The sequence below is a fragment of the Phaeoacremonium minimum genome, assembly GCF_000392275.1.
Source record: "Phaeoacremonium minimum UCRPA7 unplaced genomic scaffold PA7_03_scaffold_610, whole genome shotgun sequence".
Classification (NCBI taxonomy): Eukaryota; Fungi; Ascomycota; class Sordariomycetes; order Togniniales; family Togniniaceae; genus Phaeoacremonium; species Phaeoacremonium minimum.
This window is the reverse complement of record NW_006921512.1, coordinates 296,587-365,897: the sequence shown is the minus strand read 5'-3', so window position 1 is coordinate 365,897 and position 69,311 is coordinate 296,587. Positions and strand designations below refer to the sequence as shown.

The following is a 69,311-nucleotide window of genomic DNA, read 5'->3' as shown; positions in this document are numbered from 1 at the left end:
GTTGGTATGAGAGTATCGTAGCGGTACGGTCCACCGGCACTCAAAGCTGCTTGACGCGTTGATGGGATTGGTGAAAGGCGATCCTCCTACGACGGGGCTGGCCTTTACCTGTTATGTCGGTAGACGGGATCCAAAAAGTAGCCAGGTACTTAAATCAAGGCCAGGCAAGCAAACGCAGGCAAGGCAGGGAATATAGGTACTTCCAACTTACTGACTAGTGGGTTGATCATGTGACGCAACTTTGGCGCTACACCTGAGCAGAATGCCTTGGTGCCAGTACCTGAATGGGCCAGGGAGGAGATTCGTTCACTCATTCATAAGTCACCGAAGACAGGCGGCAGAAGAGAAAGGAGACGAGAGACTGCGGAATCATCGCTTGTATTTCTCATTCGCTTATGACTTTCCATAACGTGTATGAGTGTTCTCGCTCTAACCTATCCTGCCGGCCAACTTTACACTACATAGATACCGGTTTGTAGCACTGACAGTCTAACACCCTTTTCCAATCCGTCTCTTGATTCTCTCTTCTGTTGTTGCTCAGCCATACTCAGCCATACTCAGCAACACAGCACCCTAGACGAACGATTGCCACGATCGTGAAGACCCGGTCATACAATCTCATGATCCTTGGATTGGGTATGACAACAAGATGATTCCTCAGAGAGTTACAATCAGCGGATTGATGCTGCAGCAAATGTATCAAGATATTTATAAAGAGAATAATCTCTTCACGTCCTTGGGGCCGCTCAGCAGCTCTTTTGGACCCAGCACCTCTTCTCTGTAGTCATCGTAAAGCTTCGTAGCAGGTGTCTAGCATTAGGTTGTCAATGCATGGTCTCTGCTAGGGGTAATCATCGCACAGCTTACCACATCCATGTCGTGTGTATTCTTAAACTTGCATTGCTCCCCAGCAGGGCAATATCCCCCGTCATATATATTCCTACAATGGTGGCCATTGACACAATCAAACCGTCGACATGACTGCATGGCGTTGCAGGGATTGCCACGGCTCATGTGTCGTTGGTAGAGCTTTTCTTCCCCTTCGAGAGGCTCGCCATGCTCGTGTCTGCATCTACTGCCGTTGACGCAGCTGTATAGTTGTCAGCGGTTTTTTTTCCTTTCGAGTCATAGCTGAGAATGAGATAGCAGCAGCTGATTCTCTTGGAACTACTCAAAGGTGTTGCCCTTCTTATGTTAGAGTAAAGCGGGAGACAACTTACAATCCATTTAGATGGTAGAAGTTGCAGAAGTTTCTCCCCTGCCGTCTTGTCTTCTCCTTATACGAAGCTTCTGCCATGGGATCGGCAGGTCGCAGTCTTTCGTCCACTCGATCGCGATCTGCATTGAGCAAAATATACTTCTCATCAGGGTCCCTCTCCATGGCCGGCGCAGCGTAAGCATCTCGAGGCGACCCCGTTTCAGCTACAGTGGCGCGCCGTTCTCTACTATTAGCAGTGATAGTAGAGAATGGCAGTGATGCCGGTGCAGGATTGGCGTAAGCGCCATTTGCAACCGGTCGTGGCTGGCTATCGGGAAGAGGTTCAGAACGGAAAACAGCCGGGAAGCTGATGCGAGACAGGCCGAGCGCTGTGAAGCCGCGCTGTGCTGCTTGCGTCTCAATCAGAGTCAGCTTCTTCGCGACGGCATCGTCCCGCTTGTATTCCTCCAAGAAGTTGAGATAGCCGTTGTCATTGCAGGGACCAAAGAACAGGTGTTTACACTGGTGTAGCCGAATCATCGCCCGCATCATCTCCGTGATCTTGTGGTCTGCTCTCTCCTTGCCATAACCTACATCTACGAAGGAGAAGAGAGGCTGCGAGAGACCGAAACCAATGCCAAAGGATGTTACGCTATTCTGAGGATCTCTGATGATACCGCAGTTCCTGAGTTTCTTGTTGAGGCCGTCAGCCCCGAGGAATACTTGGACAATGATCCGCCAATCTTCAACGTTGGCAGCAGGATATTGCCTTTGGAGATAGCTCTTGATGTCGGCTCGGAGTTGATAGGCAGCTTGGGAGCCACCGTCTTGGCCCTGGGCGATGAAGTCATCCTTAAAATAGGCACCATCACCGTCAATGGCAGCATATACGAAAGAATTGGACTCCTGCCGCTTGTTAGCTGTAAGGGAATCCAGTAAGAGAAGAAGGGGTGCCGCCCACGGTGACAAGCTTCAGCTGGCGAAGCTCGGAGTCATGTTCTTTGGCAGTCTTCTGCCACATCAACCGAGTTTCGCGTTCACTCTCGTACTCGGCTTCTTTATGCTCGTAGAGCTGTTTCAAGTTATTATATTTAATGATAAGCTCCTGGACCATGTCATTGCGATCTTGGTCGAATTTGCGAAACGCATCAAGTCGCGCGAGGTACATGTCCGACAACTCGTCGTCGTCGCCGAGCTTGCGCTTCTTGCTGTTGTTAGCAGTGAGATCATCGTCGTGGCGGTTCATCTTGATTAGTTAAATATCATTATTATAAGATATTAAATGTGTTTTGAATTATAGGCGCCGAGAATATTATAACGCTTGCTGGCTTCGTCGAAGGTCGTGTGAGGGTTTATTGACGCTGAAAACTAAAGACAACTTCACCGCGCAGATGAGAAAAGTAAGATCATCCCGAATCCTGATCATTCTGCGCAGTGGTGGGTTCGAGCGGCGGGCCTGGTTATAAATAGCTGAAATTGCACTTAGTAAACAATCATCTAGGTGACCCAAACCACCTGAGGCACCTGTGCTTTAGTGGGCAACCATTTCTCTAGCGGGTTAGATTGGCTTAGAACCCAGCCCGCCCGCAGCGAAGGTCGATAAGCTCCCGGGGCCCGATTAAGAAATTTCGCGATTTGGAGTCTCGATAGATATCTGGCGTGCATCACGCAACATCATTGGACCTCATCTTGAATTCTCCCCTTTTGTCGCCCAACATGGTCTCAACATGCAGCAAGATCTTGTAGATCTCGCCTTCCTCAGCATCAACGAAGAGAGTCATCATCAGCCTCCTCTCTCAGCAACTACCGCCACAATGAAAGAACACGCCGCTGGAGCAGCCGACGACGCCGCGGCGGCGCAATGTCCCGTCGACCACAAATCTCGTGAGGCCTGGATGGCGCAGGCCCGAGCTGCCCAAGGAGATCTTCCGCCAAACCCACACGCACAACCGCACCCACATGCCAGTTACCCGACCGCGCAATCATCACAGCCGTCAGGCAAAGACGCCGCCTCGACTCCGTCCTGGGGCTGGCGCATCCCCTTCTTCGGCAGCTCCCCTGCCGCCACCACCACCGCACCCCCGAACCTGCCCTCGACAACCTCATCGCCGCTCGGCACTCAGCGGGAGGTGTCTTCGATCCCGCGATCATCCACGCCCGGCGAGTCATCCTGTCCGGTGAACCACGAAGTCGAGACGGGCTCGGACGAGAAGTCCGGGAACTGGATCTACCCCTCTGAGAAGATGTTCTTCGACGCCATGAAGCGCAAAGGCCACGGCGCGGAGGCGGCGGACATGAGGACGGTGGTTCCGATACACAATGCCGTGAACGAGAAGGCGTGGGCCGAGATCAAGGAGTGGGAGAAGCCTTACGAGAAGGATGGAAGGTATGTGCTTCGCTGATTCCAAGTCAATGTCAATGTCTTGGGAGCGCAATTCCCCCTTAAATATGCTAATGCGTCTTGTTGAATAGCTGCCCCGGTGGCCCGAGGCTGCACTCCTTCACGGGCCTCTCGAGCAATATGTCACCCAAGGCTCGACTGAATACACTCCTCGGCTACACAGCGCCTTTCGATCGTCACGACTGGGTTGTGGATCGCTGCGGCACAAAGGTCGAATATGTCATCGACTTCTACGCAGGTAGTTCCAAGGCTGGCGGAGGACGGGCCCAGGGAAAGGTCAGCTTCTATCTTGACGTCCGGCCGAAGCTGAACAGCTGGGAAGGCGTCAAGATGCGGGCTGCGAGGGCTCTTGGCATCAACTAGCCATGCATACGCACTGGAGACAAAGCAGAATGCTTCATCGTGTATATCGTTGTAATATTATACTAGGATCTCTACTACTCCGTGATCTGGTCGGGCAGGTCTTGGGTTTGGCATAGCGCAAGGAATTCATTTCAATGGACACACAATTAGACGGCGCTGAATGGCGCAGCTGATGGTTGAATCGTTCATTTCTTTCAATGGTATCTCACAAGAAAAAGAGGTATCTATCTCAAGATCCTTGACGTCTCAGTCCTCAATATTTCGTGACAGAGACTGGGCGCCGCTCGTATAGGCAGACCTAGCAGGACCTAACACCACCAACGCCGATGTAATCAAACACGCCCTAATCATGCTTCGTCTCTTGGGGATGGCTCTGGTGGAATGGGCCGAAATGGTCTTTCTCGTTTATGGCGGGTACTGGGAGCACACAATCAGCTAGGAGGTTCTCTCACACTCAATATCAACAAGAAACAACATGATCATCAAGCTCATAATTCGTATCCTCATGATGTCTTCATGGTACCTGATTTGAGACGAGGCACAGCAAGGGAAAGAAGGACAGAAGGAAATAGGAAGGAAAGCTCGAAGAGGGAGGGGAATCAAGGAGTCTACATGCCCTTCTTTCCGTCACCGCTGCGCACTCTGATAGGGCTGCGGGTCTCGAGTGCTCCATTTTCCACCTCCCATCCCTTGGCCTTCAGAGCCTCCATGATTGTCGACTTGGTTTCTCGATTGGTATAGCCAGCAGGGAACTCGTTCTCGAAGTGACTACCAAGGCCATCCTTCAGGGCAGTGTCGAAGTGATAGGCGTGAGCGACTGCGTCAAACCAAGCCATTAGCGGGTCATTCACGGAGTGCTTGCCCTCCTTGAGCGCAATCTTGATGTAGAATGTAGGGCCCCAGTGCCAGATCCCCATGAAGTAGTCCTCTGTATCGAAGATGTATCTGTGGTAGCCCCAAGGCTTGAAGGACATCACGTTGCCGTATCCTCCGAACTCGCAGAACCCCGAGTACTCGCCGCTCTTGGACGACATGTTGCCGCGGCCTTTGCGCAAAACGCTTTCGCGCCTAGCCACCTCTGCGGGAGTCAAGATGGTATTGGACTCGAGCCACTCGCGAAAGACGATGGTGGCACGCTGACGGTTGAGGGTGCGCATCTTAACACACCGTACACCGCAGTAGTTGGTGAAGAGATGGATGGAGACCAGAATCACCATCCACGTCCAGACGGCCTTCTTGCCCTCGACTATGCGGACCAGGAGGGTACCGGCCAGCATCCCCATAAGACTGACGATCGTTTCCTGGGAAGCCTCCTTGGCATTGAGCTCGGCAAGATTGCCCGTCTTTGCGAAGTGCGCAGACAGGGTAGCTTTGCTGGCGCTAGCGGCGACTCCGCACAGGGAGCGCAGAATGGAGGCAGTGACCATGACGGTGATCTTCGGGAAGAGGGGCAGGGCAGGCAGCAGGAGGTCTAGTAGCTGACCGCCATCGTTGAAAATATCAGCAAGAAAGCGGTAGTATTTGCACTCTGGTTCAATGGCCTGACCCATCCTATGAGCGAACAAGATTGTCGCAAAACGGGAGAATGTATCCTGGATGATCTTGAGAAGCAAGGCCGCAGTGGGCGACTGGGAGGCATTTCCAACGCCGAGACCCTCAAGAACAGCGCGATTAGCGAGGAGGGAGGTGATGGAGGAGGAGAATGCTTGTAGGGAGTCGTAGGTCTGGTAGGCGAGGTAGTCGTCGGTGACGGTATGCGGGTAGCCGGCGGGGAGGAAGGCGTAGAAGATGGCTTTGGCCAGCGGTGTCTTGGTTTTCTCCTGTGATGCTTGTCAGATTTTCCCTTGAATCCATGTATTTATCAAGTCCAGCACAGCAGTCATGGATGGCGGGAGAGGCGCGGGACTCACAATCTTGAGGCTTTCCTCTTTCTCGGAGTTGGTGTATGTGCAGAGCACATTGCCCGACTCGTCGATGTCGGCTAGCTTACTCATGATGAGATGCGTAGCATTAGGAGGGCGATATTATACACCAGTCAAGTCGATTGACGAACACGGAACAGGATTGGTAGATCGTCTAGTATGTCAGAGGATAACGGCAGAATACGGACGGCAAACGAGTGACGAGATGCGGCGCGTGGAGGCGATGGAGAGCTTGATCATCTCATGTTTGGAGAGGTGCTGGTTTTTATTTGTGCGCAGCAGATATCAAATCGCTCCTTCGTTCCGGTTCTGACTCGATCCTGGCCAAGACAGGGGAGGTCACAGAGGCAGGCGAGCTGTCCGTCTGCTGTTACTTCAGATTGATAATGGAGGCGCGCCTGAAGAGAGATTGATGCTTCACATTTGTAGTGGATTAAGGGAGGACCGGAATTCGTGGGTTGGGAAGAGAGCTTAGAGAATGTAGGAAGGTAGCTCGTAGGTAAGCACGCAGGGCACGTAGTCAACACAAAGATTGTCGATAATGTCCTGTCCTGGTCTCGTTGGTAAGATGGAGGAGGATCGACGTTTTGGGAGGAGGCTGAGTTGCGTATCCTTTGCCAAGTGTGGTGAGGTGTGGTGAGGTCGAGCTTATTAGACCAGGCAGGTGTTCAAGGTGCGAGTGACGTCGCGCCGCGCGGTGGGTAAACGGAGGCGCTGTTCCTGGGGAAAGAACACCTATGGCAAGCCCCCGCCAGACGCTAAGATAAGCGGCCCTGGTGGCCCGTGGCATCCCAAACCGCAAAAACATCGGTGCTGTAGGTAAACATTAAACATTGACGGCATGCGTGCTTCCAGGTTGCCGGATATCACTACTGATACTGATGTGACGGCAATGACAAGAACAAGACATTCAACAATGTCACCGATACTTGACACTATGTGGTGCCATCGAGTGGCATGAGCTTTGATTGCGTCTATAAATGCAATTTGTCTTGTTAACCGCCCCGACTACCTAGGTAGGAGGCCGCGCACTTGATCAGCGATGGGCTAACATCACGCTCCTAATGTCTATTCCATATACAGCACTTCGAGTGATCGCCTCGGGGTATTCTTGCCGAGCATTTTGAAACAAAGATCTTCCATAGGCACGTCATCAATGGGATCACCTGTCTGCTTCACCGCTGGGCGGGTTGTCCGCTTTCCGTGACGAGATACTCGTCCGTCTTCAACGGCCCCTCGCCCACGCCCGTCATGATGACTCTACTGATTCCACCCTGCAATTGGCCCGCGGCGGCGTCGTCCACCACCACGTCTGACTTCAGGCTGGCCGCATTGGCCCTCCAGCCACCCACAGAGCTGCCGACCAATGCGTAGAACGTCCCGACCACGGCGGCCTCGTCTTGCTCCAGGTAGTACACCACGCAGTTCGGGCCCGCGTCGAACGTGTACGCCGCCACGGTCTTGCCGGCGGCCTCGTTGATCTTCTCGACGGCGCGCACTGCAGCCCTCGACACGTCGTTCATGTAGAAGATGGGCGGGTACGTGTCGGCGCAGCAGGCGTGGAACGAGTTCGAGTCGCGCATCGTCACCTCCGCAAACGCCGCAAAGTCCCTGTCCCGTATCGCCTTCTCCATCGTGTCCATGTTCGCCGGCACAATCTCCGCCACCCGCTGCTTGAAGAGCCCCGACGTGGCCACCGTCTGCTGCATGCCCGAGGTCGAGCCCACCGCCTTCTTCGCGGCCGATGCGACCAGGATCAGCGCCCGCATCTCCGGCCATTGGCTGGCCGTAGCAACCTGCTCTGCCAGCGAGTCTGACCCGTCCTCCTTGCTGCCCATGCGCCACGCCACATAACCGCCAAACAGGCTTCGGCACGCCGAGCCGCTGCCTTGGCGGGCGATTAGACTGAGCTCCGCGGGGGTGTCTGGCAGCTCGTACAGGTCGGCAATGGCACGGACGAGGGCGGCAAAGCCTGCGGCTGAGCTTGCCAGGCCGGCGGCGGTAGGGAAGTTGTTCTCGGAGACGAGGCGCAGGGGCATGGTGGAAAGCTTGGGGAGCGAAGAGTCCTTCTCCTCGAGAGCGGCACGGCGGGCACGCAGCGCACGCAGGCAGGCCTGTGTCCTGGCGCCCGAGATGTCGGAGGATTCGCCATTAAGGAGCAACGAGTCGCCTTCGGAGCTGGAGTAGGATGCGCTGCAGGAGGCGGTGGTGAGTGTGCGCAGGTCGGCCTGGGAGAGGGTCACGGAGAGCGAGGAGTTGGTAGGGAGGTTGAGCTTGGCATCACGCTTGCCCCAGTACCTAGTCGAAGCAATGTAGTCAGCATTTGGCGATAGAAGATCAGAAATAGGAGGCGGGGGACTTTGGGAGCATACTTGACCACGGCAATGTTGACGGGGGCAGTGGTGCTCGCCCGGTAGACCTTGGTCTCGGAGGCCATTGTTGCCCTACGGGATGCGGGAGAGGGAGGCTCCTGGGGGCAATTGGCTACCTGCGAACAACCGGACCCTTGAGACCAGCAAGCAGGCCTCTATGTTTTGAAGCTGGGGTGAATATCACCGGTGGTGCCTGAGATGCTTCAAAGTCTCGTGGTCTACAAAGCAAAGCTGGTGGCGGTCAAGAATATCAAAATGCTAGCCGCTGAAGAGCCCAATGGACACGCCAATGGCTGCAGGTGGATGGTGGGGTCAAATCTTGGTGGGCTGCCCGCCGTCCCCTATCGTTACTCAAGGTCCTGCTGCATGCCACATTAGGCCTAGCGCAGGGGTCTTCTGTTCCTGGCCTAATAGTAGACTCTCCTTGGACCTACCTGTGCCTCTCCAATCATCAACGTTCACTGAGTTTGGTGCGGCCAGATTATCTGGGAATCGCGGCTATCCTTGCTCTTCCCAGCAGGAGGGCTAGACTAATACAAGATCCGCATGTGAGGCGCCTTGACTTGTGACGCTCTCCACTGCTTGACTTCGATCTTACCATCACTCCGAGCAACCTTGAATATGTCATTTCTTGATCGGCAATATTCAGCATCTCCTCCTGGTCTTGGGGTGAGATTCTATCATATCCCTAAGAATCGGGGTTTTTTTCCCATAAGAAAGAGACCTGCCAATCTTTTACATGGATCGGTACAATCCAACCAGGATCAGAGTCATGTGAGCCACTTGCTTTATGGGGGTTCTCTATCTAGGCCGATGGGCTGCGATACAACTCCACCAGCGTCACCAGACAGGAAGTTGCATCGAGCCTCAGGGTGTATTAAGTAGCAAGTAACAATTATCCGTCCTTTCCATGAGGAATGGCAAGTGGCCATTTAAATGACTAGCCTTGTATACATTGATAAACGTGCTTGTCTGAAAGCTGGTAGAGGCAACTTAGCACCTCGGTTTGGTTGCAGTGATGGGTTTGTATTTCCTTCGAACTTCAAGGATTTGAAGCCGTATAATAAATTGAAGAAATAAGAAGTTGTCGTTCAGTAGGAACACCTCGTAGCATTATATTTTATAGAGGAAGGACGACGTAATTTCACTTGTCCTCATATGAGCGCCATTTTAACCGGGTTCACGAACCGTGCCTTGTTCAATATGACCTCCACCTGTGGCTCCCTACCTACGGACACATCTCCACCGATAATCTTCCATCCATGTGAGGGAAACTGACGTAGAACAAATATCGAATGGCCTCCTCGAAGAAGGGCAATAAAGTCGCCCTTCTGTATTTCTTTGGGAGCAAGGCCCACGATTCCATCCGTGGTGATAAATAAAGATTGGCCCTCACATGTTATTCTAAATCCCTCTACACTCTCGTCGTCGCTGACAAGCCTAGATAGCTTTCCTCTACTAGTGAAGAGTTGGTCGGCATCAATGTCATCGAGCTTGAGCAAATCTAGATATGGTCAATTTGGCATTTAGATGAAGGAGGTTCAAATTTGCTCACTTTTCATAATTGTGGGTGGTATTTGAGATCGAAGGCACAATGGGGCTTCAGGAACAGTGTCAAGGAACTCGACATTTGGTGACATAGCCTTGCATAGATGCCAGTACTCGCAGAGAGAGCTCCACTGATCGCATATCTTCTTTTCACTTTTGAAGTAAAATGCGCTGCCAACCTCTTGGATTTGAGACACTAACCGACCTACCACATAAAGCCGGAGAGGGTAGATGTCAGGAGAGCTTTGATGTACGATTTCAAAGCATTGCGATTGATGCCATTCTAAATATAGTTATAGTGATGCTTCATGTGATGGATATGGAAACTTACTAGATAAATGGACATTGTTATAATGGTCGTTGTTGATGGTGATGTAGTATTCCGCAATGTTGCCACCTCCATGTTCGTTTTCGCGAACCTTTTCACAGTAATTACTTTCGTCTTTGGAGGCCACCTCGTCGTTGTATATATTGGGAGTGGTCCACATTTCCTGGTGTACGTAACCAAATATCTCAAGGCTCGGTAAGGGTGACCGTTGAGAGAAATTGGGACACCATGACGGCATCTCCAGGTTGTGCGGGATTCGTGTAAATAGTAACAAGACAAGACCAATTTCATCCAATAAAGAGCGGCAAAGGTTGATATATAAGTTTTGGTCTGGTTGGTCATAGTCAATCAAATCTATTAAGTCAGCCGTAGGATGTAGTAAACCGAATAAAGCGAAAATGTAATCCTTTGGATTGGATGCTTGATAATTTCTTGTTTCGGATAATAGGTACCAAAGTGCTCGATGAGGACTTTCAATCGACGTATCCCGGTTCGTGTATATGACATATGGAGCACTAGGGAGAACCAGGCGATTGTTATAACCAAATAGGCAGCTTTCGAAGACGCGCCAGGTGGCGACGTCCGGCCCACATACAATCAAGCAATCTTTACTTAATGCACGTTCTTGTAATGTCCAAATCCTCTGGAACCATGGCCGTGACAGTGTTTCTTTGAGATCTTTCTTTAGACCATCCGAAATCGAAGGACGATCGGGAAACTTGAGAGAGAAATGTGAAAGCTTCTTTTTAGGCGAAGATTCTGCTTCAGCTAGCTCTTGGAAGAGTCGCCGACTTTCAGGTGTTGCTTCTCCGAGATACACCAGAACCCTGTTAGCTGATCTATAGATATCCGCCATTACCTTTACTTGAGCTGTCTGTTCGGATAGATCGTTCTGGTTGATACATATCGCATCGACCCAAATCCTTCGCTCGTTGGTGCGGTGACGGATGTTTACAAGAGCATTGAAACAGTTCCTAGTTATCTGCAACCGGTTGTTCTGACCGCTACCGATGCGAATTGTAGTACGGTTCTTGGGGTTGCCCCACGTATAGGAAAGAGCCTCAAACTTCAACGCTGTGTCAGACAGCCTGAATGTCGACAAGTTGCAACGGAGGGCGCTTGTGCGCCGCTTGCTTGGTTGAATGGACAGTAATCGAATGGAGTCTGGATGGCGTAATGGCCTGTAGCGATAATCGGGGTAAGACATGGAGAGGGCGAAGAAGTAGAAGACTGCTTTCTAGTTAAGAGCAGGGTCGGAAGAGGAAGAGGCATGGAGTTGAGTTTGTCGCACAAGAGGCTTTAGAAATTTGAGGTCACACAGAGGTTAGGCAGCCAAGGCAGTTTTGTTGGGCATACCTCATCTCTCAGCCTTGTCCTGGTCGCCTTTACGCTTTTCAAGAACGTGACTGTTCTCATCTGCAGCCCAAACAGAATGTTTTCATTCCTCCAGTACTAGTACTACTAGTAACGTGAAGAGCTAGAGCATTGTGCATGAGGAGTAGTAGATACCCAACATACTCGAGAAGAGACACCTGCTGCACGGCTTTTTAGAGCTGTTACGGGCACAAAGGACATGACAGATTCGCCATCCGCTTCACCTCCCCTTTTGGCAATGAAGACATGTACATGTACCTAACTATCTGCTAAATCTGGTTTGCTTATTCAGCTGTCACCGCCCGGTCTCTTTCCAGGAACTGGAGGGTGACGTGAATAGTTGAAATTACTTCAACCATGCTAGAAGCCAAGGTAAATAAATGTTCTCTACACTGCCGAATTGTTAAGGGGAGTTGGTAACGAAGGCCCGGCGCACGCCTTACTGTGTAGAGCCCCACCACGCCCGACTCTACCTAGGTAGAGTAGAAATAACGTTAACTCCATTTTCCCGCTGACGGATGCTGAACCTACACCTTATAGTAGAGTAATCAGATCTCATCGCTCTGTAGTGGCATACTCTGTAGTGAAGAACGCGTTAGACTTGGACACTCCTCCACAATGAAAGTACAGCGGCGGTGGTGGTCTGTTAGCGCAGCCGAGCCGAGGGCGCGAGCGAAGTCGGCCGTGATCGGCCAGGTCCGAGTGCCATGCCATGGGTGCGGGTAGAGATTTTCAGATTTCGACCGAGCCCATTGGAAGGCCCTACATAGTAAAGTCTGAGCCAGCCCGACTCGGGCCTGGACTGTCTGTCTGGGCAGATGGTCGAACCGTCTCGGACGAGATTTCCCCACGCTAGCAAATTACTGCATAGTGCTGTATACATAGTGTAATAAATGACGCGAGCTGGGCCGGAGTCGAGTCTGGAGAAGATAGGTACTTTGGGCCTTGTATGGAGGAGTTCTCTGTGTCAGTAATGCCCTCAATTTGTTGTGTATCCAAAGAATTACATGAATAGTTAGACTGAGATTTGCGTTATATTCTATGCCAGTTTGATAGTTCACCTCGTACACACCTACCTATAGGCTATAGAAATCCTACCCTACCCACATGCTGGAAATTGTCTCAAAGAAAGAGTCTCTAGGACGATGAAGGGGACGCTACTCTATGGATGAATGGATCGCTACTGCGTACGCATGTCCACGGCAGCTGATTGCATGTGCTCATCCTCGCCGCGGAGGGATACGGCACTGGTACTGTATCGTACCGTTGTACCGTTGCTATATTCGGGATGTGCCCCCCTTACCCAGGCACATGTGAACATGTGAACACTCCTACCCAGTCCCGGCCTGCTTCCGGCATCCCGAGTCCGCAGGGCGTACTGCATAGTAAGGCACGGCAGAACAGGACAGGGGCCAGGCCAGGGGGTTCGTTCTCATCTTATCAGATTCAGATAGAGATGGGGTACAGTACTGTAAGTGACCGGGTGTATGTAGACACAGAACACGCGTCCATTGGCCCATGGATGGGGATGGGGATGGGGATGGTGCCAGTATAGTAAACGACGGCATATGCTTGCATTGATATCCATATATGTGTATGTATCCATGTAGATGTAGATGTAGGTCGGCGCTGGCCGTACGGCACAGAACAGAACAAGACAGAACAGCACAACAATGAGGCAGCAAGACTCCAGTAAGGCGCCATGGAGGTTGGAGAAATGGTATGGGACATGGAACCGTTAGACTCCTCCTCCAGGGACGAAATGGCCTGATGTTGGCGGCGTGCTGCGGGCACCCAGGCCACAGATCCGCCCAACCGGCATCCTCCTAATGCTCCTAATGCTCCTGATGCTCCTCCTAATGCCTTCCCCTCCCCCACAGCAGGGGAGTCTAGCTTCCAGCTTGTGCAGCAGCTTATTGCCGAAGATGGTATGTAGCTACTAATTCCCACCATAGGCTTAGGCACACACACACACACGCACACACACCTAAGGTAGCGAGGGTAGGTATCCAGGGAGCCTCCGGATCTCGGACGTTCGGCGACTGTCTCTAGAGGGGAGAGAGAGTGTGTGTACTATCTAAGTGTGGGTGGGTGGTGGGTGGGAGCTCGGCGTTTTGCATGTGGCAGCCACTGGGTTGAGCGGATTTAGGCACTGTAAAGTCCTTCGTAGCAGGCCCCCAAAGCGCTAAGAACCCTGGCTTACTCGCTGAGCTTGAACAGTGAGGCCATCCGTTTCACTAACGTTAGTTGGCTCAGAAGGGGTGCTACCTAGGGAGGCGTGTAAGTGCGTGCTAAAAAGGCTGAGGAGGAGGAGGAGGAGCTCGGGTCAGAGAAAAGAGAGAGGAGAGAAAAAAAAAAAAAACCCCTCGACCCGCGTGCATTTATCAGCGCACACACCAACCAACCAACACACATAACATCTCATCTCATCTAGCCTTTTCTTCCTCCACCCTCACCCTCACCACCACAAAATACAAGACAACTCACTAAATAAACACCCACCACCGCCGTATATCTCCTCGCCGCCTGCCTCGTCCGCTCAGCGACGACCGACTTCAGCTTCCCTAAAGCAATTGACTCGGCAATTCGCTCAGCACAACAACCTACAAAGCCTCATCTGTTCCCCCCCTCCCTCCACACGCTGCCGGCGCGCATCTCGGGCACTTCCGGACCTCCGCGACCTCCAGAACAGAACAGAGCAGAGCAGAGCAGAGCACAAGACAGAGAAGACAGCAAAAGCTGCCATTCGCATACGCATACGACGACACACCTTATACAAGTCTATAGTCTATACATCCATCATACATTATCGCCATGTTCGCAACAAAGACTCTACGGCAAGCCGCCGCCCACGCCGAGCGAACTCCCCTGATCCGCTTCATCGGCAAGCGCACCATCCCATGTACGTCCGCTGCCCGCCCTCCTCGGGTGCCATGACACTTCCCATACTCGTTGTATTTTCTCTCCCAATGCCCTCACGACTATTCTTTATTCTTTATTCACCTATAGACACATTAGTGAACAAAACAGCTAACAACCCACCCCAGCATCCGTCGACCACTCTCCCCATCCTCACCCGGCCTCGCCCACCCACTCCCTCCCCGAGAACTTCGCCAAGCACCACGAGCAGGCCTCCTCCCACAGCTCCTTCAGCTCCTACCGCGACCACGCCCAGCAGTTCGGCCCCCTCCGCAAGACCATCAAGTCCCCCGCCGACGCCGGCATCGGCGGCACCCCCGGCTCCGACCTGGGCCCCGTCAAGCCCCCGCAGGGCATCTACTTTGACCGCAACGAGCTGCCCGCCCGCTTCAGGCGCACCACCATCACCGAGGCCGAGATCGAGGCCCTCGAGAGCGGCGGCGCTACTCTGTTCGCTTGAAGAAGCTGGCTGGCCGGCTGAAGAGTCGGTCAGGGGTTGGTATGCTTGCGTGCATGCATGCACGCATGTGTTCACATCTACATCCATTGCAACTCAAACCTAGCTCATGATATGCCACCCACAGGCCATCACGGGCCGGTACGCCGGTCATTGGCTTGAGGAGAGCAGGCAGGGGAAGAAAATGGAAGTGAAGAGGGCGGACGAAAAGAAACTGTGTCGATCACCAGGAGAAGCTCACGTCGTGTGTTATGATACGATACCAGAGTCATGAAGTGTACGACTGGTCGGGTTGGTTGGTTGGCGGGTTTCATGATGCGCACAAAAAGCGGCTTCTTCTTATTCTGGGTCAATCTTCTCCTCTTACTACTCCTGCATTGTTGGGTGGGCTGCATCATCGACAGGACCGGGGAGCCCCCCCTCCCCTCCTGTGAAAATTCTCCTTTGTACAAATTGCCGTGGCTTATATATCCCAGGTGTGCGGAATGGCCGAGCTACAACAGAGTGTTGTAGCCGGAGGGAGAGTAACCACCCAGCCGAAAGGCGGGAATGAAGGGTTCCAATCTGCAGATAGTCCACAAGCGATAGAGAGATATAAAATCAACTTCCCCCAAAACGATCGCCGTGTCCAAGACGACATCAAGTCCATTGGCCGTAATATGAGCTCACATCTGTTTCATGATACATGGTGAGAGCAAGGCTCATACTCGTGTTATATTCCAGCCTTTTCATTACCTAGTATACTAAACAAGACCCTCAACATGTCACATCATCATAAGAGAGCTTATTATCTCATCCACTCCTAGGTGTCAGTCCAGCGTTTGGGCTATCAAGCCGTCAAGTTGTCGGGGGTCTTGGCAATCAAATCCAAGAGTCGAACAGTAATCTTGTCTCGGACCTTGCTGCCAACATTATAAGTCACATCCAATGAAACGAAGCCGGCTCTAACATCATGACTGAGGCCGAGTGGAATACTCGGTCGTATTATTGATCCTTCTTAGGGTGTCTAGTTTATCTATGAGTTGGCTCATCTGCTGCTCTGGCGTTCTTCTTCATCGCATCTCGAATCGCCGCGTCGACAGCCTCCACCAGATCAATATGAAAGAACGGCCTGTCCACACCATGCACAGGAGTGAAGCGATGACCCGGAGCCACTACCCCAACATTAGCTCTCCCTCCCCCGTTCTTCTTCGTCTCGCCGCCAGCCGAGTTGGAGTCGTCCGTGTCCACGTCCTCGACATGCACCTGCGCTTTGCTGGTGCTGCGCTCCTCGTCGCTCGCCCTCAGCAGTGCCTCGAACGCAGCCGCACGCCTCGCATCATCCTCCGTCGCCCCAGCAAGCGAGCTGGCAACGGTGTACGCAGGGGACCAGTTGCCGATGGCGTCGGGGTTGTCTGCAGCGGGGAAGCCAAACCCGGCGACGGCGAGTGCGCGCCGCGTCCACCGGTTCAGGACGCCGGCAAAGTGCCACTCTGCCGTCGACGGGGCCGCGTACCGGTCCAGAGTGTTGCGCAGGTCAATCAGCCCCTGGACGCTGGTGATGTCCATGTTGTTGACCGACGAGCAGTCCAGCACGACGGCGTGTAGGAGCGGCCGCTGTTTGCTGGACTCTAATTTCGACACGGGCTTAAATGCTGGGCCTGGATCGTTCCAGAGCCGGTCCTAGGTGTTATATTAGCCATCATACCAAGTAAACTGGCTACAGTTCGGTAGGACATGTCGTACCTTCGCCTTGAGCCCATCATCTGCTCTGGTCGGTCTTGTATTCTCGAGAATGAAAGACAAGATCTGATCAATGTGATGGGCTTGGTTGACGTAGTTGAAGCCCTCACTGAATCGGTAAATGAAGACCCCTGGGTAGGGAGACTCAACACCGACATTGGGATTGGAGCAGTCCTTCCTGTCCAATGGCAAGAACACATCACGAGCCATATCAACCTCCTTTGGGCCAGAACTCCGACTGTCTTCCACCATCTTGTCGGTGGTCCCCGGAGCGAGGCGATGGACTCGGAGTCTGCCGAGGAAACGTCCCTTGCTCCTGGCATTGCGAAGAAGCAGCAGGGCAAATGAAAGACCAATAGTTACGTATATTGACGTCTCCAGGGACAGAAACAGTGCCAGTACCACGCCGACGATCCAAATGATGAGCTCAAATGGCGACAGCTGCCAGTACCTGTAAAGATTTTTCGGGGGCGTCATGAGGTTGCTCGTGGCATGAATGATGAGTCCAGCAAGGGCGGCTCTGGGTATATAGTAGAAGACCGCGGTGAGAGCATATAAAGCCAGCACAAGTACCATGGCACTTACAAGCCCAGCCAGTGGAGTACGGACGCCCGCCTTAGACAGCACAGCTGAAGCGCCGAAGGATCCGGTGCAAACATATCCTCCAACAAAGGGGCCAAATAGATTCGCCATTCCCTGGGCAAGAACCTCCTGTGAAGGATTGATGGTGTAGTTGAAGATGCGGCCAAATGACTTGGCGATGGCAATGTGCTCAATGATCAGGATGATAGCAATTGCTGGAAGTTCAGGGAGGATCAAACCCACTAACTTGCTATCTAGGACTGGTACACCAGCATGCTTGAACCCTATCTCCTCGTGAGAAGTTGTCGCTAGGTGGTCATTAAGGGGACTTACCTGACTGAATGTGACCAACAATATGAAACTTCGACTCCCCTTCAGGGGATTTCCGATGGACAAGATAACTGATGAATGTGTACAGGAGAATGGTGAACGTCAACCTCAGGGATGATATCATGCCCCACATCCTCTTCTTTGTGGGTTGTCTGATCTCCATCCTCGCACAGACATCACGGATGAAGAAGAGCAATGCGATAGAGGTCAGGCCAATGGCTGCATCAAGCTGGGTTCTGGGCAAGCCTTCGAGCGTGTTGAGAATGACCTTGTAAGGCGCCTCCCTTGTGTTCACTCCACTGATACCAAGTGCTACAGGTAGCTGGGTGGACATGATTGTGATGCTTGCGGCTGTCACGAAAGCCGAGATCGGTACGTAGGGGATGAACTCAATGAGCCAGCCCAAACGAAAGAGACCGATGAAGAGTAGTATGGCTCCAACGATCACTGAGAGCGCCTTTGCTATGTCCTCATTTGCGTACACGCCAGGTTGACGCTCCTGGACCGAGGTCACTACCGATCCGACGAGGAGAGATCCAACAGCCGTTGTCTACTTGAGATGTTAGTCCCGAATATACTTCTCCTGAGAGCATATAGACAGGTACTTGCCCCTATAACAATATCCTTTGATGTCCCGAACAGCCAGTACAGCACCGCACCAGTAAATGATGTGTACAATCCATATTCGGGAGACAACTGGGCGAGCGATGCGTATGCCATGGCTTGCGGAACAACAACCAGACCTACAGTGAGACCTTCAAACGAATTAGTAACGCTGTATTTGGCTCCCTGCTTAATCAACTTACCAGCAATGGCATCCCCGAGCAGCCAATGAAGGTTGTACCTGCCGATCCATGTAGCGGAGGGGAAGAGACTATGAAGATAGTCTGCGGCCCCATGCCGTGTAGGAACGAATTGTCGAAGCCATTCTCCTACCGTGGGCTCATCTTCGAAAAAGACATCTGATGTGGCTTGCCGAGCTCGAACATCGAGGTCCGACGGTTGACGCTTGTACCGCTCGTTCGGGTCAATGTGAAGGATTCGTTTCGTCAAAAACTCGACTGGGGCATTGTTCTTCATTTTCTAGATATGTTTAACAATGACAGGGAGGTGAGCTGCTGTCCTTCTAAATGTCCTGGTGCATTGGGGGCTCGAAGCAGCAAAAGCCTAACAATGCTGAAAACAAGATGATGATGTTGCTAATGTGAAAACATTGATCAGTAGGTCAAAGAGAAGGACATAAAGAGAGCCAAACGGCGGCTACACTCCTGCTTCGGGTCGGTTCGAAGGGGCAACGGAGGGAATCGCCGACGGGAAGGCACCACCTGCGCTGCCAAGCCGTCTCATTCTTCCAAGTTTTTCTTATCTACAGGACCGCAACTCCCTGACATGATTACCGGCACACTTCCAAATGGCCGTGTTGTATACCGCTATATACGGGTCGGGTCCGGTAGTCGGTCGTTCATTGATAGTCCGACCGGGGGCGGTAATCGGGCGGCATCGGCTTCTAATCCGGGATCCAGTCCGGCATTGTGGAACATAAGACCGGTTGTAGCACGAAGAGCGGACTCGAATCTTTGTTCAGTCTTGCGTTATCGTAAATTGAATGAAAGGATGCCGTGGTTCATGGATGACTGTAGTCTTTCGACACTGTACCTCATATTTGAAGGTCTGTAAAAATTAGGGGTAAACCGATCAACTCAATAATGGAGAATTCGCACTTCACAAGACGAACAGGATGCCGTGCGCTAATGGCAAGTCTCGTGGGGTTATGAGAGACTAACCCATGCGATACATTTCCTACCAGCCAGATGGCAAAGCATTGTTCATGGATCGAAGTATGGTCGCAGTAGGTTTCTTCTACTCTCGATATATTGACGAGATACTACATGTAAGTCAGCAGTGAAGAATTCACGGCTCATAGCATCGTTTGAATGTTTGCAAATTCAGCAACTGATTCCAGGGGTTATATTGATGCTTCCGTGGGTACTGGCACAAAAGTGACTGGAGAGTCATCTGAGCTGAGGCGAACGAGTCTGACACGACTAGATCACGAAATCCATCCTTCGGACCCATATCCAGAAGGATAAGAACTAATCATGATGAGGCTGTGCGGTACATTTGCTGTTCATAGCGCAACAAATGGTCCTTTGCTCAGTGTGCTCGGCAATTCTCGCTACGGCATGATAAAAGCCAATCACAGGTATCGGTGACAACTGTTCGAGGTATTCTATACCTATGTAGACACGATTGACTTTCCAGTCGAAGCGCAATCGGGTATAAGCTCTGATCGGGTACCGTCTGATGCATGCAAGTGCCCGTCAGAGGCCAAGCGGAACTAGTAAGATCATTTCACTGGGATGGACGCAAAGCTGCGGCCTCGTAGTGTATCTCGAGAAACAATGAGACCAAGATGGTCGTGGTTCCTTCTCGGTCGTAGTCATGATTGTCGCCGGACAGTGCCACGTAATGACTAAGTAGCCACGTTGTGCTCTTAATACCGAACACTCCTCAGCTCGATACTGGTGCATCAGAGCCAATATCGTCCCCATATTTGGTATTCGTCTTCGGTTCCTCGAAACTTGAAATCTATCTCCACAACATCCTGAAAGCCCTCTTTGGCTTTCGGCTCTTTGAAGCGAGATGCGAACCCATTGAATGCGAGCTTTGGGAGGGAAGTCCTCGACTCGGGGTTCATCTGTCGGACTCAGTATTTGGTTTTATAGATACAATAAAATCGCCCGACTTACCGGTCTGTTCATGGCACGGACGGCATCGTTGTGCTCTGCTATAGGGATCGGAGTCTTGAACCACAGGCACCTGATTGGGACCTTGTTTTTTCTCGCCAACTCAATCCATTGTGCCCGGGTGTCTGGGTCTGCGTTCGTATTATCTGTGCAGAAGTCAGACGGCATTACTGTCATTCGCAGATATGATATAACAGACCTATCGCTACAGAATCACCCTCTGACAAGTGATCGGCTGCCGCCCTGAAACACTTGTCCTTGCTATAAAACTTTTGAGTGATGTTGACGACCCGATAGATCAGCAGGACATACCTCTTCAAGATATCTTGGTTCACGCGCTCGTACCCCAAAGGTTTCAGATACTTCCAGTAGAATGTACTTTTGCCTGCGCCAGGGGAGCCACAGAAGAGGACAATGTCCTTGTCATTCTTCTTCTCAAACAAGGGAGTATTCGTCTCCGTGAGACTTGAGGCGGTGAATGGGTAATGAGTCAGGTCGAAATCCCGCGTAAAATCTCGTGGCTTTTCACCCATAAAGAACTCCTCTGGCGTCTGGTAAGTGATCCCAACGTTGGTTGCGAAATTCCTATCCGAACAGCTGAAATCTTTAGGCACTGCAGTTGCGCCTTTGAGCTGAGCCTTTCGTCCTCCAGCATCCCCAACGAAGATGCTCTTGCTCGTGTCGACATCCTCTTGCGTAAGTCCGTAATCTTCGCAGACCTCCTTCCACATTCCTGTACGGGGCTTACGAAACCCATCCTTGCCCGTTGCAGCGTAGAGTGTAAGGGGAATGTCGAGCTGAGAGAGGACCGCGCTGACCTTTTGCTTGAAGGAGGACAGTCGATCTTGAATCGACTTCTTCGGACCTTTCGCATTTCGATCAGGATGAAGCGTAATGCCGCCTTGGTTGGAAAGAATAACAATTCGGTACCTGAAAATAAGTGAAGGGTTAAAAGCCTATTAACACAATGCATGCACGTAAGAGTTTCACCTACCCATCAGTGTGGTAGAGTGAGCGTAGCTTCGCTGGAACAGACATATCCCACCACTTCCAATCTGTCGGGCTGTCGGCATGCTTCTTGCCAGAGGCGCTGGTGATCAGAGTAGAGTCCTGGACAGAAGGTCAGCACTGGCCACGACCATGCTGAACAGCCCAGGATGATCAGCTCGTACCAGGTCAAATGCCGCTATTCGCCGTCGTTTTGTCGCCGATGTGTCTTCTGTGCCCTGTGTCTCCTTTGCTGCGTCGGGCTCGTATCGTGCGACCAGCAAGGTGGCCGGGGTGTCGTTGTCGGGTGCTCGTTCAGACCAGACGACGCGGTCCTTGGGCTTCTGAGAGGTCGGAGTAAAGAAACTGGCAACAGCATTTTCTAGAGACGGATTATGAGTTAGCATTGGGCCCAAGCTGATGAATTAATGCAGGCAGTGTTGTAGTTGGGAGAAAGCCATCAACACCAGTTTGGATTTCATGGTGAAGAGCCTGCTTGGATTCGACGGACTAGGCGGGAACAAAACATACTGGTGACGGTGCTCTGTATCTTACGCTTCAGAGGCGGAGGCGACACTGAGGGGTCATTCTCGTCGGCCGCCCGCTTTCTGGGGACTGGTGTCGGGGCCATGAGATCGTTGTGTCTATTCACTTGGAGGACGAGGACGGATTGCCTAATGGTATTCGACTGCAAGAGAACCGGCCGGCAATGCGCTGGTCAAGATGAGACAATCATTGCAGATCTGCACCTAGTGAAAGCCCAACGTTGCGCAGGCCATGGCACCATGAGGCATCCACCGTGATAGATTCGCTGAGGCACCGCTCGATTGCTGAGGTGAGGTAATTCAAAGTAGAAGGGCTGGTAGGTCGGGTACAGTATCCTCTCAAGCTTCTCGACGAAATGTCTACAAATGTTTCGAACCGCGCTGGTACCCCACCAAAGCCATTGGAGCGAGACGCGGATGACACACGGAAAGGCGTGCCAAGTCATGTGACTACCCAGAGGGCACCCTCTCCGCCAAGTGTACCACAGTAACTCGTACTGTCTATTCTCACCCAAAATGCTATTGGGAAATCTCGGGGAGAGATCTCGTACTCCCTTTACTCCATTGAACCCAGGGAAAGATTGGGGGTAACACGGGATCTGGACAGGCACAGTCCGAATCGATCCCGAGATACGCCCATAATCTGATCACACAAATAGGACGCTGCTAAGAAGATCCTGACTGAAAAGCTTACTGCAGACCAGAACCCAGAGAAAAAAATGCATGCATGATATACAAGGATTTTAGGTTCTCTCTTGGAACGAGCTATCACATGATGTGCCTGGTTGCACCTAGAACATTTTACTCCTGGGTGAGCTGCAACTAGTGCCTCTGGGTTAACAAGGATACGAACTTCTATACTCTAAGTAGTCTTTTTCAAGCTGGCTGTTATAGCTCCTTGAAGGATTCTGGTGATGAATCTAGTTAGTTCTAATTGCGTACAGGCCAGTGCATACCTACAATAACACTTCAGTCGTATGTTTTGTCGATTCTGTGGTTATCAGGCAACATGATCAGATTTTATGTCGTAATACAATGCCGAGGGCTGGCCGTGACCGGACAGAGACCCCACAATCCTTCCTTCTCGCGGCTCCGGGGAACCGGGGCATGTGTCGGGGGATTCACTCGTCCACGAGGAATGCCCCGGAGGTTTCCTCAGTCATAATCTGGAGATTCCGTTGCGGTCGCCTGGGGACGGCCCGACTCATACGAGAGTACCGGTACAGCAATCTCTCCACGTTCTGGCCGCAAATAAGTCACTGGACCAGATGGTCAAAGTCGCGCGCAAGGTGGATGTTTTGAAAAGTGACACGACAGAAAACTGTGCTCGCAATCAGCTTCAGTTGGCATCAGAGGCTCAACCATTGCGGTGTTTGAGATAGGTCAATATTCCAAGTTACAGGTGGCATCCTTCAAAATGGTGGGCACAGAGCTTGCAGTGACCGCAAGACGATGGGCCAATCCGTTGCCTTACCAGGCGAGTGGTGCGAGACGATCGTGAACAAAATGAGCAGATCAATGGTAACCTTCTCCTGTCACTTTAACTATTTTGGTTGGTTCACGGGAGAGTAGCAGTAAGATCTAGATACAGACACATGTACAGGTACTGAACTGTACCATACTGTACGATGCGAAAAGTGAAAAGGCTCGCATGACTTGAGCCAGTCGTCAAAAAACCATCATAAAGGCACCTTTTGAACCTCAAAGGCTCACATTGAGTATCGTTAGAGTATCATCAACGGCAGCAGGTGAAGTGCAGTCTCGAAGACTTCAATCCTGCAAACCATGCCGGTAGTGCATAAGAGCACAAGCCTGCCGTCTTGGCTTCTTGGCTCTGCCAACGGCTCACTCGCAGCTGTCAGTTGCAGTCTTGTCCTGCATCATGTGTGTTGATGTCCTGGGCTATAGCAGACTAGTCCTTGTCGGGCCACCTTGTGCCGAGGCCATGTTGTCTTGTTTTTTTCGCAATGAGATGCGATCAATGGTTACGTCTCGGGCAAATTGGGCACCGGTGCAACGTTGGTTCGCTCCCTCAGCGGACGGGGCAATCTCCAGACAACGCGCCGGTGCTTCAACCAGTTGCGGTTCGGCGTCCTTCGATTAGGCTTCTCGAGTCATTTAGCGTCAATCAAACCCATTCGATTCTGCTACACCGTACTGAGTAGGGAATCCGGGGCGGGGCGCGGGGCCAACTGGGGGAAGGTTGCCGTCTTCAAAAGTCGTGCCTTGTATTCGGTCCGTTAGCGAACAGCCCTGGGTTTGGCGTTTCTGGTCTGGTTGTCAGCCCCATGCCGTTCAAAGCCTGTCGAAGACTACTGGTGGCGCCATGATGTCACACATCACTGCTCATCAACGCACGTATAGTCCATCGTAGTCTGCTCTAATGCATGGGAGGCATTACAGTGTACAACTTGGCTGCCGTCATCCAAGCGCAACTTACTGCATAGCAGCCTCTAGATTAGCCAGAAGAAGCCAGTCGGGCGATTTTCTCTAAATGATTCGAAGGGCACTACCGGACGCCACTGACAGATGAGCTGGGGGACGCTGGTCTTGACTGCTTGTTGGTGGGTTTGATCGGGTGCGCCGAGACAGAGCCTCTGGGGAGCATTTGGACGGTTGATTGATGATTCAACTTCAGCACAGAACAACCAACGGACAACAATGGCCAGTCTGCCCAGATAGAGTAGAATCCTACGTACAGTACATGGAAACACAATGCAATTTGACTGGCTTGACAGCGAGTCAGATCAGCAGGTGCAACACTCGACGTGCCACGAGGTGCTCTAGAAGGGAAAGTGGAATCTGGGCAGTCCGCCTTTGTTTGCAGATCCTGGAGGGCTGCGTGATTCTCTGGTTGGCTCCCTCATCTACAGTATACAACCTGGGTGGGATGCTCACATCAATTTGTTATGCGGAGTAAGCCGCGCAGTGACTTGCCGCACGTAGAACTGTGGCACAAACTGGCTTGAAAGGGCATGTCCCCAGAGTTCATTGCGACCCAAGATTGGGACGTAATCTTCTTTAAATCCGAAATACTCACGCGCCAGCATTGATGGATGATCATGAAAGCTTGCGGCAGGTGAAGAAAGGACTGGGGGGAGCTTGGGGTATAATGTGTGATCCCAGCCAAAAAATACATAGACATTGTAGGTAGGTAGATGTCCGCTGCACGTTGGCGACGGCTCCGGAACGGAGGAATGCACACGGAAAATGGCATGGAGACCCTGAGAGACCCTCGTGTAAGTCATGCTACGGGAGAGCCAGAGTGCTCCACAGGAGACGATCTCGCCGCACCAGTCAATCATGGCTCTGTCCTCCGAATCGTTGGTGGCCATCAAGAAAATAGCATCAGAAAGCGTGTCACTGTCAAAGGTGGGATGGTGTCAATGCCAATTCCACTGCCAAGCTATGCAGAACGGCCTTCAGACTTGGGAGCCAAGCTTCAGAACGGCGTGCAAAAGTCCATCGAACCGTGGCACCCCACAGCGAGGATCGGCATCGTCATGTCCAGTCCGGGGGCGATTGGCTCGGCGGCTTTGTGGAGCGAAGAGTTGAATCCTGCTCCCTGGTGCTCTCCATGGGGCAAGTTGCCTTCCTTGAAGTGTTCTCCAGCTTCTAGTGTCTGGAATCTGCACGCCTGACTTATTAATGCACTTTTGCAAAGCAGATGACCGTCACGTTTCGTATCCCATCAGCAAGCGGCCTGATGCGTAATTGTGTGTATAGATGCACATGTACATGCCCCTGTCCTTAGAGCGAGCTTCATGGTGAAGGTCGCTTACCATCCTTTTACCACTGCTGTCCCTAATTAATTTCGTGGATACAGGTCAGCTTCAACAATATGCCAGTAGTAGATCTATCTATTTGAGACTTTGATGTAGCGTCGTCACTGGTGTGGTGAAAACGGACAGATCGTAAGGGCAATAACAAGAGACCAAGAGTCTACGCGTACATAAGAGAAGCCCGGTTGTGGAGTGCCGACGCCGCCCGCACCTTGCAGGTTGCCATTGACGCCATTCCCGCAGCCACCATTCGTCAAGCCCTGGTCTAAACGATCTTATTCCCTGCTCGCATAACATCGGACAGGGAAAGACAGAGAGCATGTGCCCGCCCCACTAGAGACTCTTGTTCTCTTCAAACCAAACAAGCTCCCCATGTCACGTCAATTGCGAAGTACCTGTAAGAAAGAGTCGCCCGCTCAATCGGACTTGGTCTGAATTGGGTTGAGGAAACAAGTTGCGAAGCCAGCAGTAGCTTAGTCTTGAGTAGGGATATGTCCAGGTAGCGAGAGCTAGATGTGAAAAGATACATGGAAGGTGGAGTTACACTTCACAAACCGCCCGTTGGCTACTCTACGGCTAACGGTACTTTCTCGGACCTAACTAACAAGACGTGACTGTCAATCAGGTCAGCTCGAGGTCAGGCAGTAAGAACCACGCAGTACGTATCCTCCGCGCCTTCCCCTTTCCACCCCACCATGACCACCGTGACGGAGATGGAGCCATGGATCCATGGATCCATGGCCATCACGCAGGTGGCTCTTCAGCGGAAGTCGGGGCCGAGGGTCGATCCCCAGGTCACCAGGAAACCAGGGCCAAAGGGTTTGTAAACCTTGACCGTCTCCCGTTCTCGTGGTAAGTATTAATATCATGGATGTCCCCCTCCATGTCCCTCGGGAGCCTTCCTGTGTCTCTCCGTTGCCCTTTCACCCTACTGGTGTCTCGTCACCTTGAATACATACCATTGATACCCTCTTCCTAGAGGTTGCGCCCAATATGCACTTCCCTAAAGTCGGCAACATCTACTTCATTGCCGCCGTCGCTGTCATTGGTAAGTAGTCCTTTCTCTCCGTTGCGTACGATATGTCGCGCATTCCCACCTTGGTCTTCATGATGACCCAGTGCGCATGTGCATACAACATGGCTAACTTGCGCTCGTCCAGGCGGCGGTCTCTTTGGCTTTGATATCTCGTCCATGAGTGCCATTATCTCAACCCAGCCGTACCTGTGCCAGTTCAACCAGCGTGGTATAGATAAAAATGGCAAATGCCTAGGTCCCAGAGACGATGTCCAGGGTGGCATCACTGCTGCCATGCCTGGTGGCTCGTGGCTCGGAGCTCTGGTCAGCGGTTTCCTCTCCGACATTCTCGGCCGCAAGACCTCCATCCAGATCGGCTCCATTATTTGGATCGTTGGCTCCATCATCACCTGTGCCTCAGTCAACATCCCCATGCTTGTCGTTGGCCGTATTATCAACGGCTTCAGCGTCGGTATCTGCTCTGCTCAGGTCCCCGTCTACATCTCTGAGGTGTCTCCCCCTTCAAAGCGTGGCCGAGTTGTTAGTCTGCAACAATGGGCCATTACCTGGGGCATTCTCATCATGTTCTTTATCTGCTACGGCTCTTCGTTTCTCAACGGCGATACCGCCTTCCGTCTGCCGTGGGGCCTCCAGATGATCCCCGCCGCTCTCTTGTTCCTAGGTCTTCTCTTCCTCCCTGAGTCTCCTCGATGGCTGGCGAAAAAGGACCGCTGGGAGGCCGCTCACAGCGTGCTTACCCTCGTCCATGGTCGCGGCGACCCCAACTCGCCATTTGTTGCCCGCGAGCTCGCAGAGATCCGTGAAGTCGTCGAGTTTGAACGTGCCAACAGCGATGTCACCTATCTGGAGCTTCTACGTCCCAACATGATCAACCGTACTTCCATCGGTCTTTTCACCCAAATCTGGTCCCAGCTAACTGGCATGAACGTCATGGTATGTTCCCATACTAATTTCGCACAGTCAACAGCAGTACTGATTTGCTTCTAGATGTACTACATTACCTATGTCTTCACGATGGCAGGTCTCGGCGACGATGTCCTGCTTCCCTCGGGTATTCAATTCGTCATCAACGTCGTCATGACAGTTCCCGCCCTGCTCTGGCTCGACAGATGGGGCCGTCGCCCAACTCTCCTGGTTGGCGCGTTCCTTATGTGCCTCTGGCTCTGCGTCAATGCCGGCCTTTTTGCCGTCTACTCTGTGCCGCCATACGAGGGCCAGTTCCAGTCCGAGTCCGAGTCCATGAGCATCACCGGCCCACCGGCGAAGGCCATCATTGCCTCCACTTACCTGTTCGTCGCATCCTACGCCCCAACTTGGGGGCCCGTCTCGTGGACCTATCCTCCAGAGCTGTACCCCCTGCGCCTCCGTGGCAAGGCTGTCGCTCTGTCCACATCTGGTAACTGGGCCTTCAACTTTGCCCTGGCCTACTTCGTCCCTCCCGCCTTCGCCAACATTACCTGGAAAACCTACCTCATTTTCGCCGTCTTCTGCTTCGCCATGTTCTGGCACGTATTCTTCATGTTCCCAGAGACCGCCAACAAGCCCCTCGAAATTGTAGATGAGATCTTCGATGACACGAAGCCAGGAGCCATCAAGTACATCGGAACCCCGGCCTGGAAGACACACAACGACCGCAGCATTATTCGCGCCGAGCGCAATGAGATCAGCTCCGAGGAGAAGCTGGGGGGTTTCGAGCACCACGACAACAAGCCGGAGACCCAGGTCTAAACCAAAGGATTGCTATGAAGTGGTGGAAGATATATGGTTCGCCAGCTGGTGTTGGTGAATAATCCTGCTCCACATATTGGACATCCACTTCCAATATTGGCTTTTCCCAAAAGCCGTTAATATGAAGTAGAATTATGGATAGCCTTAGTTAAATTATACCCATGTCAATTTGATTGAAGTAAACTCATCTAATTTGAGCGTTGATAATTATGTTTCGCCACCTTCTTCGTGTGTTTCGTAGGAAATGCCAAAATTCGCATGGATGCTACTCTTATAAAACCGAAGTCATTCGGAGAAAGCAAAGTAACATGATGTGCAAATAATGTCTCCGTAGCGTCTACGGACACGACATAGGTCGTTATGCTGATGCGACTTACCAAGTCATTTTGCTCTGTTCAGATGAAAACGATACAACACAATTGTTTATTCATACTGCCTAATTGCCTGCCTCCTTTTTCGTGTCAACTCTGGCCAGCTTCATCTATGAAATAGATAACTGCACGAGCACATGAGCATTTGGGTCTATGCCAGGACTCGGTAGACGTCTAACATTTGACGAATCCAACTGAAGAGGACTTGGTACACTAAACTTTTTCATCCGTCAAACAAAGCAACGAGTCATTTAGGAGGTCGTAAATCGAATCTTAAAAGAATAGCGGCGCGTCTGACTCCTCCCTCGAAGGAGTGACACATGCCAAATCATGAGATGTGTTCAAAGAGGTTGGAGGTCCGAGTGGCGAGGCTGATATAAAAGCCGGTTCTAGTCTCTTGACTATGCCGCTTGATGCCTCGTGCCTTGACATGACAGGGGTAAGGTCTTGAATAAAGATTGGAGTTATCACTATGCCTCCCAGAGTGTCTCCAGATGCCGAAACCTTAGAAGAAGAAGCACCGCGCGCCTCGCCTTCACTACCACCAGCTCATGATGCGTGGATTCCTAATACCGGAGGTCCAAGGCCAGAGAGAATTATCATTAAAGGACGCCGAATCGTGATCAACCTTACATGGGTGCCGGGCGCGAGATATCTCAGGTACGAATGCATCAACAGCGCCCAGCTGCGAGAGGACAACCCAGTAGGAAACGGAGTCGGTCCAAACTATGTTGTGCCACCAGAGATCAGACCCATCGTTGGCGAGCTGGGTTTGATAGGAGTCGACATCGACTGGAGCCGGAATTCCCAGGACATGGTGTTTCTCTGCGGTTGGCATCTTGCCCGCGTAAACAACAACACTCGAAGGCCCAATACACCCGTGCCAGATATCTCATGGGCCTTGGCGTCTTTCTTGAAGAAGTTCAACTACATTGTGATACCATCAATGGACGCAAAACTATTCACGCATGCATGGTTACAACCTGACAATATCCAGCATCCAGGACTCTGCATTACCTCCATTTTCAACGACTTCTTTGCGGACACTGAAGAGGATCCTCGAAAGTTTCTTGTGTTTCATGTGCACAGCGGAATGTCCCTGCTGCCCCCGGGCTACGCCAATGACGAATTCATAAGGTTTCTAGGTCCTGCCGAAGCGCCTGTATTTCCTGTTCGCACTGTAAGAAACATCGTAATGCCCCATTTGAGTTACTACGCAGGAGGATTCCAAGTAATTCCTCGCGATCATGAGGCTCCACTCGAGATTAGATGGCGTCGACGGCTGCGGATCGCTTGTGATTATACTCCGCCCAGGGATTAATCTTTGGTTCATAGAATTCTACTTAATGTTCGTGGATCCTTGCAGTCCAGAGCCGGTCAGATTCCTACATGTTCTGTTTAACATCCCAGTAAACGTGACTTTCAAGCAAGAGCAAAAGTCTCCTTGCCCGAAATCCGGTATGCAACTCCGGGAGTCCGTTCACTGATTTAGACCGGCAAACGATTAACTTCGATAGATACCTAAGTAGTATCATATTCTATGTCGTTTTGTTTGGCTGGGCTAGAAGCAACTTGAACTGCGGCTGTCTCTAACCGTGCCTCCTGTGCCTAGCCGAAGGAGACACTACCTGCGCATTCCAGCGCATCTATATGCATGCCTTGACTGCGCCGCCGTTGACAAACCTGACCCTGTCGTGATTATCGTGAGGTACGCTGTCCTCAACCATCACAGGACGTTTGAACGGTGTGTGACAAGCACGGACTTCCGCCGCAGGTAACCTCCCTTTCTTCCATAGCCTCTCTTCTAGAAGCCGCCGACGTCAGGTGGGCTGAGCATGCCGGAGACAGTGTGTCGCAGGGCCAGACACGTCTGCCGCCTGCCGCCGACCCCTTAGCGCCACGTGTTTCGACTGTCGGGAGCCATGTCGTCGTCGGTGGGTGCCCGGGCAGACGAGATGTTCGGCAGCAAGGGGGCTGAGTGGCTGACAAGATGCTAACCACCATTGGCACACATCACAATCGTCGACGGTCCCTGGTCGTCATGTTTGCTTCAGACACGATAGGCAGGCAGGCGAGCAGATTGTTTAGTTTGTAATGATTTTGTTTTGTTTGACGGCTATGCCTTACATAACAACAGCTATTCTGAGGCTTCGTGACACGATCGCTGATGCTGGGGGTTCCGAACGCCGTGCTTCCCACTGATGAGACGAAGCACAGCGTCAGCATCGCATCAACCCCGTCCATTTTCCGTCCCTCTTGTACTCTGCACATTGTCTTGCGCAGATCCTCAGGAATATATGTATATATCTTTCTCGCCAGTGGGCATTCATACATTGATGCGGTGTACAACACGGCAAACCACTTTATGCCTCGCCTCGCCTCCTCCACCTCGGCTCGTCCTTCCTGAAAACCCAATTTAAACATGCCGGTAGCCTCGCGACTCCGTACGAGATCAGTATCTATCTGTGACATGCCGCGAGCCGCAAGGCTTCCTGGTCCGGCGCCCCATATCTATTTTTCCCCTCCGGTCTTTAGTCCCACGCGCCGGCTGCCGTATGTACCCAAAGTAACACGTGTGTTTTTAATAGTCTCAAGAAACCTCTGTGAAACGCCCGTTTGTTCAAATTTGAGCCTTGCAGCATCGTCGCTTGGCCCACTGTAACTAGATACAACAAGAGGAGGCGTCAGGGGTTGATACACCCCATACCCATAGCCACCATAGTGCGGGCGACGCCGAAGCTGGCCCCGGGCCAGAATAAACATTTAGTCTAAGTAACAAGAAGTTAAGTGCGATATCATAGCAGGCTTGCCATTGCTAGTCACGCATAAGAAAATCAACAAGGGGGTGAAAGGATAGTTGCGAGTACAATCAGAGTAAAAATAGCAAAGAGCATGCCTGTCGAGGCTGGTCGTGGTAATGAATGACTGAAAGCTTGGTGGGTATCCTTCGATGTAAGACAGGAAACGAGAAAAGGAAGACGTAGAGATCGTGAAACAAGATGCAGATCAAATCTAGTTCATCAAGTCGTGTGTGGTCATTATGTAGATGGCGCCGTATCCTCGGGCGTCCTTGCGGACTTGGGTTGCGGCACGATAGATCGATCGACCTAGGTATTGTTGCCGCTGGCCGCCTCTCACTTGCGCAGGCCAACCTTGCCTGCCAAGTTCTTCCAGAACCTGGATGCGCCGTTCTGTCTCTCTTCAATGCCGTGTTCGCGAACCATGACGGCGTCTCGCATCATAGGGCCAACTATGTCAACATCTCCGAGGTCAGGGAATTTGCCTTCTGCGTCAAGCATCCCCCTAGGCACTGCAGCTGGAGCGGCGTCTTGTTGGCGCATGCAATGTAGTTCAGCAGCATCGCTGTTTCCCATCGCTGCAATGAGTTCCATGACAGTGTCGTGCGCGACCTTCCACTCCTTCTCGGTCTCCGTCCACTTCGCCTCGGTTAGAGCGTATGTCTTGGAGGTGGTACCGTAGTGCTCTCCTGTGCGCACGATATGCTTGGTGAAGTTAACCCTCGCTTGATCCCAGTCGGCCCGGAACAGGCGGAGAGAATCCAAATCAGCGACCTCGGGCACGTATGGCTTTGGCATGATGGTGTAATTGGCGTGGCCGAGGCGGTCTGACCAGGAATCGTACGGCTCGAGCAGGTTAGGAAGAGCTGCTGCTGCGTCAACTGTGGTGATGACGGGCGCAGACAGACTGCTGATGAGCGGCGGTCGGAAGGACGAGAAAGATGGCTTGGTGCTGAGTGGTGGCGTCGCATACATGGTGGGAGAGTTGAGCTCCGAATTAGACAGAGGTGCGACTGTAGGCGACTGCAGTGGAGATGGAGGTTGCGACTGATTCTGGGACGAAGGGATCTGGGTCATGAGAGGTGGTAGAAGAGGAGTTGTCGCCAGAGCTCGCTCTCGCTCCAAGCTCCGCCGAACGTTGGCTTTCTCGATATCCAAAGCGACCGGAAGAGCGACACTTTCTGTGCTGTCGTAGAAGGACAGCGCAGGTGTTGGTGGCAAGGGGGGTTCGTTTGTCCTATCAGGCGCTTTGCGACTTGGCGCGGAGAGAGAGGATGACCGACTAGAGGGAGCGCGAGATAGAGTCGAGGTGTGCTCGAGCGATGGCTCGGAAGCGGGCGTGAAGGTGTGGTTGGAGCGCTTTGACGACCGACGTCGATAGAGCGAAGGCAGCCTCGAGCCAATGCGCGTCGCCAGACCCGACAGGGGCGAGTCAGCGCCGTTGCGGCGCTTCTTTGTGGTGGGCGAGGTGGCATCGATGTCTCCGTCACTCAGGAAGCCTATGTCGTAGTCGATATCATACTCGACCTGTCTCCATGTCGCACTCTGAATCATGTCTGATTCTTGATGAATACAAGGCTCGTCACCTGTCAATGCAAGATAATTAGTCAATGCGCCAAAGCCAGGACTAAAAACAAATGAGGCACAGCACGTACATAGGCAGTCGTACAGGCCGAATTGATCAGCGAGGACGGCGGAATCTTCATCTTCGCGCTCCAACGGGTCCTCCTGGACATCAGGTAGGGAACGCTTTCCTGACTTGGTGCTGGTGGTTGTGCCGCCATGAACGAGTTGACTGGGCGATGCGGGACTATCGGCGCATGACGAGGACGAAGGTGGTATCTCAAGGGACGAGGTCGAGCTTGAAAACCGAGCGTGGCCGCCGCGCTGGGAGAAGGTGGGAGTCAGAGGCGAGGCGAGATCGGACGAGGAAGAATTCGCATTGGAGTAGGTGAAGGAATTCGTCGTTGTTGTTGTGATTGTTGTGCTCACGGTAGAACTCGAAGCTGCTGTGGGAATCGCGTTGGCCCCCATCGCTTGGCCGTCGGCGTCCGTTTCGCAGACGGGTGTTGTTGGTGATGTATGGAGTTGTTGCAGCTGGGCCATCTTGTCTCGCGCCTCCACCACCTGGGGCAGGATCAGCGGTCGCAGCTTCGGCGACATGATCGAGACGTCGTCCGCCGTCGGCGATGCTGCGGTCGGTAGATCGATCGACTGGTGTCTTGTTGGTATTGTGTTGGTATTTTGATGTTGGTAATGCCGCGACTTGGTGTGTGTTCGCGTGTGTGACTGCTGCGTCAATGTGGGTGCCGGCGTGCCAACATCAACAGCAGTGCAGGGTCGATCACCAACTGACCGAACCTGAAGATCGGACAGACAGCAGTCGAAGTGCGACTGGGTATGGCGTGGTGCGTGTGAGGGTGAGGGTGAGTGTGTGTGAGAGAGAGAATCGGGTGCTTGCTTGCTTGGCCGTGGGCGGCGCAGATGGTGAAAACTTGGTGGTTGGGTCTAGGCCCGGGCGGGTGGTAAGTTAGGGGTTAGGTAAGCAGGCTAGGCGTTAGCGCCCGCTAGCCGGAGGGAGCGCACGCGGTACAACGGCGCACCTTCTCTTCAGGGCTGGATCGGGTCGGGTCAGCCAGTCAGTCGGTCAGTCTGCGATTGAGTCAGGCACCCATCCTATACAAACTGTACGGCACAGTGCACTGCAAAGAGTGGCAAGATAAGAGAAAAGAGAATGGAAAATAGTGTGAGGCGATTGTAAGGGAAGACACCAATTGAAAAATAGGTTGAGAGCTCGCATTAGAGTAGAGACTAACTAATAGTCCCCAGGGGTGAAGTAAGATAAGTAAGGTAAGGCATGTTGAAGGGTACCTCACTCCCATTTGAAATGCAATGCGGTGCGATGCGATGCGATGCGACGGGAGAGAGAGAGAGAGAGAGAAACAGAGACATACAGGCACCTGGGCAGAAGAATGATTGGCTATTGGCTATTGGCTATTGGCGATAGAGGCCTGACCTGAGGAGGGAAGACAGAGGAGGGAGGAGGGGAACGGGAAGACTCAATGCGGGGTGCGGTCTCTCTGCTCTCTGGGACTTTGGGGTGGGAATGCTGTACCTCGATGATGAGAATGGTATGGACTGTACGACTCACCTGCGCTGGGGACCTGGACTAGTGTGAGATGATGACCTGCGTCTTCCCGTGTGGTGTGGTGTGGTGTGTGTGTGTCTCGCCGAAGCCGAAGGAGAAAAAGAAGAAGAAGGACTTGGATGTTGGTGATGATGATGATGATGATGATGCGTATGATGGGTACAGTACCGCACTTGGAGGCGTTCCGCAGGCTTTCTTTTGATCGTTCGGGGCGTTCTCTTGCTTCTGCTTGTGCCGTCTTCAGTCGCGACAATCTGCCAGTAGCTTATCGATGTTATGTTTAAGTAGCTGAAATGGCTATGAGTCGTGGCTTGACTTTGATGTTTCGACCTCAATCGCAACACGGGATTGTCTCGGTGTCTATTTTGGTGGTGACGGTTTAATGTGTGTAAGACGGCGGCCCGGGCGTGTGGATGTCGACAGCCGGTTTCCGGGGAGTCGAGGATTGGATAGATAATAAAGAACAACAACAGCAATACTGTATCGCAACAATGATAATAGAGAGAGCCGCAACAGAGGAAAGAAGGTTCGTCTGTCCCTGCTGTTCGATGGAATCGCCTTTCCCAAGAGCAGGCTTCTATCGTCGGGACTTATATCAACAAGTTCCCCACACTCCTCAACCAGACCCTTTTCTCATATAATGTACGTGTGAATGCACGGCGTCAGTGTGCTGGATGAGAGGCAAGTCCTTGGCCGTGATTCTTCGCTCGCTACTGTGTCCCCCCACACTGAAGCTGCACACTCAAGCCCTTGAGTCTTTAATAGATCCTGTCGTGCTTGCTCGCTTCTTTCTCTTCACTTCTCGCTCGTCTCAAGTCGTGGCTTTCGCGGCCAGAGCCCAGTCACCAAGAGTGGGTGCAAGTGGTCACGGGAGGCGGTTGGGAGCTGCAATGCCAACACGTCCCCTGGTGGAATATGGCCTCCCCCCCTCCCCCTCGAGGCTTGAGAGAATCAAGTCGCGACGCGGCAGTCCCAGGCAGGGCAAGGCCAGGCCACTTTTGTCCTGATCCCCGAGAAGCTCTTCAAATAGACGCGGGGCAAGTTGGAAATGGCCGCGATACGTGGTTTGGTTTGCACACCTACGTATCCAGCGCGTCAGGGGTGTCGCACACAGCAGCTGGGTAGCACTGGTTCCACGTGTAGTTCGGGCACGGTAGCTTGCTGCGTGAAGGTAGCAGTCGGGCGGCGTGGGCAGCAACCAACAGGGCCCTCGTCGTCCACCGCCTTTCGTGAGGATCGAATAGGAATGCGGATGCTGTCGTGTGGTGGTTGCGCCCGTGCCTTGATTCCAAGCAAGCCAACCGGCCGGGTGAGCCAGCAAGCAAAGCAAGCAAGATCAACTGGGGGTGCAATGAGTGAGCTGTCGTCCCCGGAGCTTCAGGTTTTCGTTTCCGTGAGGTTGCCGGATTGCCAATCAAATCGTCTGCAGCTGTCTACTCTGAAGCTGTCCCAAAAGGTCGGGCCAGGGAGGTCTCTTCTGCACGAACCACCAGTCCGCAAGCTATCCTGGCTCTACTTGCTAGTCTGGTATTGTCTGTTGTTCCTGGAGCTTTGCTCAACAAGATCGATTAGAGCACCTTACGCACACATGAATCGTTGTTTCCGAGACAGGATTAGGTTTTGGCAGAGTAGGACTGAAAGATTCTGGGATTTGAAGTTACGGACGGCTGGTTGATGCACACGTGAGCCAATGGTCTGGTAATTATTAGCCGACGTTCAAGTCGTGATATCCTCGTGATATCCTCGTGTAAGTCGCTCTGCCCTCGCAAAGCACCTGAGTACGTTGCTGTTGCTTCTCCACAGTTCGGATGGCCAGCACAACACAATAGACTGGATTAGAATAGATCAAAGATGACCGAACGGGTATGAAACCGACGGAAAGGGACAGCTCCAAGAGCAGGACACAGCAGTCTGTGGTAGACGCACAGCACCTCCAACTGAACCTAGGGCGAGCCACGAAGGTTATAGAGGCGACACTGCAACGTGCGGAACTGATGGAGGCCGAGCCGGAGGGACGGCAGCAATGGAAAACGTGTGCAAGCCTGGTGTGGGTGGATTAAGTGCTACCCAAGTGTGCTTCTGCCCTGACAGCCAGGCGGGGCCCCAAGCGACTTGGTGCTCCCCAATGCCTAAGCTATCCTTGGACTGGGCCCAGGAGAGATGCTACTACTAGAGTGAATTGAGGGACTACTGTAGTCTCAATGCTCTCTCGATTGTGCCAGATCCTCTGGGTGCAGCTATGCTCCTCTCGTCTGTAGTCCTCCGTTGCCTATTAGTAAAGTGCCAGTACAAGTCAAGCTTCTTTGGTCATAAACGCCAATTTTGTTGCAATGCAGTAACTACTGTCAGCTACCACGAAGTTGCTTAGCAAGTGGGCTATGGTGCAGTCCTGGAGACAAGACTTACTGGTTGAGGTCACTCGGGCGGAGTAGTGCCTAGCCAAAGTATCATCTCTGCCAGTGCGAGTTAGCTGAGAGGGCTCTGCTTGCCTGTCTAAGCGAAATAATCGCATACCTGAGCTACAATTCCCTGGCCCGATGATTTTCTTTTTTATCTGGTGTCTCATTCAGATATGATAAAAGCCTGCTTGATCCGCCTACACAGCCGGAGAACTCTTGTACCCCTCACGTTGTTTTACTTTTTAGAAGAAATGAGAAGCCACGGGCGCAAACACTTCATAATGTGCCACAATTGAAGGGGGAGCTGATTGCGTTCTAGGAACTGGCACTATGGAGACTCCATTTATATTGAATGAGCTGTCACCAACTTATTTCGTTGATATTTACGAGGCCTTTCACATGCGAGAATGTCTGATGCTACTTGCACCTCACGGACAGCATCCGATCATTCTTGAGTCGGATGGCGCTTTGTTGGGAACAGAACGCACCCATGCATATCTTCATGTATTATAAACTGCTGCAGAATGGAAGCGTTCAGGCGATGCATCAGGGGGCACCCATCCCTCCCTCGGCTGTGGACAAGCACGCAACTCAAGCCACAGCCCACTCGGTGGAGGCTTGCACAAGAGGGGAAGCTTCGGTCTGGCTCGAGTCTGATGGGCCAATTGCTTTGGTCAGGATCCAGTCAAGCCAGTGATGTTTTTCTGAGTGCCCTTGTCCCTGTCGTTTCTCTTGCGATTCTCCCCGACCGGGTTGCGACCTCCAATCCTCCGAAAGTCTTGCATCGCCCCCAAGCCTGTGTTATTACAGGCTGGCGGGCTAGCTTTCGGGTGAAGCTGGAGTCATAGATAGGGTTTGCGCCGCGACTCCCGCTGATGGCTGTGATTTCTCCCCACGGAAATGTAATGAAGCGGCTCGGTTCCGCTGGGCTCATACACCGGGAATATTGGACGACTGCTGTAAGGATAGACTTGCGCTCTCATCAAGTATCTGAGTGGCAGATGTCCCCGCGGTCATAACAAAGCAACACTGCTGACCGAAGGTCTGTCCAACTACTCACATTTTTACGTTCTGTCTAGCAATCTGTCTTCGAAAGCGACGACCACAATACTGTAGTACAACACAAAGAGTTGCTTTGCCCCTGGCGATCCACTCACTAATAAAAACCGGTGCCTTCTTGACAGCATTTTTGTGTGAACTAAGGAAAAAAGCCAGCGATGGGTTTTCATATACTTATCCATTTGCAGCTAAAGCCGTATACCAAGTGGATTCGCAAACCAAGCACGGTCCAGCAGCAACGGAATGTTCCCGATCCTCGGGACGAGCGGGCGTCTGCGTGGGCATGCTCTTAAGGCTCCTTGAGTTCCAGTTGGCACACGTGCAAATGACAGCCAAAGGCAACCAGTACCATTCTGCGTGACACTCAGATTTGGTGGGAATGGGCAGAATGCCGTCGCTGGTCGGGATACACGATCATCGAATATCCTAGGCATTAGGATCTGGGACGACCTCTCGTAGCACTAGGCCGTCGAAGCAATAGGTATCTCATAATTACTGTTGGGTTCGCGGAGGTCAACCCCGACGGACAGTGGCAAGATACACTGTGATGGACTGTCGTAGAGTACATATGTGCCAAGCTCTACATGTACGTGTATGATGGTGTAGTGGTGTTGATGGTGACTAAGGGCAGTGATCAGCGAGACGCGTGAAATGTTTTGTTTCCTCGTCTCTCACTGTGCTAGGCTCCTTCTAAGGCATCAATGATGGCTTACCAGCATCGATCAATCAGTTGATCAGTGTCGGAGAAGCTCTACAATCCTTCAAGTAATGCCATACCATGTTGTTCGGTTCCAATTCCTACTTAGACCTCATCCTGTACCGCTGTTAACACATATCCATCATTATATAACCAGGTTCCCCAGCCTCTCGCATGGAGGACATGCGGAATAAGCTCGCTGCGGAAGTTGAGAATCGAGGACCCATCGCGGGTGTATTCATCAGCGCCATCTTAGTGACAGTCCGTGTACCAAGCTAATCGAAACGCCATAGCAAATTGCTCTATCTCGTCAGGATTGGAAAGCAACTGCGCCTGACCTTCGCTGTGGTTACTCGACTCTTGTTAGCCAGATAATGGGTACTTGTCTTTGCTTCAACGTCTAGGGAATAGAAGATTCTTGACACAAATGCAAATGATCGCCTACTAACATTCACAAGCGTTGGGTTGCTTCGAGGAAATTATTCCATGCATATGCATGTGTATTTCTAGTGTCTAGTCCGAGTAGATGCATCACTCGTGGGCAGTGGCTGATGGTAACAACGCTCACCCCCAGCTCAGGTGCATCTCCGAGAGCCAATAGCGTTTCTGCTGTAGGGACTATCTCAACTGCATCTCCCATCAAACAAAATGTTGACCTGATCTCGTCTTGCATTATATGTTGCTTTTCTATGCTCAAAGATAGCGAGCGAGCACCCATCTATTGCTCTTCAGACTTGATTACGCTACTCAACATACCTCAACAATGCCCAGCTCGCAATGCGCCACGACTCCGTCAACCACGGTCCATTGCCAGCTGGCTATATTCCTCCTCATGGATCCCGACCCGAAGCCCAGTCCCTTGTCGTTTCGAAGCAAAATTCGGCTTGAGTCACGAGTGCCTCAATGTAGTTACGAGAATGTTTCTACCCCGCTACCTTCAAAACCTTTGCCTAGAGTCACTTGAGCAATGCTAGGAATTTATGTACGGTCACTAGGATCATCAAACGGGACAACCTACTTTACTCTCGGCGCATTTCTCCGGATGACAGATTTCTCGGGCTCAGGTGCTTACCAATTTAAACGTAGGAGATCACATATCTACTACGCAGAGTGAAAATGACCGATTGCCGACCCCAGGAACGGAGGGTGTCTGCCGCCCTCCTTCGTAGTATGACACCTCGCGCCGGTTGATCTATCGACCTCGCTTAGACGCATGTGCCAGGTTGTGGCAAGCTTCTTGCTCGGCTTCCGTGAGCTTCTAAAGTTGCTAGGCTTCGTCGGCCTTGCATGCAGAGCTTCCTCTACGATTCGAGCCGTCGTTCCTCGTCCCTTGCAGTAGTCTATCATGGTGGAGGGCGGTCGCGCTCGCCTATTCGCAGCGGGTGCTTCGCCGGTGATGCAGGACATGTGGGAAAACGGCACCCACACTCTACCACACCACCTCAGCAGGTACGCTCAGGACTGTCAAATAAAAGCCGCATCCGGTCAATGGCAACCCCAGCACACTAGCAAGTACGTAGACATTCGAGCAAACCAAGGCCAGGATAACTTTGGTAGGTGTGGCACGCTTCATGCAAGTCAGCTTTCGGTTGAGTACTTACCCTACCTTACAGAAATCTCTGCTCAAATCTTTCCGCGCGATCTTCGATCGCCCAGTTCTCGACCATGTTTCTTCAGCGGGGGACCCGGCACCAACTGTCTCTTGCATCGGCTTAAGTGCCTATTATACTTACCTCCACCTAAGAATCTGCAAGACACGTGAGTCGTCTGAATTAGCAGTGCGCCACAATTCTCGTCGTGATGACCGGGTTCGTTGGGCCAGGTGTCTACCGATGCAGCATTCGCCATTAGGTTTCGTGGGAATGATCCGAAGCACTTCCATAATTATTGGCATTCTAATAATACAATCTGGCCATACTCATTGATGTATGCTGCGTTTCCATCTCCGCTGACCTCGAATACTATTGATATACCGAAAACGAGATGGCTTATTAATCTTTACCAGTCAGTCACATAACCACCCCAAATTCAAAAAGATTGTCAACAAGGATGAATGTTTCACTAGTAGTGACTACACACCTGAATGACCAAAGTACCAGCTTATGATCATTCATAAGTGGTCGAGCCTGAGCGATAGCAAAGCACCACTTGTGATAATATTCTCCTTTTCCAGTCAATGAGCCTTTTAATTAATAGGAAATATAAGATCAACCTATACTATGCATACACATTAAGACAACCTTCTCTGAAGTTCACATCTCATCACCTCCGTATCTTCAAATATGAGACAAGAACACGCGTTTTGGGCCAAGGTGTCTTTAGGTGAAACACCGATTTTGTGGTTTCTTTGACTTGATACTCTTCTCATGCTTCGAATTCGCCCTTAGTCAAGCATACATCTTGTCGTAGTCTTTGAATATCGTCCTAATAAATTCAAATTGCTTGTTCACTTTAATAAAAATGTGTCGTAGCGGGCCATTGGATTGGCTTTACCGTACATAGTCTTGCAAATGAAGGTGGAACACACATACTAATAAGGTTTCTAGCAATGACTACGTAAGTTAAATCATCAAAAATCCTTTTGCTTAAAGCATCTCAAATATGAGTTCAGTCATTGTCATACATTCATTAAATAAATTTCAAACATACTTACCTGACCATGCCTCCGCGACTCAAAAAGCAATAACCGATTCGAAGTCGAGACTGCGAGGAAATATCGTGACCCTCGACAAACATAGGCTAGCTCTCGTATTTGCTTCTCTGATCATCCACTCGAGACCTTATAAGAATTTGGGCCTTACTGCAGCGTTGGTTTTCTCGAAAAGGATGTGTGTCTTCGTCTGTCTTTTTAGTGAGAGATGCACTAGATAACATAGCGTCGCTGTCAAAGTCTTCCCCACAACACTAACTTGTCTTTAAGGAATGCTGCCCAGGCCCCCATTCCAGTGACTTGAAATGGGTGAGGCATTGCCATTCTAACCCATCTCGGTGGACACATCGACAATTCACCAAAGTTTCTCGCTGGCGTACCGCATACTCCGGAAGTGTCGGCTGTCGCCTCGCTGCAAAGCATTTGCGATCAGCAAACTCCTCTTGCAGTCAATCCCACACTAGCCGCCTGGCCACATATTTGTAGGTTGTCTCAGTGGGCTGTCGGTTTGAAGCCTTTACTACTTGTAGATATGCTGATCATCGCGTAACTACGAGATATGCCCATCGCTCCAAACTCTAAGTGAGCATTGTTGGTGGTGACGGCTTTCTGATAGCTGCATTGACGTTTTATAGCGTTTGCGTATCGACTCAGCCGAGAGATGGCTGCCCTCTGTATAGGTAGTGTTGTCCATATCCAGCCTAGTCTTACATGGTACGAAGTGAGAAGGCGATCAACTACTCGCGTCATTCCGGTCAACCTCTAGAGACAAAAGCCAGTTGAAATGTCTCAGCCAGCCTTACGATGCCGAGCCGGTTACATATTGGCTCTTGGTATTTTCCTGTTCTGTACGCTCAAATACTCATGTCATCTTGAAAGGCACGATCAGCAGGTTCTAGGGTACTGACGTCCTGACTATTCACCCATGATGAAGATCATGCCTTGAACATGAACACGGGATCTTCTCAACATTCCCAAGAAGCCTATCATGGCAATGCCTGGATTTTGCCTTTTAAAGAATTAGGTCCACATACCCAGCAAAGATCTTCACATGAAGGAATGTCTCCTATCAGGAGTTTGTATAGACTGCGGATCTCATTCTTTTTAGAGTCTGGATGTTGCAGATACTCTAACCTTGTATTCTTACAGACCTAGGATACGAGCTTCATGTATTTGCCTCAATGGACGAAGGATCTCGAGTCCGGCTTTACAGGTATAAATGTAAACTTTCTTCCTGTTTTTGTCAACTGCATGAGGTCCTTGTCTAGCTAAGATATTTCATCACTTAGTACAGACTTCAGACGTACTTTCCATCTTCATCGCTTTCGACATCGACTGCTTCTGACCACCAACATATATTCGTCAATAAAGTCACCAAATCACGATGCGTTTCTCTACCGTACTCATTGCTGTCTTTGCTGCCCATGCGTGGGCAGCGCCAGCTTATGATGAGAAGGCACAATATGGCGCTATCATTGTAAGGGCAGACAACTCCACGAGTAATTCCACTAGTAGTTCTCCAGGTGGATTTGGTGGCATTTCAGAACCAACCGGTATGGATGAGCAGTGCGATGCCGTCGGCGTCTGCACTCCTGGAGGCGGGTGGACTGCTTGCGATGCGAAGTGTAAGGCATGCCAGGGTCCGCAGGGTGCTTACTCTTGGGGAACGTGCTGTGGCTTGGTCACGAAGTAAGTATTTTAGAGCTCGAATACATCTAGAGGAGCGCTAACTCATATTTCAAGAGCATGCTGCTGCTATTATTAAGCTGGATTGCTCCTTCATCAGATCTAGGCCAGATTAATCGATTTTCCTTGCAGATGCGGCTTCTATAGCTATCCTGTGGACTACAGATAGCAACAAAACCCAGACTTTGACGTCCTATATGATCCAATCTTGCCTAATGTCGACAATGAGAGATGAAATCAGCAATGAATATGCAGATAACTAACATTACAAACGTCCCCTATAGGTGAGAAAGGCTGGAGGTCTGGAAATGTCTGCTATTAAATCAACTGACAAGTGTCGACTTACACGAGTTAGATTTGGCCTATAATTTTAGCATGTATGCCAATGAGTACAAATATTGAATCAAAGACCCTGCGCAGCACCACCAGAAGTGCTCGACCAATCCGACGTTCGATATAGCCCACGTTAAATCCGGTTCTCTTGATGGAATGAACGTTTTGGCCAAAGCATGGCTCTATTCAGAGGGAGTTCGACGCAGTAAACACGAGTTATGATTAGCTCTATCCATTGCCTTGATTTTTATCATCTCCAGGAAAAGAGTGAGAGATCATTGCTGCAAAAATGACCAGCACAGTGGCAGCGATCGTACTCCACTGCTCTATATGGGGAAAGCTTTCTCGTCCAGGGTCTGCACGCCACATGATCCATTCATTATACCCAACAAAAAAGCTCAGCACAAGGGGCTCAACATCATTGCATAAATGTAGAGCATAAAGGTCTAAATGCGCAAGTAGTAGAGTATGCATGGACAAACATTGCCCCAAAAGCCAACTCTTTTAACCCACCCCCTACGAGCAAGTCGAACATGGGCTCCGATTCCACTTTTCAAATTAAAAAAGTTGTCCTGCTTATTCGAAGTCGTATTATTATTTTGCCCAGTGCCAGTTTGGTTGTATGGGGTAAGGTTGGACCGCATTTCGAGAATGTTACGGGCATTTTTCGAGTTCGCTAGTATGATAACCATCAAGCTGGACAATGCCGACGAGGTGACAAGAGCGTAGACAACCAACATCAGCCTATATGCTATGTTGGTCTCAAATTCGCGAGCATAACCACCGTCCACCACAAATATATCTGTTGGATCTCGGAGTGGCCAGGAAGCTTCGAAGCATGGATATATACACATGCTACCAGCTCGTTGCGTCGCATTTTTCAAGAAATCTTTTTCGTATACTGTGACGTTCCAATGATACCAGTCCTTATGGCCCTAGCCTGTGCCAACATTTTGTGCTCCGTTGTTGATCAAAGGTAACAATTCATGACGATTGGGCGGGCAGAATCGTAATTGCGGGAACGAGTAGAAGGTTACGTATGCCTGAGCTACAGAGGCGCAAATCATACCTATAAATAGCAGAAATGACCACAGCACTAAAATGCTTTTTGGCTTTGTCTCTCGAAGTGTTTGAGACCACATCTGCATCGGAAGGAGAACCAGGAACGCGGCCCCCACTACGGTTAGAATTGGATCGACATCGTTATCCCAAGCCATAGGAAGCACAGGCAACCAGGTAGACCACTTGATGTTGTACCTTTCACCAGAACAACTTCATAAAATTTTTAGCATGTATTGGGAAACCATCTCCTTCCGAACAACAACAAAGACTAGCGCATGTATTGCTGCCACGGCGCTGTAGGTTATGACAGAACCGAGAGCGACAGTTGCTATCCAGGTAATTCGTCTAACAGAGACTGCCTCCACATATAGCCTGCAGATTTCAATTGGAAGGACAGCAAAACTTCTCTCGCTGGCTAAAACAATCAATTGACTAATTGAATTATTTGTTTTCCAGGCATTTCTATGTATTTGCATGGATGCTGATTCCGGTGACTGCTTGGCTTTGACTGGCCAGCGGGAGAAACCTCTTAAAGAGGGCACTGCCAAGCTTTTATTTCAGCAACGCAATCCCCTCAAAGGATTACGCCATAGATAAGAGCCCATCATCATCTAGGTACTGGACATTTCTCCATTTGTGGCTTAGAGGCGTTTCACGATATGTTGATGATGCGTGCTTGGCATGTGTGTTGCGATCCATGGCACGGCTTGCAACATCAGAATTTGACCGAGGATGATATCATTGTCACGTTAAGAACCTTATGTGAGGTATAAAGCTATTCCATATAATATGCATTACCAAACATGTGTCTAACAGTCAACATTGGCACATGATAGCTGTTCCTTCCAGTTATCATATTTTCTGACGGAGCTGGCGAACTCGTCCCTGGAAGGACATATTCAAAATGCAGGTGCAACCCGATACGACGAAAGAATCCTCCTTTCCCGAACTGAAAGGGAATGGCCAAGATCTACTTGAGTCTAGTCGACCTAGCTCCCGAGACAGCCCTGTGCCGGGTGACGGATATGGGTCGTCTGACGAGCACATTTTCTCTGAACCTGCAGTGGCTGATCACTGGCGCAATGTTTTCGAGAAGGCTCGTTACGAGAACCGCCATCGATTTGACCCAAACTACAGGTCAGTGATTTCTTAATCTTGTCAATAATTCACACCAGTTCGGAGAAGACTTTCTTCAAGCCCCTTGATTACTTCACTGTTTCTTCGAATCAAAACATACTGAGTCTTTCAGATGGACCGCCGAAGAAGAACGAAAATTGGTCAGAAAAATTGACATTAGAATTATGTGTTGGGCATGGCTTATGTTTTGCGCGCTCGATATGCATCGCCGAAACATCAACCGTGCTATTTCAGACAACATGCTCGCTGAAATTGGTGCGTTAATCTTTCCTTCCTCGTGATTGTTATAAATCTGACATGGCTAGGCATGAATACGAATGACTTCAACTACGGCCAAACAATCTTCCTAGCATGCTTTCTCTCTGCCGAACTCCCCAGCGGCCTTATTAGTAAGAAGCTAGGAGCAGACAGGTGGATACCTACCATCATGGTTGGATGGTCCGTTGTTGCTGGGTCACAAGCTTTTCTCACAAACAAATCTGGATTCTATGCCATCAAAGCCCTTCTCGGCCTACTCATGGGCGGATTCATCCCTGACATTGTTCTTTGGCTTACCTACTTCTATAAGTCGACCGAACTTCCTCTTCGGCTTGCGTGGTTCTGGACCGCGCTAAGCACTGTCAATATTGTTGGATCATTGATAGCAGCTGGGGTTCTCCAAATGCGAGGTGTCAACGGCTGGTCTGGATGGCAGTGGCTATTTCTCCTCGAAGGCATATTGACGTGCATCATTGGAATCTTCTCTTGGGGGGTCATGCCTCCTGGGCCTTGCCAAACCCGAAACTGGTTCCGTGGCAAGAATGGCTGGTTTACGGAACACGAAGAGAACATCATGGTCAACCGGCTCCTGCGTGACGATCCGAGCAAGGGAGATATGAACAATCGGCAAGCCGTGGACCCAAAACGTTTATGGAAAGCTGCTAAGGATTGGGAGATGTGGCCACTCTACATCATCGGACTGACAACGTACATTCCACCGTCGCCTCCGGGTACCTACCTCTCATACATTCTTCGAAAAATCGGATTCTCGGTTTTTGAGGCGAATCTGTTGGCGATTCCATCGCAATTCCTCTTCGCTGTCAATCTACTAATCGTTACATGGATATCCTCCAGAGTGAAGGAACGCTCCATTGTATCGTCTACCTCTAACATTTGGATTTTCCCTTGGCTCGTTGCCCTTGTCACACTACCGGCATCTGCATCTCCATGGGTGCGTTATGCTTTGTTAACAGGACTTCTCTCCTATCCATATTGCCATGCGATACTTGTCGGGTGGAACGCAAAGAATAGTAATAGTGTTCGCACAAGGGCAGTTTCCGCGGCTTTGTACAACATGTTCGTTCAGAGCGGAAATATTATAGCGAGCAACATCTACAGGGATGATGATCAGCCCTTATATCATCGTGGAAACAGAATACTTCTGGGGATCACCTGTTTCAACATATGCTTATTCTATTTCGTCAAGGTTTTCTATATCTGGCGGAATAAGGTCCGCGACAGAAAGTGGAACGCACTTACTGCCGAGGAGCAGGAACAATACGTTTTGACAACCAAAGACGAGGGTATGAAGAGACTGGACTTCCGTTTCGCACACTGATGGATATCCAAGACGAGGTTCGGCGGATTTCGACAGCGATCTGAACAAAAGTCCTTTAGGCTAGGCTACAGACTATCAAACGGCAACGTGCATAGTCCTGACAAATACGCAACTCATTAAAGCTATAAAAGTGTGTCTACCAGTAGCGTCTTGAATTTGAGTTTTGCAGGTCTTCAACATCGCAGACGGACCTCCCGTTACGTTAATAATTTTAGATCATCTGCAAATCATGGTCCATTGATCAGATACCGCAGCTAATATTCATAGTGCAGAAACAATGTTTCAAAACTCTGCTGTATGCTATGAATGTGGTCTTATTCTTTATTCATTAGTGGTCGGGATTTTACAAACGTGCTATATGAAAGTGGAAATGGAGCTCACTTGAGCCGTTGCCAAGCCCGTTGCCACCTATATGTCCCCTGTCTAATTCAACCCACTTCGGCGTCAGGATAAACGATTGGAGGAATTACTATCCAAAACTCCGCAGACTCTGGGGTACATCATTATGTGATTTGAAGGGACCAGGCCGAAGTGAGCCCAAATAGGCAAGTTATGCAGGATCTTAACGAGAGCCTTCTTGAGCTGTCAAACTTTGCCCGGACTGTGTCAATTATTTCAGAAGTATCCGTGGCTCAAAGCACTTCTTAGATAGTATACAAGCACTCATATCATTCGTGGAGCATTTATATACAGTTTGACCGTATTCCCAACCAGATGCTCGTGTTGGGTATAAAGAAGCTCAAAAGTGCGAAGGAACTGCTCCATGCTAACTCTCAGTGCCTGAATATTTAAGGGACCGAACACATCAGGATATCCGGCCCATTTCCCCGTCAGAATCCATTATTCTCTGTAAATAATCAGCTTTGAAGTACGTTGATACACTATCATGAAGGTATTTTCCATTCTCACGGTTTTGTTCGCGGCGGTTTCCGCGACACCTACTCCAACTGTCGATGGGAGCCCAGAAAAGGCTCGTTTGGCTAAGCGAGCATCCGTTTCGGACAAAGCAACTTTGGGATACGCTACTCAGAATGGAGGGTAAGACAGCCGATGTATCGCAGATTCAAGGGCAACGCTAAAGATATCTAGCACGACCGGCGGCTCGGGCGGTACTGTGACTACTGTGTCAACCCTTGCTCAGTTTACCGAGGCAGTTAACGAGAAAGACGCAACTGCCAGAATTGTTATGGTAAAGGGCATAATCTCTGGGGCGTTGAGTGTTCGTATTGGAAGCAACAAGTCAGTCATCGGTTTGCCCGGTGGTGGTATGTTTAAAATCATAGGGACAACGTTCTACTGGCTGTAATAACTAACCTCAATTCGCCTAGGCTTCAGTGGTGTTGCTCTCTATGCCCGCCGGCAGAGCAATATCATTGTTCGTAATATTGTCTCCTCGAATGTGGAGGCAGAATACGGGGACGGTCTCAAAATTGATGTAAGCTCGACTGACCGCGTACATCCCGACGTTGTCTCGCTAACATATATATTTAATTGTTTAGGCAAGCACTAATGTCTGGGTCGACCATTGCGAGTTCAAGTCTGTTCTTGTTGCAGACAAGGACTACTATGACGGGCTCGTCGACGCGTCCCATGCCGCGGATTTCATAACCATTTCATAGTGAGTCATAGTTATCTTCACTCATGCTGTGCGCTGCTGATTAGGTCTAGCACCTACTTCCATGATCACTGGAAGACTTCTCTCATTGGGCATAGCGATAATAATGCGGATGAAGATACAGGCCACCTCCGCATCACATACGCTCACAACTACTGGAAGGACTGTGGCTCCCGTGCACCATCTCTCCGTTTTGGAACTGGCCACGTCTATAACTCTTACTTCTTGAAGTACGTACCTCCGTCTTCAAGTGAAAATATTTGCTAACTGAATCCAGCTTGAACTCGGCAATCAATTCTCGCATGGGCGCTCAAATGCTGGTCCAGAGCAATGTCTTCAGCAACGTCTCCGTCCCTATCACCAGCGTAGACTCTGATGAAGTCGGGTCAGTAGTACTAGAAAAAGTCGATGAGAATCAAGCTGACTACTGATAGATATGTTACTGCCATTGACAATGACCTTGGCGGCGGGGCGAACACCGCCCCAGCAGGGACAATGACCGCAAACTCCGTTCCGTATTCATATTCTTTGCTCGGCTCCGCCAATGTAGTGAAGACTGTGCCAGGCCAGGCTGGTGCTATACTTACCTTTTAATTTGAGAACTATGATTCTGACTTATTTATTGAGTTCTACTGGACTAGGTGTTCATGTACTTATCCAGGCATCGCGCCGTGCTTAGGAAACGCTGGGAGATTCTGTGACCTCAATCAGGCGCATGTATGTAAATATCAAGTACCTAGAACGACAGAGACTATATACATATTTGGGCTAGTAGAATCACTCGTAACACGTGCTATAAGTGAAATTTCTCAGCGTGATATTACCATGTATAATGACAGACTCACGCAGAGATTGGGGCTCGAATCTATGCCGATTGTAATTTATATACATTTAGGATCGAAGGATCAGAGGAGCATGCTCTATATACTGGAGCACTCGCTTTGCTGAGTTCCACATTAGGTTTATTTCTGTTATCGATTGAAATACCAGGCATACATATGATACGGTCATTCTTGAATGCGGACCATCGGCTAGCCTACGCTCAGACGCAATCCCTTATGGTGTTGAGTACACTTACAGGAACTTGAGAAATGGAGACTGTCAGAGATCAGGAATGTACTGCTTTTGGAGACAGTAAGCATGAAGATGATCATTGACCAACTCCACTTGCAGTAATGTCACTTATGAGAAACAAAACCATCTTAAAACGGCTTACATGGCGACAGAATTAGAAAGGCTTGTGGCTCTACGCAAAAGTCTGGATTCAAGGTTTGGTGATTGGTAGGGTTAGACTTCAAATCTCACTACCTTGTACTGGCCCCTCATGGTAGAGTATTCTACACCTCCGCCGGGGTAATAAATGTTATTTTAGCAAGGTGAATATACCAGAAAGCCAGGGTTGGGAATACCTGATTGGGGCTTCGAAGATTCTGTTTATTTCTATAGCCCCGCTGGTCTTGACAAAAGTAGCAACTCCCTTGTCTGAAAAGTCGCGATTCCCACTCAGAATTAACAAATATTACCCCGGCGGAGGTGTATGATGGTGATCAATGCCAGGCACAACTGCTCACCTGCCTCGGTGTCGCATGCAAGGCACGCAAAGTCGTAGGCACGCCAAACCGTGCACTGACCGGACCGCTCCCTGCATGACCCTAGCGTTGATCTGCGGATCTGTTCAAGGGGGGATGATTGTCATGGCACGGACATTGGTTTAGGTCGTACAGTGATAGCTGCTTTAGCTGGGCAATCAGGCCATTCGTATGGTCTGTCATATTCTAATTGAACGACGGCATCTCCAATTGGAATGATCTCATTTGGCGGAAGTCAGCTTTAGTCTCTCGGCAGTCTGCTAACATCGAGCTTGTGCCCGTTAATCATGCGGGTACTGGCGGGTGCAACGGCCGCGACGGGTGACTAATATGCTCTCGAAGTCAGAGCAAGGGATGGAATTCTCGTCGCCACGTCGGCCAAACTTTTAGTTTGGGGCCAGCGGAAGTAAAGCCTATTTTCTTGGTGCTTCATTCCTTTTTTTCCTTTTCTTTCCCACTCCTTTCCACTTCCATCATAGCCTAGAGGAGATGTCTCAGGTCTCCTGGGTCCTGGCAAGCTGGGGCGGTAGCGTTGCAGTAGACCCTACGGAATTGGGGCTGATCGTTCACGATCTCAGCCCACAAAACGCGACCAGGATGTTAATCTGGGCCCCAGCGGGGCGCATTGCAGCTTCCCTGTTGCTGGGCACTACTGTATGCAAGGGCGAAATCCTGGCGCTGATCCTGGCAAAGACTGACTGGCTTTCAGAGAGGCACGAATATGTAGCTGATGGGCCAAGGATGATAGCAAAGTTGTACGCGCTCGCTACACACAAACAGAACTGGGTAAGAGTGTCATCCTGCATCTGATGACCATTGCGCAAAACTAAGCCGTCATGCGGGGAGTAATGCCACCATACTGTAAGCCGAAAGTCAAGCGTACCAAATCCCATTTCCGTCTTCAGAGGTGAGCTCTCGCCGCACTAAGATGAGCTGGCTCTGAGCCATGACTGAGCAACTCAGGAGTTTGCCTGAGTCAGCCTAAGTTTAGACTTAGCTACTTTAGGGAGGTATACTTTAAGGACACTATTTCCCATAAACATCGCTTTCGTCGCCTGACAGACTCGATCTAAGCCAAAGTCCCCTTTTAAACCTCGGTTGTTAGTCCTTGAAAGTTCCAAGACTCGTCTTAGGCTATAAAAGGTAGCCTAGAGCACAAACCCTAGAAGAATAGATGGTAAGACTCGAATATGATATATCTAAAGATTATGGTATATAGAATACTCAACGCAGGGTCATCAGTAACTGTAACTAAATGAGCAAATACCAATACTACTACTCAGATCACATAGACTTATAAAAGCTATACAGTCGTACTATAACCAGATCTCATATCAATAACATACTGATCTATATTATAAGTTTCTTTCATTCATACCCTACTTATAATTAAAGAAGACCTAGCTAAGCTATGAAAAGAATGTTATAAGGTAGGCTACAATTCATTTAGATACTATCTCATCAAGTACCGCGAATGTCACAGCGGAGGCAGCTGCAGCAAAAGCGACGGCCGAAGGGCAACTGACGAAGAAACTCGCCAAAGATGCTCAAGACGACGCCTAGAAGGCGCTCGAAGCCAGCCAAAGTAGGTTTGACGAATGGAGAAAGGAGAAAGAAGACCTTCTTACAGAGATGGTCGCACTGAAGGGGCTTATTGCTGCTCAAGACGCAAGGATCCAGAGCTTGGAGGTCGCCCAAGGCGAAGTAATAAGCTGCCAGTATGATAAGCTAAAGGACAACAAGCCAATGATGAGTAGCAAGACGACTACCAAGAGAGGCACTGATGATGGAGAGCAAAAGAGTCTAGGGGAAGGGTCTGGAATGTCAACCCGACATATCAAGGACAAGAGGCCTGAGTGGAAGCCATATGATTTGGCAGGTTATGCAAGTGTATATTAGCTTAGAGATATAAGTAACGCCTCAGACAGCAAAGCTCATCCTAGGCAGCTCCTTGAATGTCCTAGGAGGGTCCTATGACCCTCGAAATGCCACACAAATCATTCTATTGTCATTATGCTATTGTCTTCGAACCATAGCAAACGTTCCTGCCCAGAAATCCCCTCTCCCCCCACAACTCTTTTCGTACTTTAGCGTCTACACCTTTTCATTCTCACACCAGCTACCTAGAATCCGCTCGCCTTTGTTCGAGCAGCCTCTCACCCACATCTCACTTCTTTCTCAAGTAAATCTAACCAGAACCACAAGGCATCACCATGGCAGGACTAGCGACTCCTAACCCTACTGGTGGCACCGCCTCCGGCATCACGACTGAGAGTGCTGGTGTGACATACAAAGCGAAGAGCACCCTCACTGCTCATATGATCGCGGAATGCGAGGCTGTATTCGCAATCGCGATCAAAACCCTGAACGATGCCGACCCTACAAGTGGCCAGATAGCTAGTTTCTGGCGTGGAACCTTCGACCGATGGAACAGCAGTCGGCTACCTACTATGCCTCGGTACAAGCAGCGCCAGAGCGCAGACTCGTCGGTTGAGGCCGGCACATTCAGCTGTGATCTTCCCCTGGGCAAGGTAAGAGACGTCATTAATCACATCAGCTCGAGTAAATGCTAATTCAGACTACAATCAGAGCGAGGAAGTCCAGGAGCAGCCCCTGGCAGGTTGCCCTGCGTTCGTCAAGGTTCACGTTGGTGGTCCAGCAAAGGCCTTGGGCTGGCTTTGGGTAGACTCGGCCAATCAAACGGCCAGTACTGCCTACATCGATTTCTATGATGATCAGCCTATGCACGCCTATACCCAGGATGCGATGATCCAGTATGACAAAGCCGAGTTGGCACGTCTGGCCCTATGGAACTGCAAGCTGGCTATCTATATGGTCCGTCGCCGGATCAACCATTGGACCAAGAACGGTTGTCCTTCTGCCGTCGGTGGAGAAGATTCGCTCATGGCGAAGATGGAGCAGATTGTCTTGTGCCGCGAATTGCTGCCAGTCTATACAGCCCTTGCCCAGAACATCCTGGATACCGATGACAGCGGAGGAATTCCGGCCCCTGCCCCAACGTTCCCGGTTTCTTGGTAGATCTGATCCTCGATGGCACAAAGCAGTAGCTGGTACTGGAATTGAAGAGACGAATCAATGGTTTTTGCTTAGCTTTTAAGTATCAGGGTTGATACTTGATAATGATATGTGCATTTGTTTTAGCCAGTAGTTGAGCCCTTTGTTGCAATCCGCATGCTGATATTATTACTGTGTCATGCTTGGTTTCATAACGACAGTTTTCTATTACCACGGGAATCTTAACAGAAGTCACAACTGGACACATCCACCTTGGAGTCCCACATACACACCATTGCCTATCACGGACTGCTGTCTCTAGATCGCTTCCCCTCTACCGATTGATTGTCAATACGTACACTGTACGTAACCGACTTCACGATGGAGTGCTCCAGGCTGTCCTTCAATATGTTTTCTTCGCTGGTGCTTTGGCCTGTCGCCGCCGATGCGAAGACGCCTTCGCCTTGGCCCAGCTTGCTGAGCTTGTATCGTTCCTTGCTTGCCCCAAGGCGTCCACTCTTGTTGTCTGACGATGATTGTTTTGACCGGTATTCTTTTGCTTTTCGCAGGAATACGGGTGCGAGGAAGGGTAGAGATGAGACCATATTCTGTCACGCACACCATTCCGTTAGTTTCCTATTGCTAGGTCGAGAGGCTGCCGAGGAGTTGATGCCTGAACTTACACCAACATTAAATTCAATGACACCCCATAGAACTAGCATCGTAGAATTACCATCCCCATGCTGAATGCGGTCGATCTGGAGGTACCGCAGGATGGAGCACAACGTAGTGAACAGCCCGAGGAGGAAGATGAGGATTAGTCCGATCTTCTTCCCCCTACGAACACTCAGCTTCAGTAGTGCAGGAATCGGCATGACCGCAACAACTACGTCAGATATGATGGTGATGATGGCATATGCTGTGAACGAAGGGCCTGGTGACAGACATGTTCCTGGTGTCAATGGGTTCCATGATTTGCTAACCTGTACACCGTGTGAGTGGCACGTCTTACAAGAGCGCTCTCGAGCAATGTTGTTGGGTTGATAAATCCTTACCGGTCGACAGGCAAATATCAGGGAGAAGCTGCAACCCAAGTGACCAAGAAAGATAAGAACGATCGTGCCCAAGACAACTCTTCTATAGATCTTCTCATTTGTGCCCTTAAACAAGCGCAGATAACTAATCAGAAGAGCAATCTTGAAGAAGCTGATTCCTAATTGGTATATAGGCCGGCCCGCGTAGTTGACGCGAGTGTAGGGGATCAGGTTCTTCTGTGGCCGTAGTGCCACAGGTAGTCCGAGGCCAAACTTAGTCTCTGTTCAGTCCACCATATCAGTATAAAAGTAATGAGTAGAAGAGAGCCAAGGCACTCACGGACGATGCAAAGGATCGAATAGATGAGCGCGAAGGCCATGGACAAAGCTGCCATGCAGTCATCTGCCTTGAGTCCGCGAGCAGAGCCACGGATCCATAGTCTCGTCGAGACAACAGCGATGGAAAGCACCGATAACACCACGCAAATGGCGATAATCGTTCGGTAGTCTGAGATTGCATTGACGGTTGGCGTCGCGTTGTTCACCCAAGTCATTGTAGCAGTATAGATGCGCAAGGTTGTAGTTGAATGAATGGAGACAAGTCTAAGGATGCAGACCTGTCGATTCCGGGACCGTTTCGAGCATCTTTAAACAGCAGAGGACAATGGAGCTCTTGACCTGTGGTGACGATGATCGACCTTGTTTCCTATTCTCCAGATCCGCCATGGTCCGATTAGAGCTGGGTCTCCCTTGCCGTTCGTTCAGCAGCATGGGGAAGATTGACAGGCCCAAGCGCGGCGGATGTCTCAGACGTCATCCTCAGGTCCTCGACTTTGACAAAACAAAGCAATGGCTGGTCAATCGAGTTGCTTTTCGCCATATTGTGCGGTAGGGGCTCCTGTGCACGCTAGTCCTACCGCGTCTGGGACGCCGTGTGGCTGGTCGGGGCTTTGGGACTTCGGTGAACGCAGCATTCCGTAATGAGAAAGGATCTGACCCGTCACAGCAGCCAGTGAAGCCATAATTGAGCCATCTTCTGAGGCTCTGGCAACGATTCGGCAGGTTCCTACTTAGCGCGATACTGATCGGCGGCCCGTGGGGGCGTGGAGATGCCCGTTGACAGCCGTAGCTCCGCATAATGTTAGCTTACAGCGACTCGAGAGTAGCCTGAGGAGGTCAAGTGGCTCGACTGGGTCGAGTGGTCAACACCTGAAGTGCAGGTCTTGTTCTTGGCTCGGGATCGTCAGTGGCGCGCGGCATGCCAGGGGAACTTGCAGGAACTATCAGCTCGCTAAGATAAGATGTCTCAGTGCAGGGCGAGGCACGCGTTATCAAGCAAGGGATGAAACGGCCTCTTCGTCCTTGCTGCAAGGAACTCAGCTTGGTCCACACGCCGATTCCTCTTTTGGGATTGACAGATCAATCTATCCAGTGCCAGGTCTTGTAAGTGTACCGGTCTTTGTGCTATGAGAGGTCGGCGACACGACCTGCGCCGTATCGGCCAAGCTCCCCACCGCGTACAGTAAGTCTCACGGCATACCGGTGGAACAATGGTCTTTGCTCAAGTTGAGAGTCGTTATTTATCTTGCATGTCCGCATGTCCTCCATCATGTTCCTCGTCTGATCTGCACTCATCTCATTCCTTGTCTCGTGTCTGTCACGAGGTCTTCCTTGTTCTTCCTGAAAGTCCCCACCTGTGATCAGCGTCCTGACTCTGAACAACCTGCTGCCGCTCCTGCAGCCTGGTTCTCATCACTTCGTTAATCTATCATTTCGTGTCTCTCATTGTGCACGGGACTTTTCGACAAGCAAAATGTCCACAATGTCCTCCAAAGGAGATAGCATCACTGAGTGCGAACTCGGCCATGTCATTGGTGAGACCTCTGCGGGCATTGATACGGCCTGGAAGTTTCTTGACAAGCATCGTGATACCCACGTGGCAGTGGACATCACGGCCTTGCGTCGCAAGATCGACTGGCGCATCGTGCCACTGATGTTTTGCTGTTATACAATGCAGTTTCTTGACAAGGTCATCCTCAACGTACGTTCTCCCTCTATGCCCAACCGCAGAATGTAATCTCATACGGTGACAGTACGCAGCGGTCATGGGCATGACAAAAGACCTAAACCTCCAAGGCAATGACTTCACAAACGTTGCTACTTTCCTATTCGTGGCTCTGCTCTGCTTTGAGGTGCCGAACAGTAGGTTCCTGCTTGCGTCGACACAACGAATGACATCTACTAATGTACTGTCCAGTCTACTTCCTCCAAGTGGTACCCGCGGCCAAGTGGCTTGGTGGAAATGTCATCTTCTGGGGTATTGCAACGGCCTGTGGTGCTGCGGCACACAACTACCAGACACTCCTGGTCTCACGAGTCTTTCTTGGAATCTTCGAGGCAACCATTGGCCCATCACTGCTTCTGATTAGTAGCCAGTGGTACACCAAGTCGGAGCAAGCCCCGCGTTTCTCCTTCTGGTATCTTGGGCTCGGACTTGGACAGATCATTGGCGGTGCTGTATCCTATGGCTTCCAACATATCCTTCCTGGTGCCGCACTGGCAGGATGGAGAATCATGTTTGTGGTGCTCGGAGCGTTGACTGTCGTCGTCGGCATTTGCACATTCATCTTCCTCCCTGACACACCGATGAAAGCACCCTGGCTATCAGACGCCGAGAAGGTTGCGTTGCTGAAGCACATCAGCGTCAACCAGACTGGTGTTGAGAACCGCAAATTCAGGGTGAGAGAAGTTATCGAGGCTCTCTGTGATCCACAGCTGTATCTGATGGTTCTTTCCGTTGTTCTTGTGAGTTGCTTACTTGCATGATTGTCAGAAGAATGTGCATTAACTGATCTGTGAAATAAGCTGTCCGTTTCGAGCGGTGTTGTGACTACATATTCGTCCACCCTCATCCGCAACATTGGCTATGACGCTAAACATGCTGCTTTGATGAACATGCCCTCCGGTGCTGTCAGCATCTTCTTCACACTTTTTGTCGGTTACGCTGTACGGAAGCAGTCTCATCGCTGGGCATGGATCATTGCTTGCATAATTCCTGCGTGAGTGATATAATCAGAACTCAACCCTGCGAACATATTCTCACATCCCATAGTATCATCGGTGGCGCTTTGATGTCCTTCTTGCCTCAGTCTAATAAGGCCGGCATTTTGGCTGGCATTTATCTCGTGAATGCAGTGGTCGCCCCCTTGACAGTTTTCTACAACGTGAGTATCAAATATGTGTCTAGTGTTTATCCGTCATTGCTAATAATTATCCCAGTGGACATCTGCAAATTTTGGCGGCGCAACTAAGAGAGCATTTGCGGCAGCGATCGTTTCCGGATCCTTTTCACTCGGTAACATCATTGGCCCTCAAACTTTCCAAGCTCGAGACGCCCCAGAATACCGCCCGGCTAAGCTTGCTGTTATGGGAACACAGGCTGGATGCGCGTTCACCACGTTCGTATTGTTTATGTACTACGTGTGGGCGAACAAGAAGAGAGGCGCTCTCCCGGAGACGGAGGAAACGTATCTGTCACCTGAAGTTTGGGCTGGCATGACCGACAAGGAAAACAAGAGGTTCAGATATTCGTACTAGGATCTGATAGTCAAGCTCAAAGAGACATTACGGTGAAAAAAGTTAGATGTTCTTGACTTTTGCCATTACGACGGTAAGCTTTACGGTAAACAACCTTGTAAGCATGGCAGGAAAGTCAGGATTCGACAATCGAATTTGTATCATGTGAATATAGAATACGATATGTACACATTAGAGGAGGCTTAGCAATTAGATCTGAGCAGTGTGATGACAAATTATCGATTGTCTTGTTGATTGATTTTTGCCCATATGAAGTCTCAACGGTTGAACTATTCTTCGACGACTTAGGGGCTTACATCAGATCAGAATGAATCCCATCATCACTAATTCATTGAGAATACGTTATTGCTACCAATAGGAAAGTATAGACAATAGGATTAACACATATATACACAACAGAACATTTTCCTGGCGAGATGGCCTAATTGCTCCTCTTCCCAAATATAGATAATCTCTTTTTACCACCCATGATGGCACTACTCCCTAGGCTCGGCGTATTGAACGCTTTTACACCGACTGGTGTCAACGGACTGACGACATCAAATTCCTCGGTCCATGGTAAAGCAGCTACTATCTGATCATGATGGCGGAGCTCGTCTTGTTCATCTTCGCTGCTGCTATTTGAACTAGCACTGCTGCCCCCAGTCAGGCTTCCGACGCTCTCACCGGTGCTGGCAGTGTTGCTTCGCGGTCTTTCACCTGCATCTTCCTCTGCCATTGCATCATGGCAACATAAAGGATCCGGCTCCTCAGCAACAGGTGAGAATGCAGGCAGTCTCGGCAGTAGGGGTGGGGTTTGCCCAACCGGTGTTATGGGAGACACAGCATCGGCCGGCATGTCCGTCTGTTGTAACATTGGAGTGAAAGGGTGACGGATTGTTGGAGACGCGCGAGTAACAGTTGATGTCAAGCGGCGAATACTCTTCCCCAGTGATGTGCTGACTGCGATCGACTTGCTTCGGCTTGATGTAGGACTGGTCGAAGACAGGTCGGCCTTGTGCTTCGTTTGGGCATCGCCAAAAAGTTTGCGGGCCAATAGGTCAAATTGACGACACATGGTGGGATGTTCGATGATATCCTCCATAGTGATCTTGAAAGATGCAATGTCAACACCAGTCAATATGAGTTTGGGTAATTCTCGTGTGAAGTAGTTCGCTAACTCCGCAGCGGGAATAAGTGGCCCCCAGAGATCGTAGAATGCAGCATTGTGGAGGTGTTCTTGAGGGACGCCAAGAGCGCGGGCATCGAGCACAACCGACCATGCATCAGCGATAAACGACTGGATCAAGAGCATCTGATCGGGTGGAACCTGGCACTCAATCTGGAGTGTTTGCTGCAGTTGAGCCTCCCTGGTGGGAAAGGCCTCGTCTGGCGCCTGTGGCAATGGAATCTGCTGATGCATGCTCTCATACTGGTTTCCTGTAGGGACAATCGGCTGCATGACACCGACACTCGTAATGACATTGACTGTGTCGCAGAGAGCACGTAGTGTTTCCTCGGCAAAGCTCCCAGGAATCCGATCCTCGCAGAATGTCACTGCAAGCTCGACTTCGCCAGAGCCCTGCGTGATGCTGTGCACAAACAGATCCGGCAAATCTTGCACCTTGGACTCAATGAGGGTAAACTTGCAGCTAGCGGCCCCTAAATGGAACATTTTACTTTGCTCAGGTTCGATGGCTGATTCCTCACGTTGGTGCTGGACGACAGTACTGAGCCGCGACCAGTAATGCCAAGGTGTGGACTTTTCGATCATCTCATACATGCCGAGATTCTCGTACGGCACTCCTGCGATACGTTGGCCTTGGATGTACTGAAGCAGGCCCAGGGGTGAGAGAGGGTAGTCAGGAAAGCGCACTCGAACCGGAATCGTGTTCGCGGTTGGACCAAGAACGCCAGAAACGGCTTGTCCGGACGGCAGTCGCACGTGGCGGCCCTCGATGACCTCGCCAAAGACTACATCGGAGGATGCTGAGAGGGTGGCAAGGACCATAGACCAAGCTGCTTTGAGAACTGTTTCGAATCCCACCCCAAGGCTTGGTAGTGACTCTACTGAGATTCGTTGGCGGATAGTCTTGATGTGACTGCTTAGCTGTGGCGGCTTGGTATGTACTACCACTTGTGTCACTGACACGCCTTTGAGGAATGTCCGCCAATACTGCTCAGCTCCGTTTGAATTTGAGAATCGGGCTCCGTCCATATAATCACAGTAGCTTGGCCGTCGAGGTGGATTCTGGCTCCCATCGTATAATCGTTTGAGATCCTTGACTAAGAGCGTGATGGACGCGTCGTCATACTGCGCTTTCGACAGGCGCATGATTAACGTTGATTGTTTTCCTGCATCAAGTAAAACAAATTTCGTTGGAGGCGAATGAAATGTGATAGGGCTACTCTGGTCTTTCTTGATGATCTTCTCGGTGAATGCTGTAAGACGCCAGCTGGGACAGAGATATTTCTTGAACTCAGCGTTGAAAGCCTTGAGCACCACCTGATACAGCTTTCGATTATGATAGACGAATGCTGTACGAAGGACTGGATGGATACTAACCAGGAGCTGCAGGGACTCTTCGAGCTTTTGAGGGTTGACTGGTCCGGTAAATCCAAAGACAAGATAATCAATGCCAGCACGGCCTGTGCGCAAGCCTGACTCGACATGCAACATCTGCGCCGAAGATGCTTCCGCGACTTGTTTGATCGTTTCGGCATCACAACCGATGGACGGGACGATAATCTGCTTGACTAGAGTCTCAAAGCCAGACGGGCTGGTGTGAACATCACCATCGCCCTTTGAGCGCTCCGATAATTCTTGGTCGGCTGCAGTTGTAACATTTCGGCAAAGCTCCGCCAATGTTGCATTACGAAGCACATCGGCAATTGAAACACTCAAGCCAGCTTGTCTGCAAGCAATAACCAAGTCGACGGCAAGGACATCATTGCCGCCAGCCTTAAGGAATCCATCTGTCGCACATATTGTGTTCTCATTAAGAGCCAAGACGCGTGCCCAGATGGTCCGCATTTGTTCTTCTGTTTCGGTCAGCGGCAACGCTCTGAGCCCGATATCCTGAGTTCCCTTCATATTCTGTAAAGATGAGAGGGAGAGAAGATGCTCATGTGAAAAGCCGTGTATGACTTTCTGCAGTTTGCGTCTATTGATTTTCAGAGAGTTTGTGATAGGAAGATGCTTCAGCGGAATCAAAACATTTGGAACCATGAATGAGGGAAGATTGTTGGGCAATGTCTTGTCTACCAGTTGTCTGATAGTGGAGAGCCGCTCTTTGGTCGTCTTGCTTAGTTGGGCCAAGTCTTCGCTCCCGTCGAAGAGGGTCCCAAGCTCGATAAAAGCAGCCAGAACAGGAGTTCTTCCGGTATCCCTGAATGAGATAGCTTCGACTATAGCATCGACTCCTTGGCCGAGGCATTTGCGAAGTTGTTGCTCAATATCCCCAAGATTTACTGTGTGGCCATTCAACACGAGATCTTCTCTTTGGGATCCAACATAATCAATTAGTCCCCCATCACTGTAGCGTACGGTGTGGCCCGTCTTGTAGTATCTGGAATTGCTTGTTCCATCATCTTCGACAAGATTGGATGAACCAACACTGTTTCTATACGGCCGTGCTAATGCGGGCCCACCAATCACCAATTCGCCGAGGGCTCCGATGGGCATGAGCTTTCGATGATCCTCTGAACTGACAATCCAGACGCTTCCGAAGACCGGTTTCCCAATGCATCTCAAATGATGGGGCCCATGCACCTCCAGGAAGGATATACCAAGTGGACAGACGTCAGGTGCACCATAAGCAAGAATGACACGCTTCTTCCCTGCCCAAGGAGCATATGTATCCCGGTCCAAGCTGCGTGTGCGAAAGCAGATTGTTCTCAGACTAGGAAGGGTTTCCACACTGAGCTTTCGAGCGAGCAGGGGAGTCATCTGAGACCAGTTGACGTTCATGCGCTTGACAGCGCCAGAGAAATCCTGAAAACGTTCCTGCGCCGTAGGAATGCAAACGCATCCTCCTTGAACCAGAGTGATGAAGACTTCAGCAATCGCGATATCGTTGTTGAATGAGGAAAGCTGCATGACTCTGCTTGTATGATGGATGCCAGTGGCAGGCCCTTGGGCAATGCACGTAGTTGAAAGGGCAGAATGCGTGAAGGCAATGCCTCGAACTTCCCTGGACGACACTGGTGTAAAGAAGATGCAAGCATCATCACCTGGTTTGGGAAGTGCAAGTGGTGGGCGATCCGGTGTGAAAACGGGGTTGGCTAGGCTGGACCTCAATTCAGAGTCTAGGACAATAACTCTCTCGAAAAGATTTCCAAGATTGTTAGCCGCAGCATCGCAAGCTATAGCAAGTTTTGCGTCGATATGTTGATAGATAGCATGGGTCAAACCCATATCATTTGCATCGATGGGTATCAGTGCGCCGCCAGCTTTTATTACCGCAAGCATCACCACGACGCTCCATCGACTCTTGTCCAGAAACACGGGTACAGGCATGGATAGTTCCACTCCAGCAGCCACCAGAAAGTGGGCTAGTTGATTTGCGTGCTCCTCGAGCTGGAGGTATGTTAGGTCGCCATCACAGGCACAGACGGCTTGATTGTCTGGTCGCTGCACTGTCTGCACGAAGATAAGCTCATGAAGGAGCGTCTCACTCCGTGTGCCGGTAGGCGCATCGCCGGTCCATGATACAATTTGAGCGTAATCGCGGTCACTGAAAAGATCAACACCACCAACCGACCCGTTAGGCGCACTCAAGATAGCTTGAATGGCACGGCCGAAGGCGTTTGCGACATTATGAGCTTGGCTTTGTGATAGGATTGAACAATCCATATCCACCTGTAATTTCCCGTTTGCAAAGCTAGCGTCAACGAATAGATCATGATCAGAAGATTCTTGACGTAGGATGCTGCGAAGTTCGACGTTTGCACATGGTCTGCGGTAGCTCTCTGGAACTGTTGGTTGCTCGGTGTACGCAAGACTACTGTTAAAGAGCTTCTCTGCACCCTTGTAACCGAGAGTATGATTTATCTCTGGAATCGAAACATACTGGTGCGGTAAAGATGCCTGATGTTGCTCATTGGCATTATCGAGAGCACAGGAGAGAGATGTATGTGGTGATATATTGAGATTGCAAGGTATGACGTTTGCAAAGCAACGAATGGCCAGCGGAACATCTCCAATGCACGCTTCGCGACCTGGGGTACGGTAGCCAAAGCAGATGGCATTGGACCCAGTGTATGCACGGAGGAGGAGCCCCCAAGCGAGACGAATGATGGCGCTTGTACTGGTTTCGTGGGCGTTAGAGAACTCTTGCATATCGCCCAACTCGACGTCTAACTCCACGTGAGCCCTTTCCCGACCGCAACCGGCAGACGTTGAAGTAAGCCGAGGAAATATGCAAGGCTTGGCTTCACGGAGTCTTTCACGCCAAAAGTCCAAACTCGCTGCTCGGTCGTAGCCGTTGACGAGTTCAACGTAGTCAGGCCACAAGAAGTTGTTGATCTCAATGGTGGGCGTGGCAGCCACATACACTCTCTTCATTTCCAAGAACAAGAGGTCTATGCTGAGAGTGTCGCATATTGCTGAGCTCACGTCTAACCTGATAAACGTTTTCATCGGAGCCTTGCAGACGCTCAGGCGATGTGCAGGAGTCGATCGAGACCGTGTCACGGGTAGACGCTTCATTGCTTCGATTGGATCATCGACCGGGGAGATGTCAATAAAGAGCATCTCGGGACTATATTTGCGTAGAACAATAGCATCGTACAAACCAGTCTCGGTGATGCTCTCTACGAAGACTGTACGAAGGGCCGAATGTCGTGTGACGACATGTTCCCATGCTGTGCAAATGCGAGACACATCAATAGGATCACCATTCGGAGCAGTCACTTCGTAAGCCATATGTAAATGACAAACGGTCGAGTCTCTGGCTTGTGCCACCAGGATAGCTTGCTGGTTTGATGTGACCGGAGCGATGGACTCGATGTCACGGACGCTGCCTAGGCAATGTGTTGAGACACTGGTTTCGTTGAGCCTCGCAAGACCAGCATAGGATGGATTGAGGCGCGGGACATCAGCGAGAGTTAGCTCATGAGGGCGGTAGCGAAGTCTTCCAATGGCTTCGAGGAGTAGATGCTCATAATTCTGTATCCATGTAGCAATTTCCTTCTGATGTCGCGAGTTCTTGTTATATATGAATCTGATCTTTGCTGCGTCCTCGTGAACCATGGCGTTGATCTCAAATGAGGCGATACGGCCGACGTTGGGACCAATATCTGACGTTCGTAAGGCTAAAGTGCGACCAGGTATGCCCATCTGTTCAAACACACCACTCTCCTGGACGAATTTCTGAAATGCGCCAGAGTAGCTGAATATGATCTCGAAAGGACAACTGCTCGAGAACGAATCTATCTTCTCGGAGCTACTCAACCTAGACGTGAAATATTGAGATGCCAAAGGCTGGGTTGATCTTCTTTGATCCTTCACTCTTCTTAGGATATCAATGAAATCATCGTACCCCTCCTCCGGCGGAGCAATGGGACAAAGTGTCGTGAACCATCCAACAGTGTCAGAGATGTCAATATTGGTTCCATTGATTTCTCGGCCGTGCTCTTGATTCCATACGACCGGTGGACGCCTGTCATGGAATGTCTGGGAGAATGATAGCAGCAAGGCGGCGAGATAGATGTCTACCGGATCCGTTTGCAGTGCTTGGTTGCAAGTAGTATGCAGAAGTGATGTTAGCTCAGGGCTCAAGGAGAAGCTGACCTCGCCGGCATCTCCATATGTATTCGATGAACCTAACAGGTCCCAATCCTGATAGTTGGCTGACGATACTTCAAATGGCATTTCAATAGCCAAGTTCTCGGTGTCTTGTCTCGAGATGTCAACCCATCTCTGGAACGGCATTGAGCGATGCGACGAAAGACACCCGTTCTGGATCAACTCATCGAGGTCCCGAATAATGACCCGCCAAGAAATGATATCAACAACGAGATGATGGGCAACAATGTAGATCATTTGATGGCCGTCATCTGTACTAAAGTGGGCAACAGAGAAAACGGGGCCGTCCTCGAGGTTGATTCCTGCCTGAGTCTGACTTATTACTGACTCGATGTGATCGTCTGTGCTGATCGAATAGTGATTAAAGCCGTAAGAGTCCTCCGTGTCCGGTAAAATTCGTTGCTTCCACCCTCTGGGGGTTTGGGCGAATCGAGCGCGGAGCATGGAATGATGGGCGACGACGGCATTCACCGCAGCGGCAATGTCGTCCAGAGCGAACTTGATCGGGACGCGTAGAAGAACACTCTGATTGAAACGGTAGCTGCCATCTCTGGCCCTTCGGTGACTGGTATCCCCGCCTAGGGATGTGTGGAAATAAAGCCGTTGCATTGGTGATAGCTCAAAGTCCTCCAATGATTCGACGTCCCACTTGTGCATTAGCCCGCCGCGTTGCGAGGCAGAGAGGGCGATTTGTGAAATCGTGGCGCTCCGCAGCACATCGTGCATGTTCAAGAATATAGATTCGAGTTTGCAACGCGTCACCAGGGCCATTGCAGCAACTTCGTCCCCACCTAGTTGGACAAATGAGAGATTCATGCCGACATAGTCTGGGGAAATCTGTAACGTGCGAGCAACCAATCTCTGTAGGGACTTTTCCATTTCTGTCTCTGGCAGCTGGAGGGTTATTTGGGTAACCAAGTGAGTTATGCGTTGGTAAAGTTCTTCGTTGGCATTCTGAATCCAAGTACGTAGTGCTCGACGATCTACCTCTCCAGCTTCATTCAATGGCATCGTTTCTAGTACCGCCCAAAACTGAGGACGATCACCCACCAGGCCAGCGGCTTCGAGATCACGTCGTACTGCCGTGATGTGTGTTCCAGCGAATAGCATCTGTGACTGGCCAATAAGTTCCAAGTCTTTGGAGGTGGACTCCCTTTCTGCCAGGCTCGTTAGCGTGACAATGGCCACAAGCTTGCCATCAAATAAGCCTGCCCTTGGTTTGACAGTGACAGCTCTGGAGATGGCTTTTCTCGAGGCGATAAAGTCTTCAACCTCGCTTCTCTTCTCGCGGAATGCGCTAGAGTTGCTAGAGTTGCTAGAATCGCTGGAGTTCCGGGAATGAAGACTGCTTTTGTCGCTTAGGCTCGCGGTCGACGAGTGCTTGGTAGACTGAAGCTCTACCGGAGCAATCATGATCGAGTCCAGGGTTGCTGGTTCTACAGATTGCTTTGCGCATGGTGTGATACATGTCTGGAGTTCAGCTAGAGTCTGACAGCGCAAGACATCGGTTGTTCTGACGGCCATGCCGATGTTCATACAGGCCCTCCTCAGGGCCATGGCGCTTGTACGGTCTCCTCCCAGATCGACAAACGAATCAATCATCTGAACTGTATCGTCCTCCAAGCCTAGTACCTTGGCTACTGCGGTTCGAAGTCGGATTTCCACTGTAGCGTCCGGGTCTTTCCTGAGCCATGCCGTCGATGTATCAATGCGTGGGAGCGTCACTCTCCTCGTTGTGTCGGCCATTTCGTAAAGCAAGTAGAGAAACAAGGGGTATACTATATTACAGACAGCAAAGGACAACGGCCTGGGTATCAACGCAAAAACAAAAATGGTCGAGAAGCAGTAGGGCTCTCAGCTACCAAAAGAGATGACAAGCGTATCACAGCGCAGGCCTTTGCATATGACATCCGAGAAGGTATACAGCGTTCAAGACTGTGAGAACCATAGGGATGACAGGAGATACCCGAAGTCCCACAGACGAAAGATACAGAGAATTGGAAGAGTAACAGCAGAAAGGAAATGGGAGCGTGGGGAGGCCGATACATGATGTATCACGGCCGGAGTGCAGACCTCGCCCAAGCCATATCATCCTCACTAACCTACGCAATCAGCCAACTGCGAAGCTCCAGAAAAGCGAGCGGCAGTCTGCCGCAGCCAACAGCAATCTCCGCGCGACTAACAACAGCCCTGCGGCCCAGCAAAGCGGCCCACAGTCGCGGGCGGGCAGCAACCCAACGATACTCATGCCATAGCAGCGACCAACTCCAACGCCGGAGCCGTGCATGAAATGTCAGACGGGTAAAAATCCATTGGGGAAGCGGCTTGTCGTGGTTGTGGGGGCGTAGGGGTCCACGCTGGCTCAGCCACCAGCGACTGTGAAACCCATGCAGCGATCTGCGGGCCGCTATTTTGGGAGCCTGTTCATGCCAACTCTTACCAATTTGTTCAATTGCAATCGAGATCGGTAGTGCCGTCCTGTTGAATCTAGACATGCCTGCTTACGCTCTACACGGCGAAAGTCGATTACTGGACGGATATTCGTCCCATGTTCGAGGACATGGCTTCTCATGCAGCATAATGCCTTTCTTTTGCGAAGTCCAAGTGGGATACCCCCAAGAGAGACCCCTAACCGGACTACGATGGGCTGAATCTGAGTTAGGACTAACCTAGAGACCTTAGAGACATTGAAAGAGATTCGGCACAGGTAAGGCAACGGAGACATTGCTGACTGGCAGAGAGCCTCAGAGAGGCTGTAAGACGGGTAGGCCAGGCGTGTCAACTCCGTTCTGGGCCTGGGACTGGAGCCAAGAGAAGGGAAGAAAGTCACTGCAGTATGCACAGAGACAGCAAACTGACGAATTGGCGACAACAGTGCTGTGGATTCCGCCAAAGGGCCTTAAAAATGGTTCGGGGCTGAGTGCAGGCTGAAGAGCCTGACTGACGCCAGATTGTCTTAACTTAGAACTGCCTCTTGGCCAAGCCCGGCATAGCACCAATCCCCGTGCGGTGCGGCACGCGGCAAAGCAAGCAGGGGGGTTGCTGAAGCGAGCCGAATTAGGAGCAACAAGCGCTCGCTGTCCTCGGATGGGATAACCTTCAGTACTTGCTTACACTCTAGAATCTGTCGCTTATAGTTGCTAACAGACACCTGAGCTTCAATGCGGGACTACGAGGAAAGTAAGTAGATTATGATGCTCTGTTCTCTTCGTGCGTCTACCCTTGTGGCGAGCTATCCTATCTATTCAATGATAAAGTCGATGAAGATAAACTCCTTGTCCAAGTCAAGGGATGGACATCGCACACCTAGACATACATTTGCTTTGTAACATATCACCATAGCGTGCTCGGATGTGTAGCGTACTCATAGAGTTAAGTAAATTTGCTCAACTCGCAAAGACTAGATCTCATATGCTGCATCCAGTAGAGTAACGCCCTTGTGAAGGGATGGAACCATCGCACTCTGTTCAGAGGATACCTTTTAACATTACGACTGGAAATGACGTCTGGAAGTTCAGCAGAACAAAGTTGGGTAATAGACAAGAGTAAACCAACGAAGGTCAAGCGGCCGCAGGCGGCGCGGTTGGCGATCGCTACGGGATCTCGTAGATCACGGAGTGTAGGAATCGTTAGCTTCACCCGATCGAGGTGCTCGCGACAAAAGTCGCTTCCTACTGTGTGGCTCGCAAATGATCTATCTACTTTGAAGATTGAGAGAGCAAGATGATATTCGACAAAGTTCTGACAGCGAAACGTGTGCGCGACCTGATGGCAACCTCATTCGGCGCAGTATGACAGGCACCAGAATAAAGTCCATCCTCGTAGGGTTGCATTCACGTCATACAGCAAGTGACGATCAATCCCACGAATACTCCAAAAGGAACTACAGTCAGAGGCTGCACTGATTGTCCACGCTTTATCTGATCGTAATTAAATCGTCGAAAGACTATTTAACCCTCAATGACATCAGACCAAGCATCCTAGGCAGTTTGGTTAGGTCCCAGGGTTAACGAGATACCTACCGCCACTCTAGAACTGAATGCCAACCAGAAATGCGACATCCGACCTTGTTGGCGCGAGATGCGAACGCTGCAGCCCCTAAGGACACTTGTCATCTCAAGTTTCATTTGAAGTCACGTCTCCCTGAATAGTTGAACGGGTAACCATCGTTACCACCATTCCCCGCCTTGGATGGCTGATCATCAACTCTTGACGGGGAAGCCGTGGGGTGAACACCACCGCGACTTGGCTTCCGACTGCCGGGTAGCGGCGCAGCAATAGACGATCGCTGTGTAAACTTCATCGACTTTCTCTTTGAATAGAATCAAAGAGTAGTAAATGGCCCTCTGTGATTGAAGCGACATCCCAAACAGCTTCCTGAATTGGCGAGGCGTTG

At 50.7% G+C, this 69,311-nt stretch overlaps 13 protein-coding genes across 13 annotated transcripts in view; 6 read left to right on the top strand and 7 right to left on the bottom strand.

The window, feature by feature from the left end:
• The window catches only part of UCRPA7_8819 (putative negative regulator of dna transposition protein), a gene marked incomplete at both ends in the record, with an annotated part of 1,911 nt that extends 1,681 nt beyond the window's left edge, over positions 1-230 (bottom strand). The window contains one exon of the mRNA XM_007921329.1: positions 212-230. Within this exon, the coding sequence (XP_007919520.1) occupies positions 212-230 (19 nt within the window). The remainder of the gene's footprint in view (positions 1-211) is intronic.
• Positions 231-1,216: 986 nt separating this feature from the next.
• On the bottom strand, positions 1,217-2,444 carry UCRPA7_8818 (putative c-x8-c-x5-c-x3-h type zinc finger protein; the record flags this gene model as incomplete). Its single annotated transcript, XM_007921328.1, has 2 exons — positions 1,217-2,104; positions 2,160-2,444. The coding sequence occupies 2 exons, from the start codon at positions 2,442-2,444 to the stop codon at positions 1,217-1,219; spliced, it is 1,173 nt and encodes a 390-aa protein (XP_007919519.1).
• Positions 2,445-3,012: 568 nt separating this feature from the next.
• On the top strand, positions 3,013-3,962 carry UCRPA7_8817 (putative cytochrome c1 heme lyase protein; the record flags this gene model as incomplete). Its single annotated transcript, XM_007921327.1, has 2 exons — positions 3,013-3,584; positions 3,671-3,962. The coding sequence occupies 2 exons, from the start codon at positions 3,013-3,015 to the stop codon at positions 3,960-3,962; spliced, it is 864 nt and encodes a 287-aa protein (XP_007919518.1).
• Positions 3,963-4,570: 608 nt separating this feature from the next.
• On the bottom strand, positions 4,571-5,956 carry UCRPA7_8816 (putative duf647 domain containing protein; the record flags this gene model as incomplete). The annotated part of the gene is made up of 2 exons (XM_007921326.1): positions 4,571-5,782; positions 5,873-5,956. 2 exons carry the CDS (start codon positions 5,954-5,956, stop codon positions 4,571-4,573), a joined length of 1,296 nt encoding a protein of 431 aa, XP_007919517.1.
• A 1,103-nt stretch (positions 5,957-7,059) lies between these two features.
• UCRPA7_8815 (putative diphosphomevalonate decarboxylase protein) lies at positions 7,060-8,321 on the bottom strand (the record flags this gene model as incomplete). The annotated part of the gene is made up of 2 exons (XM_007921325.1): positions 7,060-8,182; positions 8,257-8,321. The coding sequence occupies 2 exons, from the start codon at positions 8,319-8,321 to the stop codon at positions 7,060-7,062; spliced, it is 1,188 nt and encodes a 395-aa protein (XP_007919516.1).
• Positions 8,322-14,320: 5,999 nt separating this feature from the next.
• Positions 14,321-14,885, top strand: UCRPA7_8814 (putative ribosomal protein ymr-31 protein; the record flags this gene model as incomplete). The annotated part of the gene is made up of 2 exons (XM_007921324.1): positions 14,321-14,408; positions 14,554-14,885. 2 exons carry the CDS (start codon positions 14,321-14,323, stop codon positions 14,883-14,885), a joined length of 420 nt encoding a protein of 139 aa, XP_007919515.1.
• A 1,008-nt stretch (positions 14,886-15,893) lies between these two features.
• UCRPA7_8813 (putative sulfate permease protein) lies at positions 15,894-18,596 on the bottom strand (the record flags this gene model as incomplete). Its single annotated transcript, XM_007921323.1, has 4 exons — positions 15,894-16,544; positions 16,608-17,470; positions 17,520-18,066; positions 18,453-18,596. The coding sequence occupies 4 exons, from the start codon at positions 18,594-18,596 to the stop codon at positions 15,894-15,896; spliced, it is 2,205 nt and encodes a 734-aa protein (XP_007919514.1).
• A 1,450-nt stretch (positions 18,597-20,046) lies between these two features.
• UCRPA7_8812 (putative bifunctional polynucleotide phosphatase kinase protein) lies at positions 20,047-21,657 on the bottom strand (the record flags this gene model as incomplete). The annotated part of the gene is made up of 5 exons (XM_007921322.1): positions 20,047-20,214; positions 20,267-20,409; positions 20,463-21,193; positions 21,258-21,373; positions 21,436-21,657. The coding sequence occupies 5 exons, from the start codon at positions 21,655-21,657 to the stop codon at positions 20,047-20,049; spliced, it is 1,380 nt and encodes a 459-aa protein (XP_007919513.1).
• A 4,633-nt stretch (positions 21,658-26,290) lies between these two features.
• Positions 26,291-28,341, top strand: UCRPA7_8811 (putative high-affinity glucose transporter protein; the record flags this gene model as incomplete). Its single annotated transcript, XM_007921321.1, has 4 exons — positions 26,291-26,396; positions 26,557-26,625; positions 26,738-27,546; positions 27,601-28,341. 4 exons carry the CDS (start codon positions 26,291-26,293, stop codon positions 28,339-28,341), a joined length of 1,725 nt encoding a protein of 574 aa, XP_007919512.1.
• Positions 28,342-31,846: 3,505 nt separating this feature from the next.
• On the bottom strand, positions 31,847-32,485 carry UCRPA7_8810 (putative only prolin and serin are matching in the corresponding protein; the record flags this gene model as incomplete). Its single annotated transcript, XM_007921320.1, has 1 exon — positions 31,847-32,485. The coding sequence occupies one exon, from the start codon at positions 32,483-32,485 to the stop codon at positions 31,847-31,849; it is 639 nt and encodes a 212-aa protein (XP_007919511.1).
• Positions 32,486-48,164: 15,679 nt separating this feature from the next.
• Positions 48,165-49,324, top strand: UCRPA7_8809 (putative pectate lyase b protein; the record flags this gene model as incomplete). The annotated part of the gene is made up of 6 exons (XM_007921319.1): positions 48,165-48,316; positions 48,368-48,543; positions 48,607-48,713; positions 48,778-48,896; positions 48,947-49,123; positions 49,171-49,324. 6 exons carry the CDS (start codon positions 48,165-48,167, stop codon positions 49,322-49,324), a joined length of 885 nt encoding a protein of 294 aa, XP_007919510.1.
• A 3,371-nt stretch (positions 49,325-52,695) lies between these two features.
• Positions 52,696-53,521, top strand: UCRPA7_8808 (hypothetical protein; the record flags this gene model as incomplete). Its single annotated transcript, XM_007921318.1, has 2 exons — positions 52,696-53,013; positions 53,072-53,521. 2 exons carry the CDS (start codon positions 52,696-52,698, stop codon positions 53,519-53,521), a joined length of 768 nt encoding a protein of 255 aa, XP_007919509.1.
• A 2,832-nt stretch (positions 53,522-56,353) lies between these two features.
• On the top strand, positions 56,354-58,128 carry UCRPA7_8807 (putative allantoate permease protein; the record flags this gene model as incomplete). Its single annotated transcript, XM_007921317.1, has 6 exons — positions 56,354-56,572; positions 56,625-56,733; positions 56,789-57,336; positions 57,397-57,590; positions 57,644-57,755; positions 57,811-58,128. 6 exons carry the CDS (start codon positions 56,354-56,356, stop codon positions 58,126-58,128), a joined length of 1,500 nt encoding a protein of 499 aa, XP_007919508.1.
• Between the last annotated feature and the right edge of the window lie 11,183 nt (positions 58,129-69,311).